This window comes from Chelmon rostratus, chromosome 17 (assembly GCF_017976325.1).
Source record: "Chelmon rostratus isolate fCheRos1 chromosome 17, fCheRos1.pri, whole genome shotgun sequence".
NCBI lineage: Eukaryota > Metazoa > Chordata > Actinopteri > Chaetodontiformes > Chaetodontidae > Chelmon > Chelmon rostratus.
In genome coordinates, this window is record NC_055674.1 from 5,680,632 (window position 1) to 5,741,504 (window position 60,873).

The 60,873-nt window shown below is 43.0% G+C and overlaps 8 protein-coding genes across 11 annotated transcripts; 2 read left to right on the forward strand and 6 right to left on the reverse strand.

Annotated features, from left to right (window-relative positions):
• Positions 1 to 1,409: 1,409 nt before the first annotated feature.
• On the forward strand, positions 1,410 to 6,429 carry fkbp10a (FKBP prolyl isomerase 10a). Its single transcript, XM_041956327.1, has 10 exons — positions 1,410 to 1,671; positions 2,439 to 2,584; positions 2,661 to 2,850; positions 2,931 to 3,076; positions 3,177 to 3,366; positions 3,446 to 3,591; positions 3,694 to 3,883; positions 4,137 to 4,279; positions 4,366 to 4,529; positions 4,665 to 6,429. Exons 1-10 carry the CDS (start codon positions 1,475 to 1,477, stop codon positions 4,851 to 4,853), a joined length of 1,701 nt encoding a protein of 566 aa, XP_041812261.1. The 5' UTR covers positions 1,410 to 1,474; the 3' UTR covers positions 4,854 to 6,429.
• Positions 5,408 to 8,995, reverse strand: LOC121620912 (cytosolic 5'-nucleotidase 3-like). The gene is made up of 9 exons (XM_041957153.1): positions 8,860 to 8,995; positions 8,319 to 8,417; positions 8,156 to 8,225; positions 8,004 to 8,050; positions 7,406 to 7,491; positions 7,233 to 7,322; positions 6,960 to 7,122; positions 6,676 to 6,876; positions 5,408 to 6,491 (listed from the first exon to the last, which is right to left on the reverse strand). Exons 1-9 carry the CDS (start codon positions 8,860 to 8,862, stop codon positions 6,381 to 6,383), a joined length of 870 nt encoding a protein of 289 aa, XP_041813087.1. The 5' UTR covers positions 8,863 to 8,995; the 3' UTR covers positions 5,408 to 6,380.
• A 1,140-nt stretch (positions 8,996 to 10,135) lies between these two features.
• Positions 10,136 to 14,164, reverse strand: LOC121620823 (kelch-like protein 11). 3 transcript variants are annotated; one of them, XM_041957047.1, is made up of 3 exons: positions 14,115 to 14,164; positions 13,241 to 13,717; positions 10,136 to 12,988 (listed from the first exon to the last, which is right to left on the reverse strand). In XM_041957047.1, exons 2-3 carry the CDS (start codon positions 13,702 to 13,704, stop codon positions 11,404 to 11,406), a joined length of 2,049 nt encoding a protein of 682 aa, XP_041812981.1. In that variant the 5' UTR covers positions 13,705 to 13,717; positions 14,115 to 14,164; the 3' UTR covers positions 10,136 to 11,403. The 3 variants fall into 3 exon arrangements, with proteins under 3 accessions (XP_041812981.1, XP_041812980.1, XP_041812979.1); XM_041957046.1 differs by having other exon boundaries at positions 13,241 to 13,750; positions 14,115 to 14,135; XM_041957045.1 differs by lacking the exon at positions 14,115 to 14,164 and having other exon boundaries at positions 13,241 to 13,791.
• A 743-nt stretch (positions 14,165 to 14,907) lies between these two features.
• On the reverse strand, positions 14,908 to 32,811 carry aclya (ATP citrate lyase a). The gene is made up of 28 exons (XM_041956210.1): positions 32,682 to 32,811; positions 30,167 to 30,346; positions 28,796 to 28,918; positions 26,855 to 26,917; positions 26,573 to 26,763; positions 24,519 to 24,598; positions 23,790 to 23,920; positions 22,569 to 22,687; positions 21,869 to 22,005; positions 21,688 to 21,749; positions 21,482 to 21,599; positions 21,180 to 21,334; positions 20,393 to 20,486; positions 19,935 to 20,076; positions 19,627 to 19,795; positions 19,434 to 19,538; positions 19,141 to 19,337; positions 18,986 to 19,067; positions 18,787 to 18,897; positions 18,527 to 18,654; positions 18,351 to 18,444; positions 18,032 to 18,186; positions 17,794 to 17,944; positions 17,553 to 17,696; positions 17,263 to 17,376; positions 17,066 to 17,148; positions 16,617 to 16,693; positions 14,908 to 16,507 (listed from the first exon to the last, which is right to left on the reverse strand). The coding sequence occupies exons 2-28, from the start codon at positions 30,323 to 30,325 to the stop codon at positions 16,413 to 16,415; spliced, it is 3,279 nt and encodes a 1,092-aa protein (XP_041812144.1). The 5' UTR covers positions 30,326 to 30,346; positions 32,682 to 32,811; the 3' UTR covers positions 14,908 to 16,412.
• A 1,129-nt stretch (positions 32,812 to 33,940) lies between these two features.
• On the reverse strand, positions 33,941 to 39,016 carry LOC121620661 (2',3'-cyclic nucleotide 3' phosphodiesterase). The gene is made up of 4 exons (XM_041956814.1): positions 38,908 to 39,016; positions 35,661 to 37,274; positions 35,433 to 35,560; positions 33,941 to 35,342 (listed from the first exon to the last, which is right to left on the reverse strand). The coding sequence occupies exons 2-4, from the start codon at positions 37,234 to 37,236 to the stop codon at positions 34,890 to 34,892; spliced, it is 2,157 nt and encodes a 718-aa protein (XP_041812748.1). The 5' UTR covers positions 37,237 to 37,274; positions 38,908 to 39,016; the 3' UTR covers positions 33,941 to 34,889.
• Positions 39,017 to 40,683: 1,667 nt separating this feature from the next.
• Positions 40,684 to 43,678, reverse strand: odad4 (outer dynein arm docking complex subunit 4). Its single transcript, XM_041957893.1, has 11 exons — positions 43,553 to 43,678; positions 43,273 to 43,404; positions 42,977 to 43,130; positions 42,821 to 42,882; positions 42,483 to 42,633; positions 42,005 to 42,229; positions 41,707 to 41,914; positions 41,530 to 41,616; positions 41,148 to 41,344; positions 40,872 to 40,972; positions 40,684 to 40,777 (listed from the first exon to the last, which is right to left on the reverse strand). Exons 1-11 carry the CDS (start codon positions 43,676 to 43,678, stop codon positions 40,742 to 40,744), a joined length of 1,479 nt encoding a protein of 492 aa, XP_041813827.1. The 3' UTR covers positions 40,684 to 40,741.
• Positions 43,679 to 43,977: 299 nt separating this feature from the next.
• On the reverse strand, positions 43,978 to 51,464 carry dnajc7 (DnaJ (Hsp40) homolog, subfamily C, member 7). The gene is made up of 14 exons (XM_041957191.1): positions 51,368 to 51,464; positions 50,464 to 50,552; positions 50,197 to 50,321; positions 49,454 to 49,567; positions 49,052 to 49,126; positions 48,820 to 48,938; positions 47,522 to 47,675; positions 47,121 to 47,285; positions 46,576 to 46,667; positions 46,337 to 46,410; positions 46,096 to 46,242; positions 45,814 to 45,966; positions 45,615 to 45,677; positions 43,978 to 45,330 (listed from the first exon to the last, which is right to left on the reverse strand). Exons 1-14 carry the CDS (start codon positions 51,439 to 51,441, stop codon positions 45,293 to 45,295), a joined length of 1,482 nt encoding a protein of 493 aa, XP_041813125.1. The 5' UTR covers positions 51,442 to 51,464; the 3' UTR covers positions 43,978 to 45,292.
• Positions 51,465 to 51,481: 17 nt separating this feature from the next.
• Positions 51,482 to 54,583, forward strand: nkiras2 (NFKB inhibitor interacting Ras-like 2). Of its 2 annotated transcripts, none has more exons than XM_041957192.1 (4): positions 51,482 to 51,537; positions 51,998 to 52,115; positions 52,631 to 52,872; positions 53,071 to 54,583. In XM_041957192.1, exons 2-4 carry the CDS (start codon positions 52,022 to 52,024, stop codon positions 53,311 to 53,313), a joined length of 579 nt encoding a protein of 192 aa, XP_041813126.1. In that variant the 5' UTR covers positions 51,482 to 51,537; positions 51,998 to 52,021; the 3' UTR covers positions 53,314 to 54,583. The 2 variants fall into 2 exon arrangements, with proteins under 2 accessions (XP_041813126.1, XP_041813127.1); XM_041957193.1 differs by having other exon boundaries at positions 51,513 to 51,629.
• Positions 54,584 to 60,873: the final 6,290 nt, after the last annotated feature.

The following is a 60,873-nucleotide window of genomic DNA, read 5'->3' on the forward strand; positions in this document are numbered from 1 at the left end:
TAATATCTTTTAGTAATTTGAACAATTTTGCTTCCAGCTCTCAAACTGTAAGTTTAATGCATTCATAAGACATATTGTCTGAATAGTTGTGTGAAGGGCTGTGTGGTTCAGATTTCTATCTACATTCCAATCAAACTGACAAGCTGAGACATGGGTAAGAGAGCTTCATCCACATGTTGCCACATCACAAATCTAACCCCGGAGTCTGCAGCATCCGCAGCCTTCACATCCATAATGTTCTTATACAGATGCATGATGGTTATTAGGACCCAGTGCCTTTTCTTCACGAGGTAGACAGATGTGCTGGAAAGGCAAGTCTGTTTAAAATGTAGACCATGACAAAACACAGGCGCTGTAAACGTGCAACACTTTCCTGTGACACCAGAGAATAACTTTAGATTATGGGGGAGGCACGTTATAATTTTCAGCTCTTCTCATACGTGAGTGAAATCATGGGGCCAGGCCTCTCAGCCAGGCATTACACGTTTGCAGGATTCCATTAAAAAGAGGGTGGGGGCCCTGGGGCCACTCCTCCCGCTGCTCTCTGGAGTATGACCCGAAAGATGCGTCAAGCAAGACGGAGAGAGCCGTAACAAGGCCGGAAGTTCTGCCGAGTTCCCTTTTAGAATAAAAGTACAAAGTAAATGCAGAGTCTTGTTGCTTTAAGAAAAATGTTCTGTTGCGTAAGCACACGTACATGAGCTGATTATTTTTCCTATTATTTTTCAAGCTGCATCTTTGCTTATGCTTTATGACTACAGATAACGCTTCTTTATATGTGAGGTCGTTCATGTATGTAGGCCGGACGCCTGGACATTACCGGTTAACACATTTCTGTTTTCAAAAGCATAGCGGTGCTCGCGAAAATTAAACACCCGTTGGCCTGTGCAATACTCTACCTCAATGTATTTTAACTTTAAGGCCAAACAAAACTGGGTCATTGACTAGAAAAGAGTGATGAATCTTGTTTTAGACCCCTGACATTAAATATTTTATCATATTCGACGGTTTTAACAATCACAGCTGCATCACTTACGCAACTTTACCTACTTAAATCAAGTTTACTTCAAGCAGTTTTTTTTTAAATCAACATATACTGCACTGTCTGACTGTACCATAAATCTTTTGCATCAGCTGGTTCTTTATTGAGGTTACATTATGGTTACACTGAGGGAAAGACACTGACAGACCCACCGATGGGTTGATCTTTCCCTTTATGTATATGTATTGGTTTGTGTATTTATTTAATTGAACGTCTTCATAAACATCGTTTCCTCATATTCCATATTATTTTAGAATACGTTTATTTTTGTAATCATAACCGGAAGTAATCTATCTCATTCCAGCACTCTTGACACAGCTCAATGTTCCAGACTTCGTGTGGCGCTTCGCTCTTCACTTCAGCTGCATCACTCAGCAGATAGACGGGGTCTCTGCCCTGCGAGCCTCCGGAGTTACTGTCACGGCTTCCCCCATGGCTCTGACAATAAGTTCGGCTTTGTTTTGCCTGTGTGTGGTCGCCGTGAACTCCAGCCCCGGGCCGTTAGTGGATGTTGTGGTCGACCGGTACGAGATACCGAGAGTGTGTCCTCGGGAAGTGCAAACAGAAGATTTTATCCGTTATCATTTTAACGGTACTTTCTATGCAGACGGGAAAAAGTTCGACTCCAGGTGAAGTTACATCGACACGCACAGTTTCACGTCAACGAATCTTCACTAGTGTTAAATGTGTGTGTTTTTCTGCGGGTTTTTTTTCAACGTTAATGTTTAAAGTTGATGAGTTTTGATAACAGAAATCCTCACGTGCAAACCGCAACGTTAGCTTGTAGCATTCAACATTAAGCTAGCTGTTAGCGGAATAATGTTTCCAGTGAGGATTAAAGTGGCGCAAAGTGCGGTGAAGCGTCTCTGTGCAGTGACGGTGTTTAATCTGGTGATGAGCAGGGAAAGTAGAGGAACCCTGCAGCCGTTTTCTGGCTCAGGGCCGATTAGCTGCAGACGTGTCAGACTCTTATCTGTTAAACAATGTAATGTCCCAGAGCTGCACACATTAATCAATAAGATGTCAGCTATTGAAGCAGGGGACAGTATTGCACTGATTTGACATTTTTCACCATTTTCTGTAATTTTATAGCCCAAACAACTAATGGAGAAAATAATCAACAATGAAAATAATCATTAGTTGCAGCCCTGCAATTATCTATATCTTGCATGGCATCTACATGGTTAATCACATCAGCAGCATCACCATTGAATGATGCTGCTGATGTGGATGGAGCGTTGGGAAGCTGACGCTATAGTACCGTTAAACTAACACGGCACCATGACAGGAGTGTCTGGAAAACGGTTTAAATCGTGTTTTTGTAACCTTTTATTTTGAAATTTGTTGGATTCCTGTGATTATACGCTCTCACCCACCTCTCCGCTACCGTCTGCAGCCATGACCGAGGCAGAGCCTTCATCAGCCAGGTGGGCCTGGGCAGGCTCATCACGGGGATGGACCGCGGTCTTCAGGGCATGTGTGTGAATGAACGCAGGAGGATCACAATCCCCCCGCACCTGGCCTACGGAAGCATCGGAACAGGTGCGGACAAACAGGACACGCGAAACAACACTTTGTTGGTTTGCTGGTTTATGCCATTTCTCTGTCTGTCTCACAGGTGGCATAATCCCTCCTGACGCCGTGTTGGTGTATGATGTTCTCCTGCTGGACATCTGGAACACAGAGGACAAGGTCCAGACCCGCGCACTCAGCAAACCTGCAGGCTGCAACCGCACCACCGTGGCATCAGATTTCATCCGTTACCACTACAACGGCACCCTGCTGTCGGGTGAGGCCTTCGACTCCAGGTGAGGCTGTGGGGTGAGACCTCAAGTATCTCTTGTCCGTTTCTGTGATTTTCAATACCTTTAAATTGTGCTTCCTGTAGTTACTCAAGGAACACAACCTATGACACCTACCTGGGAAAAGGTCACCTCATCAAGGGCCTGGACGAGGGTCTCGTGGGCTTGTGTGTGGGGGAGAGAAGGATCATCATAGTCCCACCTTTCCTGGCATATGGAGAGAACGGCTCTGGTATGAACTGATGACTGTGGCTTACATCTGATAACTTCACATACCCAAATATAACCCGTCTGTCAAAGACGTAAGAAACACTTATTTTTTTCCCCAACAGGAACTCGGGTGCCCCCTCAGGCTACGCTGGTGTTCGAGGTGCTGCTGGTCGATGTGTTCAACCCCAAGGATGATCTGATTGTGAAGGTGAAGGAGGTGCCCGAAGGCTGCACCCGCAGGACGGCGACCGGAGATTACATCCGCTACCACTACAACGGCACTTTTCAGGATGGCACGGCGTTCGACTCGAGGTAAACCTGAGATTCCTCCGTTCGCAGGAAGCGTTAGGATGTGAGGGGAATTAACCGAGTTTAACGCTTCCTTCGTCAGCTACCAGCGAAACAGCACCTATAACACGTACATCGGCATGGGATATGTGATCCAAGGGATGGACAAAGCCCTGCAGGGCCTGTGCATAGGTGAGAAGAGGAGGATTACCGTCCCTCCTCACATGGCGTATGGCGAAGACGGGGTCGGTGAGTTTCACACGTGCATTTAGGAAGATTTAAAAGATGTTTAGAGTAGATACAAATGTTTATGTTTGCAACACCACCCTTTCTTTTTTTCTCCCGCTGTAGGAGACCTCATTCCTGGCTCTGCTGTGCTGGTCTTTGACATTCACGTCATTGACTTCCACAACCCCAAAGATCCGGTCCAGGTTAAAGTTACCCACAAGCCTCAGGAATGCAGAGGGACCAGTGAAGCTGACGACTTGGTCACTTATCGTTATAATTGCTCCTTGATGGACGGCACCCTGCTGTACTCCTCGTGAGCGCCCTCTGCTGTTCACTCTGCTGCACTGCATCCGCCTCCTCCTGGTTCATGCATGTAATCATTGCTGGCTCCTTGTCTGACAGATTTCAAGTGGGCTTGGAAATGCACACAGAATACATACCATTTACGTATCCATGACAACAGCACGTATGCTCGCATGGCACGAGGTTTTAAAACATTGAGTTTTATTTAGCTTAGTTTTTTTTTTTTTTAAGTTTAAAAGTGGTAACAGGTTGTGTGTTTCCAGGGACCAGCTGGACTCACCGTCCATCACGACTCTGGGAGCGAACGCGGTGATTCCAGGTCTGGAGGAAGGTTTGAGTGGCATGTGTGTGGGCGAGAGGAGGGAGGTGGTCATTCCACCACACTGGGGACATGGTGAAAATGGAGGTCAGTCATTGGAACGGCTTTCTCACTGCGCACACACTTTCCTTCTACCCTGAATCATGTTTTCTGCCCTGTCCCGGTGTCTCCAGCTGGAGGAGTTCCCAAGAGTGCAGTGCTCTTCTTTGAGCTGGAGTTAGTGGATCTGCAGAAGGGTGTGCCTGAAGGCTACATGTTTGTGTGGCTGGGGGACGGTCCTGATCCCCTCTTTCCTGCTATGGACCTCAACGGTGACAAAGAGGTCCCTCTAGAGGAGGTAAGCAGACCAGTCAGGTCCAGCCTGAGTATTGTTCCCTGCTAAATGTTTCTTTTAAAGCAAGACAAACAGCCTGGGTGTAAGCTGGATGGGTGGAAATGCTTCTAACAGTGCAACCTTCTCTCATGCTGTCAGTTTTCAGCCTTCATCATGCTCCAGGTTAAAGAGGACAAAGGTCGTCTTCGGCCGGGGGTGGATGCCGACGGCGTCATTCAGGACATGTTCAATAACCAGGACCGTAATAAAGACGGGAAGATCGTAGAAGATGAACTGAAACTTCAGGTGGATGAGGAGTCTGAACAAGTGAGACGAGACGAGTTGTAAAGGGGACACAGAGTGCTTTAGTAGTGGCAAGAAACAGGCATGCAGTGACTGGGGTTATACTGTCGTCTTAGCAACTGTCGTGCATCTATATTGAAAATGTTTCCGCGATTGAAACATTGCTGAGCCTTTAGGCACGCAGACAGTTTGCTTTGCTAGAATCTGTTAGAATATATCGATGCCATCTCACAGCTGTTGCAGTAGAACCAATCAGTCAAACCATTCTGGACAAGACTGACGGCACAAACAAACATCTGGATGTCGTGCACAGAGAGCACGTGTTTGAAAATGTGAAAGGAAGAAAAATGGCCTGTTGTGAAACTGTTCTGTTGAAGACGGCACACATGACTCAAACATTTACATTGAACGACCTCAGAGAGCATTTGGGCTGGGCCCTTCTTCCACAATATTACATTTTATATAAAGTCAATGCAGTGCCTCATTTAAAGTGATGGAAAACCACTGGTTGTACAGTATGTTAGGGAGTAAAAATCTATCATGGAGAATTATTTTACATTGTTTTATAGAACATAAAAAACTTTTCTGATTAAATGAAGACAGCTCCTTTATTTCATCCACACTTTTCATGTACAGACCTGTACCTGCACATTAGTCAATATGAAACATGGTGATCAGAAACAGACGAAGCCACATTTTATTTCAGACGAGTTGGAACATATGAAGAGGTAATTGTTTGGACAAACAAAGACATGCTTGACTGACCACAAAAATGTAATTTGTGGTTGTGTTAAGCCTCAGTTCTAACGTTTTTGGAAACTTTTGTTTGTTACAGTGCAGAACTTCTCAATTAGTCGAAGCAAATCGTGTAACACAGTCCTGTTTTGGTTTTGTTAGTATTACAGTGACATTTTGAGGCAGCAGTTAGTTCTTGCACATCATTTGACCTCTGCTATACTTGAAAAAGAGCCGTGTATTTTTTATTTTTGTTCACCGAATTATTTAACTTGGTTATCATGGCTCACCACTAAGTAGCACTGTGGTCCATAAGAAAAACAATCGTTTGCTGACAAAATGACCAGAAACTGGGAGACTTCACACTGTAATCATGGCATGTTTAATATGAAGAAAATGTTTAACATCTTTAAAAACTTCAAGTTTCAAGCTAAAATTTGCTGGAATTTAGCGTTATTGTAACAGAGTGGAAATCAGTTTCAAACCAAATGCAGAGTCAAGTGCTGCCATTTATGTTGTGCGTTTTTCTTTCCCTTTATCATTACATCCTGGATGAAGACCAAAACTGTGTGACAATACCAGTCTTCCCCCAAACAAACACTTAACATGCTGCACAGTAGATACAGTGCAAATCTTGCTTCCATCACATACACTATGGTCCAAAAGCAGTGAAACCGTAAACATGGAGGAAGGAGAAAGGCCAATAGACAAAGATATAAAAGGGTGACGTGGAGTGTGGGAGCTGCGGCTGTCAACTGGACTTGTGAATATTTTCATAAAATAAAAAATAATGCACCAGAGTGTCCAATACCAAACAGCCAGTGGTATTCTTACTTCTCACTTATTGCCAGTGAGATAGAGCAGTACAGCATTCGGGACTTCCAAGGTCTCGTCTTTCAGCAACACAATGTCATATGAGTCCAAATAAGACTGCTTCCTCTCCTCCACCTGAGAGAATAAAAACAGATGAAGTGTATTGAAATGTCAGAATATGATTAACGGGAAAATTTGGGAATGTATTATTCTCTTGAAAGGTAGATGAATGTATTTGAGTTCTTGAATTCATCTCAGGACAGCAGGCACTGAGTATTGTTATACAATAATTTTGATGAATGTGAGAGATTTTCTTTACCTTATCATTGAGGAAGCCAATCTTGAGGATGTTTTCCATGTCCTGCACCCCGTCAGCCATGGTCAGATCTCCCAGGGAGTCTCCCAGCAGGAGCACGTTAGGCCGCGTCCGCAGCTCCTGGAAATGGCCGGTGTTGAGCAATGCACCTTCCCTTTTATTGTAGATGTGGATCAGCTCTCCCTTGAAAGCCCTCAGCACTCCCTGTACCAGCAGAGCAAGAGTCAAACACATTATTTCAGTCCCTGGTGGGGGCTCAAATCGTAATTTGTGGTGTGGCTACTCACAGACTCATCAAAGTCCATGTAGTTGGAGAAGACTTTGACGTTGGGGTGGAAGACCCCAGCCTGGCGAATAACCTCTTCTAGGATGTCTCCTATTCCAGCAGAGAAGATGAGCAGAGGGATGCTGTGCTCATGCAGGTGTTTAAAGAAGAGCTGGTAGCCCTCCCTGTGTGTAAATACATCAACTCATTATTAAAGTACACATATTAGCAAACAATTTTAACATTTCAACGATTAAAACATGTTGTGGTCTCAGGAGGAAGCAGGTTTTCTGACCTTAGCATGGCTTCAGACTCCCGAACCGCCACACCCAGCAAGTCTTTCCTAATCTCCTGCTGTACCAGTAGTTCATGGGCTTTCGTCCACCTGTGAGACATAGGTGCAACATGGTTTTTATGAACACAGTAAAATACATAATGCTTTTTAGTGAAGCTGCATTAGATACTCACCACTCCACCATCAGGGGCAGCTTTTCCGCTACTGACCGCGAAGAGTCGATCTCTATTGGGTAGTATGTGTTGAGCAGCTCCTTCAGCTGACAGACGGGACAATACTTAGAAAACTGTCACTGGCTAGTAAACATTAGAAAACTGCTGCATCTTTTTGTCGGATTATATTCTAGGGATTCAGAGGGAAACCATAAGGGTGCATTTTGTCAATAATATGTATTAAAAAATGCTACATTGCACATACAAAAAGAAGATTTAACAAGAGGAAGACTATAACAAGGCTGATCCAAGTTAAGTATCATGCTTCTGTTTGTTTTAATTCTTCCTATTGTCCACTAGAGGGCAGGCAAACAAACGAGTGTCAGACCGATGAATGAAAAAATAGTTCACTAAACGTAAGAAGTTAAATACTGTGTATGTTTTACTGCTTAAGATTAAACATTTCTAAACTGCAGTTCATTTGTAAAAATCTAACATGATGATGAAATGCATCATATTTATGATGTCTCTGCTGTAGCTTACATGTGGGGAAAATTGTATTAATGGCACCAGCCCTGCCAACAGAAAACCCGCTTCTGCACTCAAGCCTCATTCCTACCTTTTCTTTGCAGTCACTGGAGATAAGTTTGCTGTTGTCGAGAATATCTGCAAATAAAGTACACAGACAAAATGACAGCCATGAAGCCTTGAGCCAAAAACCAACCTTTACACGTATGACAACCTCAAAGCGCAGCATGTCAGTGAACTTACTGTGACAGGTGGGGCACCTTTTGCCATTGTGTGCAAATCGTGTTAGGGTCATATCAAAGTCTGAGATCACCTGGATGAAAAATTAGAAAATAATGAGAACACATTTCATAATGTCGCCGCCCGTAGGACAAATACTTTATGCGTAAATGTGAATGTGGTTTACCTGCACGGTGTTGGAGCCAGCCTTCACCATGGACTGCAGGATCTCCTGCACCCGCTGAGGGTCTTTCATACACACTGAAGGGTTGGACAACTCTGGAATCTTAGCGGTGAAAATATGTGCGAGTGTTTGTTAGAGAATATTTTAATGAGAGAGACAGTAATTACATAATACGCCACCTTGGAGTTTTACGAAATGCATCGTCTCTTTAGGTAACAACCAGGATCTGGCTGGATAGGTAACTTAGCTAACCAGTCGGTGCTAGCACCACTTTGAATAACATACTCTTCAGCTTACTTACTCCTCACCTGCACATTTGCCCGAGCGAAAACACTGGCAGTACAGCCAAAGTAATAGTCGGTTTCTTAATTTACTATGAAGTTACAGCTAACAAAGACAAATTAGTGTAACGCTAACGTTAGCTAATGTTAGCCACACAACAGTGGTAAATATACGCTTAGCTAGCTACAATGCAAGTTCGTTGGTGTATGGTGCATTCTTTTTGGTGCTTGGTATTCCCGTCAAAACTTGCTGAAAACATTACCATTTTGCTGAAATCGGTTGCCGATCTGTTGAGTTTATTTTGACAAAAGACGTGTCATCAGTTGTCAGTCTCCGCTGAAGTGTCGCTAACGGTAATGTTGCTGTGCGCGTGACAGAAGCATCTATGTTAGCTTGAGCTGTCCTGCTGCCTTCCGGTGCCGTTCAGAGTGTCGGAATGTTCGTGAGTCGCTCTTCAATGACAAAACAAATTGTAAACAACACGTTTTTAAATCATTTTCTAGTTTCTCGGATATGACGCCCACTTGAAACCATGGGTGTAAACCGCCTGGACAAATAAATCGCCTGGGCAAATTATGATAAAGGCAAATATGCTTATAGATGCTTTCTGGTCTAAAGCGACCAAACATTTATTTTCATTTGAAGTGATCACGGGTGCGAGCCAATGACAACAGCCTGAAGGCAGCACTGCAACCACTTGCATAACTTTAAGTGGGACGCTATGAATTCTTCCCCCAAAGACAAAGGCACCGATAAAAGGTTCCCACACCTTCCCTCTCGCCGGGTTCATCTGCAGGATCCTGGTCTATCTAATAGTGAAGAGGACAACAAAAACTGGGGCAGTTTTTAAAAGTGAATGTTCTGGGCCATGTATTAATTCAAAGTCAGTCAAAGAATAAAAGTTGTATTTTTAAATCATGATAGTCAACACAAGTTATTGGATTATAGAGTGTGGTCCACTATCCGTTGCTACAAGTGACCAATGCAGCATGATAACTTTGTAGCTTCTCAGTTTAAATGCCACAACTGTGGCGCTGAGCAGTTACCTGTAATGTTAGTCTTTTAGTGGATAGATGTTTCATCAATGTTCTGGGTATTAACTCCCTGAACTAGGAAAGACCAGCAAAGCAATAATACACAATGTGTGCAACCATCTGTCTTACAAAACAACTTTAATTGCAAGTGATGACATTAGCATTTCTCACATCCAGAAGAACACAATGTCAGACTATCACATGCAAAGCAAATTACATATCTTATTCCACTTAATATCTGCAGTGCTTTTTATGTTGGTCATAAAGTGGAAATGAATATCATTTCTACGCTCTGTAACCTTTAAGCTGTAACAGGCGCTGCATTGACAGTGGGAATTTCTGATGTCAGTCACATCACATTCTTTTAACAATCCCTTTTGTTTTGCCGATAAGTCTGATTCCTTTTCATCTCAATTTTAAGTCTCCTTGGAGGGTGAAAAGAGACCACAGAACAACATAGCATATCTCTGACACACATCCAGCTGGAAGTGAAGCACAATAACGCAAGGTTTACAAGACATTTAATGTTGGAAACAAATCCACAAATAATGATAACATGTTTTTTTTTCTTTTCAAGGAAGATCAAATCTTAATGAATGGAAACTGGCCAAAACAAAGCATTTCCATAATACAATCACCCTGTCTGATATGAAACAAATGACAGAAGCAAAGTCAAAGTGCAGTGGCAAATTAAATCCTGATGTTTATGTAAGACTTTACAAGTAGATATTAAAAAGTGCAGTTGTAGAGAAGCTCTGCCCTGCAAACACAACTCATCCACACTCCCGCACTCACACATATACAGAACACATTTTCTATGTATTTCTGAATGAATGGGAATCCACTGAGCAACAGGCTGCCAAAGTGCAAAAGAAAGGAATGATTGAGCCACTGCTAATGATTGGTGCTTATTGCAGTGGCTGAACAGAATGCTTTGAACTCCAAAGGAATGATTTCATCACATAAGATCGCATCTTTTTGACACGACAGCTCTCTCTGGATTTCACCACTTCACAAACCTGGACAAAGATCATTCGTTTTCACAAGTTTTCAAGTGTTAAATGAGGCAACAAAGATGACAGAAATATACTGGCTACAACTGTTGAAGGGAAACTGCAATCTAAAAGCAAACTAGTCTACAAGATTTTAAGATTAACAGCCAACAAGGAGAGCCATTCTAATAGAGCAATTATGATATAAGTTCTTCATGAGTGAACTGATGTTATGCTTTCATGAGGAGATTGTCACAGTGTTACAATGGAATGAGACTTCATTAAGCGAGTTGGATTGAATGTAGGAATGCAGTTATTAATAATGTCACATAGTCTTCCCTTTCCGGGCATACATAAAGGAATTTAAATTATCCATATAAATGTTTACATATACAGCTTTATACTATTTATGTACAAACAGATAAACAGCATCTACACCAACATACTTGACATAAGGATATTCAGTTGTTGGCTGCTATATAACACTCTTATTCACATGTTTACATCCGCCATATCCCTCCTCACAGACCACCAGCTCATCAGTACACACCTGCTTACACATTCCATGGCTGTCTACAAATCTGCCATTAATACAACACAGCATGAGAGCCGATGGCACAGGGTTCAGTTCAATGAAATCCAGTATGAGAACAACACAGGACCCGCTGCAGCATGTTATGTATGAGTGGGGGTCGATGACGATGGCTGCAATGGAACAGTGGCTTGCAGTGTATCCTCGCACAGAGCGTGTAGTGTAGTTCTTGGATGGAGCCGACTTGCTCAGCACTCTATCTGCGACTGGAGCTGCCGGCGCAGTGTGAGCGTGCGCCGGTGAAGCTGCTGCATTTGCTGCATGCGATCTCGCTGGCGGGCCAGGTTCTGGGGCATGGGGTAGCGCTGGCAGCCATACAGGAAACGGTAGGGGATGCGGACGTGGCAGGCGGTGGCTCGGCAGCGGGGCTGTGGCATGGGCGGCAGCAGCATCCAGCGCTTCCTTTCAGCGCAGTAGCGGTAGGCCTCCTTACGGTACTGCTTGTCCACATCGTCGCTGTTCTTCCATCCTCCGATGATGAAGACGTCCTCATCGAAGTGGCAGATGGCAGCACCCTCGATGCTGGTAACTTCTGGTGGCAGGCTCTCCAAGATCTCATCAGAGATGCGCACACTGATCTTCTGCTTAGCAACCTCATCCCTCACTGTGTAGCTCTTGGGGCAGCAGGACGCAGTGTGGTAGAAGTTAGTGGAGGCCACAGCCATCTGGAAGATGCAATAGTTGTCAATCAGGGGCAGGGAGTCGACATCTTGCCACTGGCGGCTCTCTGTGTCATAGCGAGTGGTCACCGTCTTCAGTCCATCCTCATTATCTGTATCGACAGGTGTGCGTGCCGTGACGTACACATAGCGGTCCTCCACACTCACTGCCTTCACATCCCGCAGGATTTTGGGCGCTGATTCCAGATTGTGCCACTTGTCCGGCTCGGGCTCGTATACGCTGACATCTTTGAAACCTGGACTGAAGTTTCCATGGCCACCGATGCTGTACAGTATATCCTTAATGCAGGTGAGGCCAAAGGAGTGCTTACGTGTGGTCAGGTTGCTCACCTGCTCCCAGGTGTTGCGGTTGGGATTGTAACGTTCCACCGTCTTAGCGAAGCCTGGTTCCATAGAACCGGCTACGTAGACATGGGACTCTGTGGCAGCGATGGCATGGCCGTCCAGGTGGTTGTGGATATGCGGCAGGTTGACCCAACGGTCCTCGTAAATGAAGTAGCCCACACACTCACTCAGGTAGTCCCCTCCCTCTGACACACCACCTACAACCATAATAACATCCATGTTCTGGCCAAAGCGAGGCTGAAAGGAGGCCATATGTGATGACCAGAACTCCATGTCAGCTGACTTGAGGTTCTCAAAGCGGATAGCGTGGCCCTCTACTGCCTCTGAGACCAGCCGGAGACAGGCCTCATTGGCGGCCACCAGCTGCTCATTTTTCACCACCCTGGTCAGGTAGGTGGGCTTGATCTGGGGCAGCCTCAGGAGACGGAACAGCTCCTCAAAGTAGCGGCTTCGCTCCTCTGAGTTCTTCTGCACCCACTTCACCACAGCCTCAAATAGCACCTCCTCGGAATCCACTGTGATCTCTGCATCCGACAGCCAGTCGCGGACCAGGTGAAAGGGCAGCGTGTAGAACTCGTCATCCTGGATAACCTTGTGAAAGTTGCGGCGGATCATGTCTGCAGCCCGTAGAGCCAGCTGGTCCAAGGTGTACATGTGGGCTAGACTGTGCACCGCCACACAGTTGGTCAGGCTCAGCTTCTTCTTCAGGAACTCACCACAGAAGTCCTTTAGCTGCAGCAGGAGAAACCTAATGTGCAGAAAACACAAAAAGGGCGTCAGAGAGAATGAGCATTTCCTTTTGGGGATGTTCGGTTTCGACTGGTTAGACCAGGCCGGTGGTGCTTTCTGCAAGCAGAGCACATAAGCAGTACTTTTAGGCAACAGAGGAGCCATTGAAGGCCTCATGCTTTGACCATCAAAAACCACAGTTTCTCTCTCTCTCTCTCTCTCTCTCACACACACACACACAAACAGAAATGTGCTTGCAAACAGATCATACCTATCAGCTAGCTCCAGCACTTCATGCACATTGCAGGTGCTAACGCGTATTTCTCCAGTGTACATATACTGGATGACACTCTCCACCGTATCCGGGTCCGGCCCCAGTTCCGAGCTCCATTCCTTCATCTCCACCCGTCCGGACAAGGACTCGGAGAACTGTCCACCCAGCAGGGGGGTGAAATAATCGGTGGCCGCGGCCAGGACGGACCTGTGGGCTGAAAACTCGCAGCTCTGGACGCTTCCGTTAGCCACCCCGCTGCTGAAGGCCAGCGTCACGTCGCAGAACAAGCCCTGCTTCCTCTGCTCGTTCTGCCGCCGAGACAGCTCCGAGCAGTGGGAGGAGGAGGTGAAGTCCTCGGTCTCTTCCGCGTCCCCGTCAGCAGCAAGGGCGCTGGGTGTGCCGGTGCCGCCGCTGCCGCCGCTCCTGGCGGAGTCCTCCGGGTTGGGGGCCGCCGCTGCCATTCTGCTGCCGGCGCTGGAGGTGAGCAGTGGTGGGAAATGAAGTAAACTAGTGGAGGAAAGGAGGCGACATACGCAGCCACTCATACATGGAGTCAAAACAGACAGCCACAGCGAAGCTAGGTTCGTACTCGTAGCTTCATTCCCGCGACTTAAAGGGGAACGCATTTAGCTTAAAAAGTACTCTCAAATTACAAATCTTCTTGTTTTTAATGCAACATGTCAGTAACAGTAATTTGAATTTAAACATAAGGTTTATGATCAGGTCAAACTAGGTTCATAATGCTAATGTCACATATAACAAATTCGTCAGAAAACAGCTACATGTACGTAAAAATAGCGTGATCACCATGCACAATGACAACAGTATTAGTTATTTAACACGGGCCACCATTCACAGAAGAGATACATACCCTGAAGCACCGTTTCTTGTGTCTAACGTCGAATAAGGAACTGACTTCCGTTTGGTAAACACGGCCCCAATTACTGACATGCGCAGTGGGTGAAAGGCGTAACCGCGTCGTTGACGTCGGTGGCTGTCCCCACTGCTGAGCTCTGCACATGGACACAAACTTGCACATGTATGTAATTTCCTCTGCATGCTCAGGGAAGGTCGAGTCACTATAATAACTGCACTGCCTCACACTCTTTTGCATGTAGAGACCATGCATAATGACAGTGGATGTCAAATAGGTCTATAAGACTAAACCACTGCTATATATTTTCATTGTTTTAATGCCTTGTGGCTTGAAATAAAAACCTGTCATTTTACTATTAGACGTTTGACTTGAAATGGCAGGAAAAGCACAGGCGTGATTAATACCAGCAGTGATGTCTTTGTGAGTAGGTGTGCCAGTAAACCAGATAAACAATAACATGATCCTTCCATGGGATGCAAATATTATCATATGATTAGTTACATCTTGTGTTTCACAAGACAAGTAAGAGACATTTACATTTCTGCACAGTTGCAGAGTCTGCAGATTTAACACATTACAAAGTGTGTTAGGGCATGTTTGCTTTCACTTTAAAACAGCTGGAGTGAGCCTAAAGAGATAAAGGATGTGCAGAGAGATGTAAAAAAAATGTCCAAGTCCCAACCCTTACACATGCACTCAGTTAACAATTTCATCTGGCCAGAGGTCAGATATATTATATAATATTTAAAAAGATAACACTGCACATGCACACACTGTATTATTGCATTACATTAATGACATTTTATTTTACTCAATTACAGAGTTGTCAACTTACAACAAATCCACACAGAGGCACGTTCAGTTCACATTGAAACAGCTAAAAACAAACACTGGGACACGACAACACTGGTGAGGCTTCTGGTCGTCCAGACACTTTCTAGTTTTGTCACGTTCACATAAAAAGATGACGCTGATGACGGCTGCACTACATCTTATTTCAGACCCCATAAACTGTGGAGGAAAATGTCTAATTTCCTTTCATTTCAAAGAGAATTGAGTGTTATGATTATGAGATTGACCCCATACAGTTTCTCTTCACTGGAGACAAATGTAGAAACGTGTCATGGTGAGGCTTGTAAGCTGCATGTGTCAGATTAATTGGTTTTGCTCAAATAAACAAAGTCAGTGAGTGATGGATGGAGCGAAATGCTCAGCGTTGGGTATGTAATGACCTTTAAAATCCTCTTACAGAGAAACAAAACGGTAGGATGGAACAACGTCCATTAATTCGAACAATATGAACGCCTAACATACAAGTCATAAAACATATGACATATACTAAAATAGCTGCTGTCTTATAGTGCTGATAATCAGTACATTGTAATGGGATTAGTGTATTTATGCTAATATACCAAGTATACTTTTAAAAAATAGCTAATTTCTCAGATGATGGTAGTATAGCTTCCTGGGGTTTATGGTAAAACGCTCCTGTCCGTTTAAATAACTGGGGAAAGAAAACACATTCAAATTTTATATTTATTTTTTGTTCTTATGACTAACAACACTCCACTTCCATTAAGACAAATTTAGAAAGTACCCACGTTTTCCACCAGCTGAGAAGGAATATTTCTGGGGGGCAACACCTGCCAGGAATGACTCATAAAATGGTCCCGTTTGCCACAGTAAGCGCACGCATGTTTCGTTTTTGCCACTGTGTCAAAAACAATAGAGAAAATCAACACAATAACATTTTGTACCATTGAATTTTCACTATTAATACACCTATACATAAATAAAGCTCTGATCTACAGTACGTCGTCATGTTACAGGTATTATTGCACTACATGTTCACCCCTTGCAGCAAGCTCACAGTTCTCAAAGTGGCACAATGAAGAGAGCTGCACAGAGACACAACAGTCTGTGATACAGACACACATGCTGGGTTATTACAACAGTGATGTAATATTTGGGGGTAAATAACAGCCACCTTTACTCCCTCACCTGTATACATGACTCATCTTGAGCACGCTGACTTTGACTTTGTCTGGAGCTTCACAGTTTAGCTGGTTTTACTAATATTCACAGAGCTGCAGCAGTAACAGGTTGCAAAACTAAAAACGTACTCTATTCTTTTCAAATATTTGCAATTTACAGCTATATTAATCGTAACAACTTCACTATATTATGCCACTGTTTCGGGGTGCCATATCACAGTATGGGCGGGAGACTGACAGCTTGGCGAGGGTTTTTCCGGGGACAGAGGGCTGACACTCTCTGGTTCAGTCCCACAGATTACATGGACATGTGTTCTGGGAGCACATAGGAGATGTCATCCCACGGGTGGCGATAGAGACCCTGCTTCAGCCTCTTCTGGTCCAGGTAGTGTCCTGAGGAAAAAGGACAGATTGATTGTGTTGAAGTGTTTGCCATCTTGCATACGTATACATACTACACTATATACACCACAGCAGTGTTTCTGTACATGAAATGACTCACCAATGAACCCCATGCTGCGTCCCAGGACAAAGATGCCATTCAGAGCGCCAATTTCCACAAACTCATCAGCTTCGTCCCTGTGATTGGTATGATGGACAACAAGGGTAAGAGTGGCTGCACACAATGGAGGCATAATAGTTGTAATTTTTTGTGTTTCTGTACAACAATTCCTTGTAGTCCCAGTATTTCTTCCCACCTATTTATTATATCAACATTTAAATGAGCCTGACACTTGTTTGGCTCTAAGTTAGTCCAAGGCATATGAAGTAGAAGCATGAAAACAAAGGTCTGAGTTGTCAAAGAGCCGTGGATCTACATTCTCCTGCTCCATGGCTTCAACACAGTAATGTAACTCAGATGCTTGTTCTTCTATTTTGTCTAAATAAAGCCAGAGAGGGCCTTTAAGAGGCGTAAAACTGTGTAAATATGTCCTGTATTTTCTGGCTCACCGTGTGAAACCACCACAAGTCCTGAGCAAGTCCACAAAAGCCACACCAATGAAGCCATCCACATTCAGGATCAAGTTGGGTTTCTAATGTAACAAAATCAACACACAAAGGAAAGAGGATGACGTTATTTAAAAACGTTATAAGCGTTATTTATTCAGAAAAGGCTGTGAATGACTGCATGAAGTGCTCAACCTTACCTTGGACGTGGTGATCTTCTCTACATCTAGAGCGTAGTCCAGCAGCTGGGTGGAGGAGAAGTGCTGCTTCACAAAGTCCTTCAAGATCTGGACTCTCATATCTGGATTGTTAATCTGGGGAAGCACAGATAATTGCCTTTCATTCAAAATCTCCCATCTCCACTCAGTCTTGTTTTCCTCCATCTCTAGTGCTTGTCCTCTACATGATATTTCTATCCCCAAAGCAAACATGGCAGCCCTGTTCCCTGTGTTCCTTAAATGATGAAATTCCAGGCCTGCATGGTACTCACCGACTTGACTCTGTGGCCAATGCCCATGATCAGCTTCCCATCCTTCTTCATCTTGTTGACAAACTCCATGGGCAGCATGCCGCTATCAAAGGCCTTGCTGAACTGCTTTGCTGCAGCATCCAGAGCTCCTCCGAAGCGGTCTCCCTGTGAAGTGGCAAACAGGGAAAAAAAGACATGCTCACGGCTGACTTTTGCAGGACGACAAATCGAGTAGACGAATCGCAGGTTTGAAGCGTCTTACGATGGTGAGAAGGCCGGAGGTGAGGCTGGAGATGAGATCTTTGCCAGCTCGAGCACAGACGATGGTGTTGTGGGCACCAGAAACAGCAGGGCCGTGATCAGCAGTCACCATCAGGCACATCTCGATGAACTGGCAGGCGTACCTCGGCAACCTGCACGTCAAGAAGGAAACAACTGTTGTGTGGTTCAAGGATTTCTCAAGAGTTTCTCTATCACAGCTGCTGGGTTAAGAGGCTGACCTCCGCTGGAACCAGAGAAGCCCCAGAGTTCCCCCCAGGCCTATTTCTGACTTGAAGACCTCAGTGATGGGCATGCCGGCGTAGATGAGCTCCTGACCCCTCTCGTCGCAGATGCTGGTCATGAAGGAGGCGGGCTTACGGATCAGACCCAGCTCCTGCAGGGACAAACAGACACAAGAAGAAAAAGGAAAGATTTCACACCATGTACTCGTTGTCATCCTTCTCATTTTAACACAACATGATTTGTTTCAGTTTTGTTTTACCCCGTCTGAGATCTAAACGCTTGATTTACACTGATGTCGTTCACAGGCATACTCACTCGTGCCCAAGAGTAATCCATTGGCACTGTGGGAGGAGGCATCTCTTCGGCTGGCTGGATAACTCCTTTGGCAACAAGGTCATCATAAACAGATCTAAACAGATGAAAAAGACTGTGAGATAAGCTCAGGAATCATAACAGTATACGAACAAACAAAGATGACAATGTGCACTGACCTGATGATCTCTCCCAGCTCATCAAAGCTCTTGGGGACAAAAGCGCCAGCCTCCTTCAGAGCCTTGTTCTTAGCTACTGCTGTCTCAGACGCCTGGTTGGCACAGGCTCCTGCATGACCAAACTGAACCTGAGGAGGGGGAAAAAAGGTTCAACGTGGGTCAGAAATGTCTTTAAAACTGCCATTAATCTCTTGAATATCTCATTATGCAGCAGGCTAACGGTGCCCGAAATGCACCAGCCTCTGCACCTGCACTCTCACCTCCGAGGAGAACATGGTGGCACAGGTGCCGATACACCAGCACACCACCGGCTTTGTGATCCTGCCCTGTTTAATGGCCTCACAGATCTTGTACTCCTCTGTGCCTCCAATCTGCAGAAGGAAGGAAGAGGCACAGGATGTAGCAAATCAATAACTGCTCAAAGCTGCAGGAACCAGCGTGTGTGGATTTCTTCCTCACCTCTCCCAGTACGACGATCATCTTCACTCCGGGAGTGTCTTGGTAGCGCAGCACATGGTCGGTGAACACAGAGCCCGGGTATCTGCAGAACAGTGACAATTACACGCCAGCTCAAACCCACATTCCTGCATACTGCAGATAAGATATCTACATACCTGTCTCCCCCAATGGCCACACCTTCAAAAACACCGTCCGTGGTGCGGGAGATTATGTTGTTGAGTTCATTGGACATGCCGCCTGAGCGGGACACGTAGGCCACGCTGCCTGGACGATAGAGCTTGGAGGCGAGGATGTTATCCAGCATGCCTCCAGTGTTCCCGATCTTGAAGCAGCCTGGCTTGATTCCTCCAACCTGGACAAAAACACACACACAGATTGGCTGGTTTGCTCCGATAAAAGAACAGAGCGGCACTGAGATAAAAATAGTGGGAAGTGAAGCAAGACTGACGGTTGCTGGCCCAATGATTGTAATGCCCTTCTCATCTGCGGTCTTGATGATCTTCCTGGTGTGAGCTTCAGGGATTCCCTCAGCGATGATGGCAATGGTGTGAATCTGAAAGCAATCAGATAGAAAGGCTTGACTTCTTTTTTTCCCAGCTCTTAAGTACCTTGCAGATGGCACAGGATGAGGGGGCATTCACCTGTGGGTACTGCATGGTCTCCATAGTGCTATCAAAGGCCGAACGCAAAGATGCAAAGCTGATGAGCACGTCCACGTCTGGGTGCTTCTTCATGGCGTCACTCATGTTCTTATACACGGGGATGAGGATCTCTTTATGGCCCCAGTAGAACTTCTGTTTGTGGTCTCCACTGAAAGGTGGAGAAGCATTCATCACGCAGTGAAAGGACACCGTTTACTTAAGAGATCTTTATTACGTTAAATCCACAATAAAGATCCATTACACTGGCAGCAGGACAAAGTAAACAGTGAAGGACAGAGCGCACTTACGTGAACGGGTAGACCATGGCTGCGACAGATGGCTCATCTCTGGAGCAGACGTAGTCAAAGTCCAGCATGCCCTGTACTGCCCGAGTCTGCATACCCCACACTATGGACTTGGTGTGTTTGCTAAAGAGGGTAGTTGCCTTGGCTACAGGGACAGGAAAATGTGCAGATAAAGTGATTCAGCTCCATAAAAGCTCTACTGCATGCTGATTTTTTCCATAGTTACAACAACAACAACAACAAAAACAAATAAAAAAATGTTGATCTAGCTCGCTGTTGATCCAATTATGTATCAGTACACTGAACCGAGTCCTCCTGCTCTCCAAAGGGGGAGCTATAATACCTGAATTCAACCATGCGTGATCACAAGGCATCTAACTGTCATGCATGAAAAAGCCTTAGTAGTCACAGTGCAAAGGTGTCCCAGTGCTCTCTGTGTGTGTGTGTGTATCTTTTCTCACCAATTGGAGCTCCAGTTTTGGCTTTTTTGGCTGGTGAGCTTTCCACTCTGGCTCTGTTTTCAGAGAAAGAGGCAGTTCTGCTGGATGCTGGAGTCTGGAAGTAACAAAAAAAAAGACATTTTTTTTATTCTGCTGTGCATATTTGCAAAAGTATACGTGCTAATGAGGATAGCTCTGTTGAGCATTGATCTGCTTTAACCAGCATAACAGTGCTCCTTTATATTTTGAGGCTTGATAAAAGGACAGGGTAGCCTCATTATTATGAAAGACATCACCTGCACACAAGTTACACATGAGTCTTAGTGTTCTTCTCGTGGAACAACTAACAGGATTGTGGTGCTTTAAATCTTTTTAAACTCGTCATATCATTTCATGAAAATGCATGTTTTTTTTGTTTTAGATTTTTATTTTGTAGTGATGTGTAAAAACACGTGCAGGCACACGGGCTCACTTTGCTGAAAGCCCACGCGCTGCCCAGTCTTAATGGACGCCTCGGGGCAGTCGCAGTGCGTTACCGACTGTGGTCTCACAGCTATTTGAGTGAGAGCAGTGCACAATGCCCCATGATGCTCTTATACAAAAGAGCCACTGGCCTTCTGATAATCTGGTTCACCAAAAGGACAAGAGAGTAATAACTGAAACAGAAGCTGTGGCATGCGAGTCTTCTGCTCACTCACTAAACTGTGCCACACGACTGATGGAGCTGATGATGTAAAGTCTCTGCACAGTGAGCCGACACAACATCGTGACGGCCTATTTGTCTCCGTGGGGTCAGTAGGTGTCATACCGATGTGCTGCCGCTAGAGTTGAGGAGGAAGTTGGCAGTGTGGGCGGCAACAGGAGGCTGGTTGGGGATTGGCCGGTGGCCCAGTGCCATGCCAACAATGGCGGTCATGTGGGTTTCTGTGCCAAAGACGTGGATGGGGATCCCAGTGGTCTTGCCTGAGGAGAGCAGGCAGAACCAATTAAGTGTGTTCGAAAGTCAGCAGGTGCTTGCAGATAAATGCACTCAAGACATGCCTTCACACTTACAGAGAAACATAATATATAGAAATATAAACCAGTGCAAAGTAAGAATGTACAACATACCAACTTCTCCCATCACTCTGAGACCTTCCTGGTAGTTGGGGCCTCCACGGCGGACAAAAATGGTGACCTCATGCTCCTTTAGTGGCACCTGATAGTCTTTGATAGCTCTAACAATCCCCTAGCAGAGACAAGAATATGCTCAGTGGATAAACTGATACAGAGTGTGTAATATTAAGGCTCATACATAAAAGCATGTGATACCGTACCTTAAATGTTGCTGCAACATTTGTGAAGTTTGCAATGCTTCCCCCAATGATCAAAACTTTTCCTGGAAAACATGATGATGGAAACATTATTTTAGAAATATAGAAATAAATAAATAAGTAAAAGAGTGCACGCACGCTCTTTGAGTACGCATAAAAAGTTTGGGCGGAGCAGTTTTCCTACCTTCGTGGTGCTTCTCTCTGGTCATCAGAGACAGGATAGTCTTGGCGTAGTCATAGGTCTGCTGTTCGCTCGGAGCTCCTGAATACTCCCCATAATTGGCCAGCTCGTTGACGCCACCCAGGTCACAGATTGTGTCACTGGGAGAGAGTTTTACATTAGTCACCCACACAGAGGAGAAAGCGTGAGCAGCAACAGCTGTGTATCTCCTAGGACAGTCATATCTGGTGGTATACCAGCTTCTCAGCTCCAACAATGAACACAATGTTTAAAAAAATTAGATTATGAAACTAAACTTCAGTATTCTCATGAACACTCAGTGAACTTCTTTCTCTCCGTTCTGAATTAACGCTGTAAACAGACAACTTAACAGTGCACAGGGGGAATAATTAGTCGTGGCTGATGTGTCTGCACGTCATGCTCTACACCCCCGACAGACGGCGGCGTGACGGAGACGCCGCTCATTCCTCCAGACTCTCACTAAAATGGCAACATCAAATTTAGCAGGCAGCTGAACGGGCAGAGTCGGAGCTGCTGCACCATCAGTCTCACTGCTGCATCGCTGGCACACTCTGCTAATGCTAAACCTAATTATGTGCAGTGCAATCAATCAGTGAGGATAAAGTGAAGCAACCAGACATGCGGATACATTCTGCCTTTGTTTTATGTAGTCCAGTCCTGCGCTGGCAGTGTGACTGGGTACCTGTACACCACTGAGGCACCTCCTCCAGCCACCATGGTCCAGATCCTGCCGCGGGGGTTGAGCAGGGTCAGTTTGAGGCTGGCGCCACTCTTGGCATCGAGGTCGGCGATGTAGGCCTCCTGCAGAAGTCGAAGAAAAGGTCAATGAAGAGGTGAGAGACGGGTTTTATGGATGCTACAGATGTAGGGGGAGGGGTGTGTGTGTGTGTGTGATTGCAGCCCTAATCAGAGCAAGGCTGCACAAGCACCTCTCCATATGCCAACAATTCATTACCCGTGCTTGCATAGATTTTAAAGAGCTATTAATTGGAAGAACTGTACAAGTATTAAGAGTGACAGTGGATGTGATGCGCATCAGTGGTTGTTTGTGACAGTTGGGGCCACAGCTGGTGGCTGAGAGCAAAAAAGCCTCCAATCAAAGCCGCCCGCTGTCCCTCTCCTTCACTCCAGACTCACAGCAGCCCAATTAGAGCCCGGCTGGTGCACAGACAGTCTGTCTCAAACGAGTTCCTACATGCATCAGCCAGAGATACAAAAAAAAGTCCACTATATAAACTAATTTCTTTATTGTCACCCACATTAGGTTTATTATTGCACTGTCATGCAGACTTTTCAAAACCCTCCAAATTAAAATACCTCCATAACGCTGGTGATTAATGTTACTAAAAGATTCTAAAAAACAAAGAAAATCTCACATAAAATCAGATCTTTTCTAACACAGCTCTCTGCCCAGATGACCTTTACTTGAGGATGTCTCCATACCTCTCCACAATGAGTCATAAAGGCTGATGAACAGCTGTGTGTTGGTGCCACCCTTACTCATTAATTCAACACGGGGCAGCTGGGAGAGGAGCTGCTACAGAGCAGAAGCGGCGGATAAACCCACTGAGAATTTCTCTTTTTCTTCAGGCTGGCACATAAAATCAAACTATTTACGTCTTATGAAACATGAAATCTACGTCATAGTTTAGCCCATTGATTTAAAACTAAATTGTTGGGCTATAGCACTGACATTTTCTACTCTACATTTTGTGATTATCGAATTTTAAATAAGCAAATGGACCTCAGTTAGCTCTAAGATTTGAAATTTGCTCAATTTACATCTCTCTCAACTCGTCCAGTAAGCTTTTTTTCCTCTTTGAAGAACACCACCTATGTGATGCTGACAGATTGAAATCTGATTCAGTCCTACAGTAGCTCTGTCTCTCCAGGCCTCCCTCACCTCAGGATATGCCTCCCTGCCGAAAGGTGGAGGGAACTCCACATCGCCCCACTTGGCCTTGCAGATGTAGTCAGCTGTAGCATCGATCTTGGCTGCCATGTCCAGCACGTAAACTCCATCTTTTGTGACAACTGAGAGAAGCGCGGGGGGGGGGGGGGGTAAAAAAAACACAAGTGTTAAGATCTATACTCCAACAAGGTTTCCAAACACCCTCCAACTGAGATTCACTCTGTAACGCTTTAAATAGGTCATGATGGGACCATGCTCGGGCACCGGTGACCACAGCCTCCCTGCCGTCCCCGCAGGAGGTGGAAAAGGAGTGTGGATGAGGCGAGGAGACCCTGTGACATCAAAGCAGGGAGAGCCGGTCTCAGCAGCCACGCTGCATCCACAGGAACAGCTGCCAGGGGGCATGTACTGCTGCCCAATTACTCCATTATAAACACACGCTGCCTTCATCAAACAGCGAGTGCATGAATTATTTAATGTTTCCTCCTGCAGTGTTAAAAATGTGGCAGAATCAACTTCTGCCTCTTGGATTCAAGATGATGTTTTTATCATGCATTGATGTTTTCATCCCCAATTTCCTTTTGATGTCTCCTCTCTAATTTCATAATCTGATAACATATTTATGAATCAGTGTTGGACTAAAGTGCACACGCCATCATCGCTGCTCGTTCAGACACAGCACATCAGGGTATTTGAGAAAAACAAAGAAAAGCAGCCCACCCAGGGGATTGATCTCCAGGTATGTGAAGAACAGGTCCTCATACAGGTTGAAGAGGCCGACAATGAAGCTGGCCAGGACCCTGCAGAGAGATGACATGCAACAGATGAAATTCATCTTTGGCTCTGCTGCTGCAGCACCACAATGGACTGTGCACGTCTGCTTAATCGTAGTACAATATAATCAGTTGTAATCATACTACAGCTGAAATTGTATATATTATATAATATTCTGCTTTATATGCTAAATATAAAGCAAAACAATTTTCACCATTTTCTGACATATTGTAGACAAAACAAGTGATTGATGGAGAAAATAATCGTTAGATGAGCTATCAATGAAAAATAGCATTGGTTGCAGCCATAAATGTGAAGGATAACTTTAAGGAGAAAGAAAAATTAAAAAAAAGTGAATACTCAAAATGCTCATTTAATTACCTTCTAACTTGTTTAACACTCACAGCATTGCAATGTGAAACCCTTCACGACTTCACGTTTTTACATCTTTAATAGCACATAAATATACAAACATAGACAGGCTGTTATTTGGGTAGTTTTGCTTATATGTTTTGGACTACTACTGATCTGCAAACCAGATTTCCTTTACAACAACAAAATGAAGTCAGAGGTATTTAATTCTTAATTATTCAATTCTGGGCTACGCAATTGGATTTCCCTGTACAAAAACAAAATATATATTATTGCCATTATAATTTACATGATGACAAACTACAGGCAATATCATTGAAGGATTGTCAAGGTAAACAGGAAACAGTCCACCTGTAAATTAGCTGCAGAGAGCCTTGCTGTAGAGGAGGAAAAATCTAATTTACTTCCTCCTTCACATGTCAAAACAGAGCAGAGAGGAGTGGGGGGTTGCTGTTGGGGAGGAGGAGGTGTAGGGGGCAGTATTTTGCTCTCCTCTCCTGCCTGTCAGTTGTGCAGGCAGCTCGGAGCCTTTGTAACCACGTCAGCCTCTTGTCAGGCCTCCGACTGGCCCGTGGGGGGAAAACTGCGACCGAAACCCCAGATGACTCAGCTTCCCATGTCTGCCTCTGACAGGAGGGCAGGAAAACTGGCCAAGTTTTTAATCCAGAGTGCGAGAGGAGGGTGAGGAGAGGAGTGTATCGGGTGCGGGGGGCCAGCTCGGGTTGGCAGAGTGATTTCTGAGGCAGCTTCTTCAATGTCAGCCAAGACAGTGAGTCCGGCCAGAATGTGCTGTCACATGAACACTAGCAGAGAGATGGATAGGAGGGGCTGGAGGGGCCGAGCCGCTGCGTCGTACCCATCAAAATAAACCGACGTGCTCTGAATGTGGCTGCTGTGTAAAAAAAAAAAAAAGGCTGGGGGCGGGGGCTGATCGAAGAGAGGCGAAGCAGAGGAGGGAGACTGTCATTTGTCTAATGGAAACCCCCACCCTTCTCCTCCTGCTCCCCCCACATTTACTGCCAATACCAAAGTGCTTTCTCTTACTTGATTTGTGATGCTTTTGTTTTCCACTGTTGGTCAGGGGTGTAATTCTGTAATGGAAAATGCTTTCTTTTCGCCTTTTTTGGGGTCTTTTTTTAGCAGCTTAGTGTGTGCTGAACTAGCTCAGCACACCGGTAGTGGTGAAATGGACTATTAATAATAAATGTCACAAATCATGACCATGTTAATTTGCACACTTCCATTGTCTTTTGATCTTTAAAATACCTCCAGCTGTGCTGCGGAGAGGCTGAAGTGGAAATTTAAAGAGTGCTTTCTTATTTCAAGCACACATTGTTTAGCATATATGGAGTATGAAACTAAATATATATGCTGACATGCTGCATGATTTCTTTGTAAGCCAAATATGCACCAGTTGGCCACAATAACAGAAACACTTGTCTAGGCTTATTTGATCTACAAAAAAGCAAATTCTAATAACTAGTAAGCTTACAAACTTACATTAGCACCAACGCTTCAGGATATTGTACTTCTCTCAGATTCAATAGGTATTATATTGTCAATATTGTGTCCACTCCCAGTACAAGTTTTGCACACGCATTAAAAACACACTTCCTCATTTAACTCACGCTTTCTTGTCATTGGGGACGTGGGTGAGCAGCTCTTTCTTCACAGAGTCCTCACTGATCTTTTCATCCACCCCAATTAGCAGCTTCTTCGCCTTGGCGTCCACGTCTCCCACATCCACCCCTCCCTCATGGTGGAACAGCACGTAGTCGCCCTCCCGGGTGGCGTAGATGCACACGTAGAACTCCTCTTCCTGAACAATGGCCCGTTAAAAGGAGAGATGTCAATAAATGTCTCGTTGCCGGACATCTCGGATCATTGCTGCTAAATAAGGAATGCTTTACCTGCTTATGGGGCACAAATGGCTCGATGAGGAAGTTCTTGAGCACGCCCTTGGCTTTTCCCACCTGAGGATCATCAAGAAAGTAATTCTCTTAACGGGATGGAATAATTAGTAAACAACAGCTACAGCTGGAGCAAAACAACATATTAGCATGAACTCCCATGGGTTCAAAATAGACACTACAGCATCTGAACACACAGCCACCACTTAGCCCAAATGTCTCAAAAGAAGAGAGGAGACAGGTTGAGAAGGAGGAAAAAGAAAACGTCATCCTGTATCACTCCAGGCGAAGTCCCGCCAACGCAGCCGCAGCTCATTTGGCGAGGCTGTCATCGCTCCTGTGTTAAAGGCCAACAGGCGCAAAGCAACCAGGCAGAGAGCGACCAGCCGGAGAGAACGCAGCAAAACAATAAAAGGTCGAGAGGGAGTTGCCATTTTTGAAGAGTGCGAACAAAAAGGAGGTTGGTGACAGTTGGAGGGGAAAAAAATCTAATCTGACTGAAAAACCCACAAGGGGCTGAGGCCAATTCAGATAAATGAAGAGACAGCTCCATCACTGCCTCACAGAGGAAACAAAAGAGGAGCCATGAATGATTCAACTTCACCATTTGTGGTAACATGATTCAACAAAATGTGAAATACTCAGTTAATGGAGTGAAGCAGCCTGGAATATCGTGAAGGGATATGTGAAGTGTAAACGTGGTTCTATTAAATAAAGTTATTCAAAGCCACTGGTGTCTAACCTGACTTGTCCCAGTAAACAGTGACTCTGGTGATTTATCAAGATAAGCTAACAGCTAGCAGCCAGACGAGACACAAGCTAGAAATTATACTGATGAAACTTAGCTCTTTCCAGCATAAGTCCAAGCTAATTACACTCAGTTGCACATTTCTTCTACTTAAACCCACCTAACACATTTCTAGGGAACCAGACTAAAAGTATATTCTAGCAGCTCAGCTAAACTCTACCGTAAGCATGCTAGCATGCGCATGATTACAATGCTAACGTCCTGATGTTAAACAGGTGTGCTATGTCACCATCTTAGTTTAGTGTGCTAGCATGCTAATGTTTGCTAATTAGCACTTAAGACAAAGTACAGCCCAAGGTTGGTGGGAATGTCATACAAGTACTGGCATGGCTAAAGCGAAACCTAGCTGTATTTATCATTTTGCTAATTTTTCTGAAATATTATGAAACAAAGATTATTGATTTGTTGTACATCAACGCACCTTAAACAACTGAAGGCACCAGAGTTTGTCCACGATGTAATGGCAGTAATTTATCTCTGAAATTACTTAATTAATTTACTTACTTCTACTGTTAAAGACAGCATACAAGCTGAAACACTGGCCTGAGCACAGCACAGGCTTCATTCATTCTTATTTACCGCCATGTGCAGCTGCGGACAGTTTCATCTCATCTGTGAAGACATATGTCCACGCAGCCTCACTGCTGCAACAGACACAAACACACCATGCACGCACGCACACACACACTCTCTTTAATGACCCATCCCATGCTGGTCTCTCTATAACTTTCTTCTTGGTTTATGAGGCACAGCTAGCATCTCAGTGGTACAGTGATGGATGTTTTACGCTTATGTTGACTGGATGGATGGACTGTTTATTCACCAGCAGCACACGCTTCAGCTGACTGGGCTCATTTAGTACCAAAAGATTGATACTGAACCGCTCAGCAATTTGGGCAGCTGTTTAAGCAAACATACATCAGGAAGAAAAAAAAAACATGCATAAACCTAATGCATCAGTGCTAAAGAGGGAAGGAGGGTGAAGGAAAGGGCAACAGGAGGCGGATCTGACTAAAGCACTGGGATAATATTGATTTAAGGAGTGTTCAGCAAAGTGCACACTGTCAAACACAGGGGTCAGGTGGAGGTAATTGGCTGAGAGACATCAGAGAGGCAGAGGGTGGATGACGTACTGTCGTCTCTCTCATGAGGCGGGACTTCAGCCACTCTCTGACGCCCGTCAGGTCCAGGTTGACGCCGACCAGGCCCAGCTTCCCTCGCCTCTTGATCAGCTGGTCCGGCTTCACCACCAACCTCTGCAGGAGAGAGATAAATATCATCTGTTTCAGCAGAAGTAACAAGTGACTACACTTAGCCTTATCTTATCTTCTTTTTCAACTGATCTTTGGTCAATTGATTAACACAAAATTAATCTGCAACAATTCTGATGATCAATCATTTACAGTAAGTTATTGCATTATTCCTATATATTCTTAAATGTGAATATTTGCTAGTGAGCTATTATAATAAAAAGATCATTAGAAGTTGTCAACTTTGGCTTTAGGAAATTGTACTCGTCATTTTTCATAGTTCTTCTGGACAATTTATAGAACAGCTGATTCAGAGATTAATCAAGAACTGGCAGGTCAAAGGAAAAGGATCGTTAGTTGCATCTGTTCATCTTAATTTCCAACATAAGACAGCAGATATTTAATTATTTAGTGATGTTATCATTCAGAGATATTTGAGTCCATCAGCAAATCCAAAGTTCCCAAATGATATGCATCACCTGAAAGTTGATGTGAGCTTTATTTAATCTCTCATATACGGCAGGCCCTTCTGACGCAAGAGCGAAATTACATCCAACCCCCACCGACGGAGCCTGCCTTCATCTCACTTGCAAGTCAGATAAAGAGAATGACTTATGACAGTGGAGCCATTAGTATCTGGGTGCTCGCCAGGGAGCAAAGGAAGAGAGGGCGGCGGGTGAAAGTTAATGCAATTTCCTAATCAGTCCTACCGCAGCACATATCTCCGTGTATCTGCCCTCCACATCCTCCTCATACCTTCTAGATAAAAACCTTCAGCCGTGAGGGAGACGCACGGGGAGAATGATATTTTGTCCTGCAAGATGAGTCATTCAATTAGCTTCTATTACAGCCCATCGATCGGCGACGGGGAGCAGTGAGGGCTGATCTGAAAGCAGGTGATATGGTAAGACTGCACTGTGTGCACGACAACCTAGTTGAACTCTGACCTCCCGGTTCCCAGTTAAGAATCAAAAAGAGAGCTTCTCTGTTCTGCATTCACACTTCTTTTCCACCAAGAATGTAACAGAGCTGCCGGATCGCTCTGCTGTCTGTGACGTCGGCTAACAAGCACCCAGAGAACACTCTGCTGCCAGCCGAAGTAACTGTCTCCATAAAGAGGAGCTCATTTTCCACAAGCTTAACGGAGACTGTGCTTTAGGCATTTATGGGCTATAAATCTACACTGCAACAACTAACTGTTCACTCAGCTAAAGTAAATCTTACTTTATCGTCCACATACAGTTTTGTGCTCACCTCTGTCAGCAGCCATGGGTGCTCTTGCGCCAGTCGGTCGAAGTCTGTCTCAGCCGTCACGTTGGCATAGCGGAATCTGTTCTGGACGGCTGCCGACGTGCAGATGTACTTGTAGAGGAACTCCTTTCCCGTCTGCTCGGAGATGGCTTTGGCCGACATGACTGCTTAGGCTAGACTGGCCTAACAGACGGGTAGAGAGAGGTGAGCAGTGAGATAGATGAATACAGAGCAGATCTATGCATGGATGAATACAGAAAAGCAGATGGACAGACACAAAGAATGAGCACAGGAGTTTAAAGGGCGTAATTTTCTCCCTTATGAATAAGAAAAACAAAAACACCACGTTTGACGTCCCCTGCTGTCAGAGCAGTCGGGAAATGGTCTGTTAACCAGGTGATTGAAAGGCGGCCTTGAAGTCTGTATTTTCCACGAATGATATCAGAAACACTGTCTGACATGATGCACCTGGACTGCACAAAATGAAGAAACATGCAAGAAAGTTAGATTCTAACTGCAGGTTCAGGTCTTCAGTCTGTTTGCACAGTCAGATCTATTTAGTTTGTCTCATGCTGAACCCAGCAAGACACAGAGAAGCCAGTGAAGCTAAATCTGACACAATCAGCCTCAGTTTGTTTGACCTGCACACTAAATGGGCACTTATTTCCCACTCAAACAATCAGATTCCTACTGGAGCTGCAGCACAGAGTGTGCAGACTAACTGGACTCTCGCTCTCAGCACACCACTGCAGGGAACAATGATCTACACAGGTTACAGGTTTGACCGATTATTAGCAAATCTGGAAAGCAGCACAGACTCATGCAGTGAAAAGAAATAGATTTTTTCTTCCTTTTGGCAGAATGCAATAATCATTTAGTCTATAAAATGTAAAACAAAAGCAGCAAATCCTCACATTTAAGAAGCTGAAACCAGCAAATGTTTGGCACTGTGGCTGGAAAATTTACTGAAATGCTTAATTAATTATCAAACCAGTTGACTATTTATTTTCTTGCAATTGACTAATCAATTAATCGACTCAGCGTTGCAGCTCTAGATGGAAATAAAATAAGCACTGAAATTTAAAAGCAGAGATATTCAATCATTTGTTCCTGCGATGACGCACCAACACTGCTAATATTAGCATCAGACCAAAGTCACGTACAGGCAGATTCCACCAACGGGAACTCTCATATGTATATATTCAGTCATATTTATAAATCAAAATGTGATTAAAAATCTCTAACAGCTATTATTTTTCTCTGTGCTGAAATCTAGCAGCTTGTTGTTGCCTTCTCTGAATATCAAGAATATGCTGTGCATTTTGCAGAAACATGGTTTTTGACCTGCAAGACCATAATAACACATCACCTGCCGCACGTGTTATTGTCTTCAGGTTCATTGACTAAAATGCATAAAAATAATGGGCACAAAGTTTGCTTTAACCTCAGATCAAACAAATATGAGAGCTGAGAAGGAGTCTGTGTTTTTGGGCTAACTGAGTGCAAGTGACACCTGCTGTTACAAACAATGAGCCAACCACAAGTTAGAGTGGCAGGACTGGAGGATGACACTCTCCAACAGATGATTGATCCAGCTGATCCTTCAGATGCAAATGTCATCATTGCAATACACCAGGATTGAGAAAAGTGGAGAAATGTGGCTTATTAAGGCTATAAAATACCAAAGCTCTCACTAATTAGCATCTTTACCACCGTGTATCACCAGGATGGCGTACCTGCTCTATCTGTTCCTTCTACGTGGTTCATTAGGCTGAGAGCCCTGACGTCGGCTCAAACAGGACTCCCCGCTCTCCGCTGCAGCCCTGGCAGCTATTTCTTAAAGGGATTAATGGGACTGTCATGGACCTTTCTCACTATTGATCATGAATGTCCCTGAGTCACCACAGTGCTGCTTCCAGGCCAGGCAAAAACATGGCTCTTCCAAAGCTCGTCCAGGTCCCATTCATCATCCACTTTCTCTGTGCAACTCACCTGCCAGAGGTATTAAATAAATCACTGCTTAACAACTGCAGCAACACTGGTTGAGATGAGGCACCATAACATCTACAAACGGGATGATGGATGGCTGGGGGGGTCTAAATCAGCACACACAAAAAATCTGATTGGGTAAAAAAAAAAAAAAAAAAGGCATGAAAGATGTAAGTTGTAGCTTCATATTCACTTTTAACTTGTGCAACAAAACCTGCTTGGCTTTGCCAAAGTATTGAGTCATACTGTTGATCCCACAAGGAAGAAATCAGACGACCGTTTCATTCATTTACAAACCGGTTGGACAGCATGCCGTTTTCGGTAAATATCCACATCATCACTCAAAGAAAACTTACTCAAACTTCTTAAAAACAATGATGTAGCGAGAGTAGAGGCTTAACGTGGGCTGTGCTGGACTGCAGTTCAACTTGTTTTTTTGTTTTTTTGACTCAGAAAGAGACACAGAGAGAAGGAGATCGAGGAGGAAGTGAAAAAAATAAATGCGTATTTTAAAAAGTAAGTATTTTACCGTCTTTTTGCTGATTTTTTTCTTCCTTTCACGGGTCTGGGTGGATGCTGTGGGTGGATGTGTGATTGTTCTCAGCGGTGCTCCAGCTTCGCCGTCGATGGGAACCAGAGGTGCCGGACAGTGGAGTCTCTTGTGATTTTTGTCTCCATCGCCCATCTGCCGATAGGCTCGGCTGATGCTTCCTCGCTTCTGATTGGTTGCACACCGTGCTGCCTTCACCGACAGTGGGAATTAGTGGGACCACGCGGTGGGACGGACACGAAGTGGGGAAAATAGTTCAAACGGTAAATAAGACAATGGGAAAAATCAGATCAGACTTAAATATATGTGTGCTTATCAACATGTGCGTATCCACTTCCCATTATGTGTTAATTGCATGTCTCATACATATTTTTTCCACTTCATTGTGCCACTGATACAGCAGTGGTATAGGAATGTAACTTAGTGCATTACTTAACTACTGTGCTTTTTAGGTTTTTTCATTGCTTATCTACTCATTTTCAGTTACAAATCACTTTGAGATTTTTTCTAAACAAAACACGAGCTTGTAAGATATAATGCATTGTGATATAATACCAGTATTTAACAGTACACAAAACAGTTAAAATTAACTCAGCCTTGACCAACTACTTCGCTGTTGTTGATTGGTTGTCATTGTTATCTTGACAGCAACCAATGAGGAAATCACATGATGTCACCAATAACCAACACGTCCTGCACTTTGACAATGGTGCGATATGTAGGGATATGTAGGACTAGAGCAAAAGTTCTTTAACCTGTCCTTGACCGAAATCAGCTATTTTTAGTTTAAAGGATGTGGAAGATACTTACCTGTAGCCTGTTTTTATATTATATATTTATTTCTGAGTGAGATATAGACATTCTGCAGTTTTCACAGTTTGGCAGCTATACTGTCCATGACAGTGTAACATTTCTATTGTCAGATTCTTATGCAAGCGCAAACTGAAGCGAGATCAAATGGTGCAATGCAGTCTGTGGTACAATGTTTGAAAATACAGTTTCAGTTATCGCCAATTCTGACATAAGTGGCTAATTTAGGTTAAATGTATAAAACACCTTACCACGTCTTAATCGGTGCTGCACGAGGGATGAGCGCCCTCTGCTGGTTGTTTTACACTTAACTACATGTGCACGCTGTGAGAGAATGACCATGTGCAGATAAACTGTCCCACTTATCAGCCTACATGCAAGTTGCCAAACCGCATTCACAGCACTGAACAGACAGCAAAATGCATTACTGGAGCAAAGCATGTTCTTTTTTATTAAGTGTACAAAACAAGTGCAAAAATAGTGATTCATAAGAGCTACACAAAGTAGGACTTGCCCTTCAAAAAATTACAGTCACAGAGGATACAAATCGAAATGCAATACATGAAGTGCTGTTCAAAGAGGATAAAAGGGATCAATGGTGCAGTCTTGCGCAGTAGAAAAGATTGCAAAACATGGACTTGGATTCACAGCATTTGATAATTACTAAGTGCAAGCTGCTGAAACAAATACCAAATTCCTTCTCCCTTTGAAACTATGCACAGTGCAAAGATTTTACAAGGAAGGACCTCTATAAATGACATTCATTCTAATACACTTAATCAAATAGATAACTTTGGCCCATATGCTATTGTAACAATTACTTCCTAGACTGCGCACACACACACATGCACGGAAATGACAGCTAATCTTTAACTTACAACTAAGACAAAGTAAACACCAGACAAACTCTGTTGAAGCAGCAGAGGTACTTTTAGCAGGTCAGAAAAGTGTTAATGTTCATACCGTTAACCTGGGATGCATGCAATTAAAGTACCTAGCTTTTGTATATTTGAATACTGAGAGACACTGACATGTATGGAAGAGGAAATCTACGTTTTAGATAACTGTGGGACTTTGGGAGGAGGCTATACTACCTTAGTCTAAAACTGCAGCTAATAACACCTCAGCAAATAGCCAGGTACTGCAACTCTGGCACTGATATGTGAAACAAGATACTCAACAACGTTAGCAAGCCTAATTGGATTGAAGGCATCTTGGGTTGTGGTGCAAATCAACAGTAAAAAGGCACACAGCTTGTGGATTTAGGGTGGCTACAACTGAAACCCTAAACACTGCACAAACACACAAACCTTGCACAGAGTAAGCCTAAGTTTTAATTCGCCAGTCATCCCATCCACACATCCCCATGTTTGCCATTTACAGTATGGTGCACTTCTGCTTCTTTTTCTTCTCGGGTTCTTTTTTGGTCGGCTCGAGCTCCTTCTGCCCGTAGAAGCTGGAGAAGCAGGCTGGGGAGCAGATGGGCTCTCTGAGACTGAGCAGCCACCTTCCTTCGCCATAATAGGTCAGCGAGCCGAGCTCCATCTCCTCCACCAGCTCCCCCTGCTGGCCTTCCTGCTGCAGGGCCAGGATATCGAGCAGATCCAGGCCTGTTTGAACTGGCTCAACACCCTCCGCACAGCCTAGAGTAACGTGGGCGCGGCTTCCCAGAGGCAGGGAGGCGGCAGACTCTGCCACCTTCTCTGCATCGGCTGGCCACAGCAAAAGCTGCTCCTCGGTGAGGGACACTTTGGCACCAACAGTGCGGGGAGTGACAAAGAGAGCGGTCAACGACAGCTCGAACACAGATCCATAGAAATCTTTAACAGCCTGAGAGACGAAAAATGAAAACAATGAGGAAATATTGAGATGAACTTTTCAATAGAACATATAAACAGACAAATCAACCTGCTCACTTACTGAATTCTGTGCATACTCTTTGGCCCCCTCTGCTTTTCCATAGTTACAGAATTTTGTAGTGCAATGGAGGGTCCCTTTGGCTTGAAAGTATTGCTCCAAATCCACCTCCTTCTCAGGTTTCCCAGTGACTGCAAATACAAGGAAAGATGAGTGGCATCTGAATCATGATGATTTTTCAATCAATGTGCTTTAAGACTTACAGTATTCATCAACTTCAGATACACTCACAGTCAATCAAGTGTTTCTTGAAGGCCTCCAAGGTGTCCAGCGTTTTCAGGAAGTCCATTGATGTGCACCTGACTTTGTCCTGGACGGAGGAGAGAAGAAACCACCCAAAGTAAAGAGGAAGGGACATTTCCTCCAGTGGACCTCTCATGGCTTCCAGTTGAGTCCCCTCCAGTCCACGCTTAGTCTTCTTGGTCAGCTGTGCCACATCTCTGCTCCATTCAGTACGTGGCTCCATAAAGAGAGCAACAAGGTGGTGTTGCTCGGCAATCTCCCCCAGGCGGGCCAGCCGATCCTGGGTGTGGTTGGTGTCGTCCACCACGATCAGCAGGGAGGACGCCATTCCTGCACTGCAGCAGGCAACCACGGCCTCGTCCAGAGCCTTGTATCCATCCACAGACGCTTCTGGATTCTCTGGCTTTACGCCATGGTCATCGGCACAGATGACGGAGCAGTGCTCTTTGTAGGCGTCGGCTATGGCACGCGCCAAGAAGCTTTTACCGCTTCCTGGAAGGCCCCTGAGGACAAGAAGGGTGCGAGAGGTTCGCAGGGCATCTTTGGTCTGCTCTTGCTCCAGGAATGCAAAGGCCAGGGAGCCAGATGCGGGGGCCGTGTCCTCTTCCTCTGGAAGCTTGGCATCATTGTTCTCAGATTTTACACCTTCACCTTCTGGTGCTGCCTCAGCTCCCTTCGCAGTATCAGGCTCAACTGACTTTTCTGGTTCAACTTCCTTCTTGTCTTCTGCAGGTTTCACATTTTCAGTTTCAGCTGATGCCTCCTCCTTTAATGTAACGGCTTCTGTTGGCTTTTTCTGGGAAACCTCTGACACCAACACAGTTCCTGCCGGTTTTTCTGTGTCTGCTGGTTTTTCGTCTCCCCCCTCTGCTGCAACGTCATTCTCGTTCGCCCCCTCTTTGGGAACTTCTTCAGCCCCAGTATCCATTGTAGCCTGTGGTCCTGTCTCAGTCGCCACTCGCTCTGTCTCTTTCTCGTTCTGGCAGGGTGGTTGTGTATCCACTGGCTGCTGCATCATGGGTTCAGGTAATGTTTGCTCTGGTAATTTAGCTTCTGCAACTGATTCTGCCAATTTCTCTGGCTCTGGTTCAGGGGCGCTCTCTGCCAGAGGTGTTTGCACAGGCAAAGGTTCTGGGTCATTCTCTGGCACAGGCTGTTGTTCAGGCTGGATGTTTTCTGGTACTGTGTCTAAAGCTGCAACTGGGTCAGACATCTTTTCAGATGACTCATCTGGTTCTGGTGGTGACACCACATCAGGCACTGACCCCATTTCAGATTTTTCTGTGGGCAAGCTATCCTCAATCTCCATTTCTGTTTTTTCCTCAGACAGCTTCACCGTTTCCGTCACAATCAACTCTTCTGTTTCTTTCGAGTTTACGGCTTCTGTGTCATGGCCATTCACAGCCATCTGCTCAGTCTCTTCATCAGCAGCTGGTTGCTTCTCAGGCTCTGTGGATTCCTCCGGTGTCTCCAATTTTGACACGACCTCTTTTTCCATTACAGCCTCCTCAGGCTGTGGAGTCTCTGACGCATCTAAAACCTCGCTGCTCTTTTCAGTATCCATGTCTGGCTTAAAGTCTGACTTTACACACCACCGGGTACCTTACACAAACAAAAAGAAAGAGAAATGGTTTATTTAAACTGATGATTGAACTCATAAAACCTCTTAACATGCAAGCTTCAGAAACGTTCGCCCAGCCACTACACCTGAAAGCGAACAGGATCTACTATTCAAAATTAAGTCAGAAAATTTTGGAGATACATACCAAGGCTGGAGAAGGGCATTCTTCATACTCACATATTCATGTACTGTATTTAAGATTCTGTGCCACAACATATTTAGAAATGAAATCTGACTTAAGTGGATTTAGACAGACCTGGCAACATTTTCAGCTTGGCAGAGTGGCCCACAATTTTTTTTTATTACACATGTTCTTTAACATGCATCGTTTAAAATATTCAGTCTAATCTTTTTGCATGACTAAAAGATGTTAATATGCTCTAAAATACTGTCAATCCAGTGAGCATTTCATCAGACCTCATGCCCTTCTAGAGGGCAAATTCAAACAGGTTTATGAGGAGTGTCGCCGTTATGTCTCAAACGGGAAGTTGGTCAATATCCCAGATTGAAGAAAGAGTGGAGGTGTAGGGGTGGATCTTTTTAAATACACTGCACATGATCCTTTTTCAACATGTTTTGGATGTGCGGGAGGTGGAAACAAAAGCATTTGCAACCTCATGCAGTAAAATATAATGGCCCTGCAGCGATGTCCATTTTTGCTCAGTAGGGGTGTTGCATACAGTAGGGGTGGTGGCAAAATTTTGCCAGCACAGTTCGTCCAAATTTTAATTCTGCGTTAAAAACACAAAGACAACAGTCCAGTGGCAGACACACAAGCATGACTGTGAAATAAAACCCTGAGTTGCTAAATCAACTGCGCCGGACCTTGGCAGCAAACACAGACAAAGGGTACTTAAGAAAATGGGGCATCGCGGAAAAGTGTGATGGCCTCACAGCAGAGCAACATCCAGAGTGTGTCAGTGAGGTTTGATACTAAACGCTGCAATTAGCAGATGTGCAAAACCACATCGTGTCATGAGACCGAAGGGGAAGCTCTCACAAGCCAATGTAGCAACAAAGACTAGCTGGCTAATATCAAACTGGCTTACTTCAGGCAGGCATGCACAATAACCGAAAACACACGGACGCAAATTGGCAAATGTGAACACTTCCAGAGGAAGGTACAGTAAGTTAACAGTAAATGGCGCAGTGAGAGATGTCTGAGGATGTTTTTTTGTTGTTGTTGTTTGTTTACGGCAAGTTTGGACTAAATACATTAACGTTACATTCACTTAAAGTGTGAAATTAAAAAAAATAAAAGGTCTAAAGTTGTGTTCAAGTGAGCGTCTGTGTTGTTTTAAACAGAGAAAATCGATGGAGGTTGAGTGCGAGCGTTAAATTTTCGTGAACTGCACGGTGCGGCCAGGCGGGGAGTGGCGTGCGGCCACCGTTAGCACGCCAGACAAAAACAATTTAGCCTGGCAGTCTGTGAATTTGGCTAAAACATCACCAGCTACCGCGCCACGTCTCAACAAGTTTAATGTTTTCACACGTAGACAAGTCACTGCGTGTTACGGGCACAACTGCCTATAGGCTGTTTGTGTTCAAATAAAAATATGGACGAAGTGTAGCACACTGTACGAATGGCTTTTGTTTGCTAAAGCGCCGTCTTACCAGTAAGGCTGCAGCGGAGCTGTCGGTGGTGCCGCTGACCACGCGTTTCCCAGTCGATACAATGACAAGGCAATCCTTGGCACAGACATGCACCCGCTTGAAAAGGAAATTCCCGGGAACGCGCAACTGGGCGTGGCTACGCACACGCCCCTGAAGACCGGAAGGACGCCACCAGACAAGACTAACATTGAAAGGGCTATTTTTTTGTGTTATACCCCTGATCAACTTTTCTTCGTTGTCATATATTTTTATGTAAAATTTCAACTTTACTTATACTGATTTCTTTTTATAAAAGAACACGAATAGAACGTAAAACTAGGCTACAAAAAACAACAGAATAAAACAAAAGACTGCGGGGGTAATTTCATTTCATACATAATAAAGGTGGATTAATTGTAGTTGAAATGTTCCCTAAACTATGTCTGAATAAATTAAATTATTAAACTCCTGATTGGTTCTACATTTTAATTTATCTTTAAAAAAACACTGTATTGTTGTGTTTTATATCACTTGTTTGTATGTTTATATATGATGGTGTACATCTGTGCTGAATGCCAACAGATATTTAAAAACTACATTTTTGCATTATTTGCCATTTTTCAGTTCATACTGCATGTCTATTTAAAATGTGAGAAGAAAATTCAGAGTGTCAAGACACACACCTTGGGTTTGTTAGAAGTGATTCAAACTCCTATCCCAAACAGTAGGCCAGACAGGCAGAAAGCAGCAAGACCACATTTGCATATACAATAGGAAATGTGTCAGTATGTATCAGGGGCGTTTCCTTAAGATTTATGAAAACGACGACGATAAATTGTAATTCCACTGTTTGAAATCTATACATATACTGTGCAAAGAGAAAGAAGCGTAAACCCTAAAGGAAGCAGTCATTCGTGTTGAAATCACACCATATGAACACAGTAACAGATTAAACAAAGGTGCGACAAAAGGAAACTCCCTGCAGCAAGTAGAATAAGGTTTGAGGAACTATCAAGTTATCAAAAGGCAAAAAGACTTCATGGTTGGCAGGTTTCAGAATGATTATTTAAATATGTGACAACATTTTTCTGCATGTTTCTATATTAATTGAGACATTTTCTTGATAATGGATGTTTCAGTTTTTCATAGAATGCAGCCTCACAAATGCTATACTGCAAATATTAGCAATGCTGAAACAGCATTTGTTCTTCAGAGGTATTTTTGTACAGGACGTAGGCTTTATACAGTTAAAGCTGGCTTCAATTACTTCCCCATATACTTACTTTCACTCGTAAGGGGACAGCACACCTGTTTGCACAATTGACTGAAGTCTATGACACTGTCAGACCGATGCTTCAAATATGACCTTTAGAGTCTGATCGTATAAAGAACCAGTCTGAGATGCAGTGCCTGGCTTATACTTGTGTTTCATTCAGGACTCTTTCTTTAACATTTGAGAAGTTACGACTCAAAATATGCCTTTGTGCACCAAGACACATGAGCAGATACTGGGTCTTCTTTATCAGTTGGTGTCATAATAAATGTATATAGGAAAAAAACAATGCACATAAGTAATTTAACATAAACTCAGACATCCAAAATGTATACACAATATGTCGGAACACTGAAACTCTATATCAGACTATAACAGGGTGGGTTTTTTTATCATAAATTCTGAGCACAACTGGTTCTTAGGCTCTTATCAAAACACATTAATGCATTTTTTCATTCATAAAAACTCAAATAACTCAGCTGCCCATTTGAGGGAGATTACTTTTATTGGTCTCTTTAGTTCAATCAACGTTTTTGCTCAATTAGCCCTCTGAAGTACCACAAATCTTCACTGGGGACATCCTCACTGTGGCAGCTGTTGCTTTGCTTCATCAAGAGCCTAAAAGCAAAATGATGAATGTCAGCGATCAAATGGGTCTTTAAATACAACTACAAATAAGGTGAAAGGAAGCATATGACAACAGAGAGGGAACCTTCTGAATGGCATTAACAGCAGCGTCGTCTTCTTGCAGTCTGGCATGGGTCAAGGCTCTCTCAAAGTGGGAGACACAAGATTCAAACTTTCCAAGTTTCACTGAAACGAAAAAGAAGGGAACTGACTGTCAGAGATCAAGTCTGTAGTTTTTGGACAACAACAACTGCACTGCAACACTGAATAGTTTAAAAAGTTAATATCAAGCAATAAGTTGACATGTCAATTGATAAAGCAAATATTAGGAAAAACAACAAACCAAATAACAGATAATTACATTCTGACTGTGCCACCAAAACACTGGCATTAATCTGCCATTTCTCATCAGTAATTTCATCAGCCGCAGCAAGTGAACGGACGCCATAGTATCGGGCTTCCTCGTGGCGACTAAGTTCCAGGTAACACCAACCAATCTCATGAAACAACCAGGTCTTCTCCAGCCCACCACGGACCAAGGGTATCTTCTTCTCCCAGCTGGTTTGACAACATACAGAGAAAAGAAAATGAAATAACTAATCACCAATGAACTTTCTATGTAAATTTTCATTAGTCACACCGCAATGTACAACAATGCTCGTTAAGAGAGGTGTGTTTTTTTTTTTTGCAAATGACAATAATATCATATATTACACACAGCTGTTATTTCATTATTTACTTACAACTCAATGGCCTGTGAGAACTGTCCAGTTTGGGCATAAACCCGCCCAATGTTGTCCAGAGCCCTGGACATTGCATCTGGGAGTTTGCTGTTGATAAGAAAGATTACTAAACATTTGATCTGTCTCTGTAAAATAGATTTACTGATATTGTGCTTTTTTTTTTTTTTTAATTCCCACCACTGTTTAGCCAACTCCAAGTCTTTTTGATGATGGCCTAATGCTTTGTCCATGTCTCCAAGGTCAATCAAGGCATTCCCAATACAACTGTGCAGGCTGCCCAAAACCTCTTTCTTATCAGGAACCTCTTTCTCTGACCACCGCTGCACTATCTTCATGACTTCTTCCGCCTTCTTGAGACTATCCTCTGCATTTCCAGATGTCAACTCTAAAATGATAAAAAAAAAGGAATATTAGGCATTTTTCAGGCTAAAAAGAAAAGTACCAAGCTCCAGGTTAAGCCAGACGCCTGCCTTACCTGCATCAATGTCCTCCAGGCTCTTCAGCAGAAAATGAGCAGGCTCAGAGGGTGCGCTATGATGAGGCTTGCTACATTTTTGCTGCATGAGCTTATGCTCCCTTTCCCGTTCACAGATGGGTTTCTCCTGGTTCCAGAACTCGGTGCAAGTGTCAAGGTATGTGAGGCATCCCTGAATGACGTCCTGCAGTCGCTCCCCATATTTCGTCTTCCCTTTTACCAAGTCTGCAGATCATTGCGTGACATTTACAAAAGCTAGTCTATTAAAAGTGAAAAACATCATTGTGGGGCGGTTTAAATGAACAGATACAACATTAAGGACGGCAGGAGGAACTAACAGTAACATATGAAGCTAGACGGTACTAAATCTGCCAGTGAATGAAAGATGCAGAGAAACAAGAACATAGTGAGGTGTTGACACAAACAGTAAGCAAAATTAAAATATACACTGTACATCTTAAGTGAAATAACACCGTACCTTCATCTTTAAGCAGGTTTTCTAGATATTTCTTGTCACTGTAAAACTCTCCCAGCAGTTTTTTGGTTATCTTCTCATTTTTAGGGGTCTTCTGGGCCTGTTGTTTTTTCTCTGCCTTCAGATGCTGGATAGCAGTAATTGGCTGTGCCCTCTTTTAACAGTCAGTTATCCAGAAACATAATATTGTGTATCAGAAGGGAGGCCAGGGTTGAATTTTACATAAAACTGTGTGTGTGTCTATGGTTAGTCACCAGGTAGGAAAGTGAAGAATTATTCTTACAACAACAGTCTTCCAATTAAATGCTGGTTTGTTAAAAGGGAGCACGTCAAAGACTCACCTCCTCCTCTTTTTGGAGAAATGATAGGTCTCCTTTAATCTTCAGTTTTACAGAGGAAGGGTCTAGAAGATGCCAGAGGGGAACAAATGGTTTAGATTAAAGGTGTGTGGAGGCTTTTCATGTGCTGTGTCTACAAAATGGTGTGGAATTACTTACTGCCAACAGAGTTTTCTATGGCCTCCTGCGCTTTCTGGATGCCGAGTCGAAACTCCTGTATTTGTGGACGTAGTTTCTGTCCTCTGTGATAAAACACCAGCGCAAATTCAAATTCTCCCATGTAGTACAATGCCTCTGCCTTCTGGTACAATCCCTGAAAAATCATGGTTATAAGCTTCACATTTCACCAATTCTCTTGATGGCTGTCATTTGGTAAATAGAAAATAACAATTAATCTATTTTCCGTCTCGACAGTGAAAGGCAGCAACATTTCTGTCACCTGTTGTCCAAACTACCTCGAAAAATGTCCTGTCTTCCTTCAGTGAAGACTCTGCATCTTTTAAAGCCTTTTCACATTGCCCCATCTTCAGGTAGCACTTGGATCGGCCAACAAAGCAGGTCTTATCATCACGCCTTAAAGTCAGTGCCTAAGCAAAGACCCAAAGCAGGTCATTCCAGCATGCCTTTAAAAGTCGCATTGACAACTTTGGATTAAGTATTGCGATTCCAAAATATTCTGCTGTTATTACAGGAAGACGTGCCATGCCTAGCTAAGTTAGCTAACTAACTACTTACCGTTGTGTAGCTCTCTATCGCCTTTTTATACTCCCCTTTGAGGTACAGCCAGTCTCCTTTGGCCGTTAAAGTGGAGAATACACCCTTTGACTTTTGACCTTCCTTATCGTTGTCTGTGTCTGACATTTTTAAGCAAACCTTTTCGTCATAACACCTACAATTTAATTCAGCAGTGTCTCTCAACACTCTATCACCCTCGGTCAACTGGTATCCTAGCAACCACACTAACAAACCGGAAGCGGGAAGCAGCGCCATCTTCTGCTCACCCCGCTTACTACAACTCTGCCTCTATCTCTGCACGAAAGTTTTCATTTTGACCATATATCTTGTTCATAAAAAACGTATTGTTGAATATTATTAATATATAATATTTATTAATATTACTACTATGCTACTAAAAAAAAGAGAAAACAAACAATCAAGGGGAAACCCAGAGGAGGCCAACTTTATTGACATGGCTGGAACTTTTCAAGGGTAAAGAGAGGATGGGTTCACCATATGGGTGAAAACAATGAAAGCAAAGATGAGGACGCTTTTCTTTTCTTCATGAAGTGCACCAAGAGAACAACACACTCTTTAGGAAGTAAATAAACGTTACCTGGTTTCCACAGACAAACAGTTCCTAGCAAACACATATCACATGTCATATTTGTTAATGCTTATCTGTTGCACTGGGTAAAATCAGACAGCTTGCATCACAGTCAAAGAACACAGAGAACATAATGTATTTCTGCGCAATGTTTCATGCAGGCCGAGCAAAACAATTACCTTCCTGAATTTGTGTTGAGGGGATGCTCGTAATCTCTGCCTCTTTTTAAGCTTTTACGTAACGGAAAAGTGTCCTCATCTTACACTGATGGTTCTAACAGACAGCAAATTTACAATAAATATACATATCAAAATAAAAAAAATGGAAAAAATTATCAACTATCATCACAAATCAACACTTTACATTCCAGTAAAATGTACAATGCAGCAATCTGTGAATGGCAACATCAAACATAAAACTTGTGACAACAAGAGGGAGGGGGACTTTGCTGGCCACAAAGCTAGCACAGCCGTCTCCACTGCCATCTTTCTAGTGTGCTTCAGCTGTACTGTATGTGTAAGTCTAGGCTCCAGCTGCTGTGAATTTAAAAAATGCTTCTATTGGCTTATGACAAGGAGGCAGTTTTCAGTGCGAATTTGTAGCAGCCAACTGTCTGTCTGACTGACAGATTCTGCAAAACCGGGAGGTGGCGCTTGCTCAGTGATTTTCTAAAGAAATCATAAGCAAGTTACTAACTTTCATGCAGAGAACACCACTTCAGCAGTAAGCTGAGAGGAGCCGGATAACTGCTTTCTCGATGCTCAGTTGCATCTCAAGAGTTTCCCCAGGATGTCACTTCCTAAAAGCTCGGATACAATAGCTGCACAATCTCTCCTATCTCAAAAATCGAGAGGAAATTTGGACCGGGGTTGCTAGCCACTACTGACTTTAAAGTTTGCTTCATTCTGGAAGGAAGAAAACCAAACCCAGTAACACTATCAACTCAGTCTGAGCTGTCTTGGTGCCCTTGCTAGAGGTCTTTAAATCATTTGTCGCATGTGGTCATTGGGTTGCATTCATTCAGTCAATGGCATAGACAAGAATCTGACTTGCAATCAGTCAGTCATTAAATATGGAGGTTGGTGGGTCGGGGGGTTGACGTTGTTGAAAAGTCCTGATGTTGTAACTGTTTAGGTAGAAGAATCTTCCAACTAACCAAACTGGAAGAAGAAATTTCCTGGTCCAGACGCTGAAACAAACAACAGACAAGTCAAGTCATTAATGAAGTATCAGTGAAAGTGGGCAATATCCAATATTTCCTGTGTGTGTAATGTGAATTCAACCACTTCCTCCTTTACTTATTATGCTGTTTACTTATTTATCATATTGTGTTCTCCTCTTACGATTACACTATCCCCTTTTGCTGCTGTACCACTGCAAATTTCCTCACTGTGGAATTAATAAAGGATTATCTTTCCTTATCTTCTCAAAATGTGAATGTGTTTTTTTCCATACATGCAGTGCATAAATTACCTTCAAAACTAAAACCCCCTGGACCTCCAAAGAACGCCTTGAAAATGTTGTTGGCATCAAAATCTGGTGGAGACAAAAAGAGTCAACATCAGCCAGGATCTCAACATAATAACTACAGCTGTTTCGTAATAAAAAGCTAGCTCATCAGCTCTGTTCACCCTTGGGACCTCCCAACCCGGAGGCTTGCGCCGGTACTGACCTCCCATGTTCATGCCGTCATCCTCCAGATCCTGACCACTGTCGTAGCGAGACTTCTTCTTTGCATCTGACAGCACGCTGAAAGCCTCGCCCACCTCCTTGAACTTCTTCTCCTCTTCCTTCTGCACCTCGGGACTAGCTCCGCTGTGACGGTCTGAAGAGAAGGATATTAAACTGACAAAAGTCATTTGGGGCGAGGGACACCTGCATCCCAAGATGTGTTATAAAGAACTGCACAACGATTATTTTACTGTTATAGGACATTTTCTGTTCAGATAAGCACCTGGGTGATGTAAAAGCGCCCGTTTGCGGTAAGCTTTCTTGATCTCATCTTCCGTGGCGTTCTTATCCACCCCAAGCACTTTGTAGTAATCTTTCCGCTTGCTTTTTTTCAACTCCAGCTGGGCATTTTTCAGGAGGTGCTTGTGTTCTAGAGAATCACAAAGAGAGAGCAGGTTAAAAACCAATTAAGCAGAATAATGAGGCGGTATCTGTGCTGAAAGCTACATCAGTCGGATTCTCACCTTTTGTCTTCTCTGTCTGGTAAACCTTCTCATAGTCTCGCACTGCCTCTTCATACTGCTCTGTGTCCATGTAGCTGCAGCAGAGTATGCACAAGTCTGTTACTGTTTCTTCACCCAGTTTGAGGAATAAAGTTCAGAGAATGATAACGACACTGTCTTCTGTTTGTCCACCTCTGAAAGCCAAATACAACAAAACGTACTGCCTCTATTAACCGCCAAGTTAGAAAACCTGGACGTACCACTGTGCTCTCCGTAAATATGCCTTGATGTAGGTCTCATCCAGTTTAATGGCCTTTGTGCAGTCTTCAATGGCCTGTTCTAGTTTCTTCAGCTTTCAAAGAAAAAGAAAAACACGTGACCGTGCGAGACGGAGATGGAGAGAGAAAAGTAGTGGCCTAGTTCTTTTGACATGCAGAAAGTACAATTTGGCAAAGACACCAACATATTTCATAATATACTGTCAGAGGGAAAGAATGAGAACTTTTGCTAAGTGGCTGCACTAACCTCTGAATAACTAAATGAGTGTGTCTGTAATGCATGAGTGATGAATTGTCTGATTATGTCAAGTATACATATGACGCTGAAATCGATGCCAGCTTTTAGGACACAGGCAAAAATATTTCTATTTTGTCTTGAACCTTATGGTTACATTCTGTTTGCTGTACATATCTACATATTCTAGGTTTTTGTTTTGTTTTCCTTTAATATTGTTCACAGATGCTCATGTTGTTTGTTGTCAGGTGTTAGTGTGACCACTGGTATCTCTCCTGTACGTGTTCCTCACCTTAGATCCAACAGTGGCCCTATTACAGTACAGCTTGGCATTAGTCTTGATGTTGTTGGGGTCTATTGTTAGTGCCTCAGAGTACAGCTCATAGGCTGCATCAAAGCTTCCCTCCTTGAACGCCTTGTTGCCCTCCTCCTTCTTGGCCTTTAGTGCTTTGGCATTCTGGGAAGACAATACAGAGGATAAGCTTAATGCTACTCTGATCTACCTTAACAACAATGTCAATCAGATTCTTAATTTTCCTACATTACTTACATTACATTATTACATCACACATTACATTACTACTCAAGGAAAACGCTCCCAGTAAGACATAAATGTACTTGTTGTGTGCATGGAAATTCATAAAAACTGTTTATTTGATTAATAAATCTCTTTTTTTTAAGTGAATGACTCACTCTGCAAGCCAGCCGAGCCTTGTCATGGTCAGGAGCCATACGCAGCGCCTGGACAAAGAACTGGACAGCCTTGTCAATGCAGTCCTCATAATACAGACAAAGACCACGCACGTACAGCGCATCCGCATTAGTGGAGTCCATTCGTAGAATATCACTAAATGGGAACAATAAATTAATATTAATGCTAAAAGAAAACATGCACATAAAATAGAAACAGAAGAGAAGTCACATCAAAAATCACCTTTAAAGGCTTAGTTACATCTGAAAACTGTGAAATTGATGCTTCCCTGCAGTGATCAGACAGTGTACAGAGACGCAGCGGGGTAGCAACTGAATGTAAATGTGGGAACAGTCATATCCATAATGGAAGGAGAGCACCAGCCAAAGTTATTAATTTACAGCTTTAAATTGTGAGAATGATTTTCCCCACCTCTCTGAAAACAGAGAAAGCTCCACATAGTTGGGATGGGCCATTTTTACAGCGCTGTAATTGAAAATTTGATTGAACTTACACTTCTAACACCCACGTGCCAAACCTATAACTCTTTAGAAACACGAAAACGCAAAGTTCTTCAGATTCACTTACTCGCTGGCAGACGATTTGGTGTCAAAGAGAAAAGCAAAACTGCCTATTTGGCAATATTTCGGATTTAACCACAACACAAAAGGTACCAGGATAACGCTAATGAGGCAATCTGTAAACGTTGTCTGATGAAGGTGGCAGCATCTGGAGCCAAAACCACTCATCTAAACACACCTTTTAAAGCACACCACAAGGGTGACGCTGCCAAAACGAGCCGCCGCAGTAAAGTTCAACAGGAGATCAACGTAAACGCTTTACAGATGTTGAGCGTCATTGACGAATATCTTCTCTTATAAAATGTCCAGTGTAATCGGCAACAGCGTGAAACTTTCCTCACAGTGGAAACCACCCCTAATGTGAAGGCCCATGGATTTCATTAATCTGTCATACTTGTATTCACCAAAGGTGAAACAGCTTAAGAATTCATAGTAAACCTGGTGCAGTCAGGCTAACATTTAATAAATTATTCTGGCTCTATTAATGTGTCTGGCTTATTTATTATTACTACTTTCAAGTCCTATATGATAAGTTCCCCTTTTCCACAGAGCTCTGGGATACAGGAATACTCATTTGTTGTGTCTGACTGATAAGTATTTTACTATGTCACCATAAGAGGTGTATGGAATTGGTATGGCACATGCACCCATTGTGACAAATTCCAATATTGCCAAAAAATTAAGTGAAGCAAAGCATTTTTAAAAATTTGCTGTCTTACCTGGCAACAGACTGAGCCTCAGGGTAGCGTCCCAGCAGGGCTAAGCACTCTGCCTTTAGTATCTTGAATCTGTGACAGGCTGAGGCAGGCTCCAAGGCACGGTCCATGCAAAAAACCACCTAGAGCCAACCACAGCAGACTTGTAGTCTGTGTTGCTTGACATATCTGTAACCGTTGCCATACCGCAAAACTGATAAAAATTAAGGAAGATTGCAAGCACTGTGTAGCTTACCATCCTGAAGTCTCTCTTCTCAAATCCAATCTCTGCCATTCGCTCATATTCAAGGATGGATTCTGCATTCTTCAGCTGACAAAGGAATTTGCGGTATTCAGTGACAATTTGAAAAACCTGAAGCAATCAATGAATTGCTTCACAGCTATCACTGGCCTCTCTTCTGTGCCATGTGTAGTGCTTTAAAACCAGGTCAGTGCAGGCAGCAGTGCTTGTGTGAATAAAACTTGCCTCTTGGCTTTCTCATTGAGAATTAACAGCAACTCTTGTTGATCTCCTCTTAAACCGCTCAGAATCAGGCTTTTTCACTGTATTTGCACTGGCTCTGCCAAAGCTTATCTAATAGTGGATAATCATGTCCAAGTTGTCAGATCATGCTCTGTCAAACTGAGGCCAACTCACCTCCTGCTGGGCCTGGCTGTTGTCAGGCTCGAGCTCCAGAACCCTCTGGAAACAGCGGCTGGCAGCCATAGCATTGCCAAGGGACAGGTGGCACTTGCCCTCTCGCAGATGGCCCTGCAGGTAAAAGACTTTGAGTTCACAAACTGAAGTGACGACGTACCTCGATTCCCTCTCTTCCTGAAATCAACTTTGCACTGTGTGCTGAAAACTAAACCACGACAAGCTCTAATTTACTTCTCTGTTATGAGACTCCTCTTTATCTCTTCTGTAAAATCATTATGCTAGTAATGCAGCAAAGGCTGATTATACATACTATAGAGATGTAATATATCGTATGTATTGAGGACACACATACCACCATAAACAAATATGGATACATGCATGAACTGGTCATTCCTTTTGAACAGGTACATAGCTCTGCCATGTAGTAAACTTCTACAGTCAAAGGTCAGGATCCCAAGTAGACACTGTGGTAAAGCCTTCTCCTAAATGAAGTCAATGAATAGTCCATAGTGTATTGTCCATTATACTCCTGTTTACACACAATACTGCTAAATTGAACACATTCGCGCCTCTTCTCACTGTTCATGCCAATATGATTCAGTACAGCATTAGTGGAGGAGGTAGGCAGGCAGAAAATGTATGCAGCAAAACAAAACAACACTAAGAACAGAAAATACTTAACGATGTAAAGGAGAGGAGATTTTCCCTTTTAAAGTAACAGTTTGTTTCCCATAACCTGCCTTCATGAAGGAGTTATCTAGTCGTACTGCTTGCTGGGAATCCTCTAAAGCCTCTCTGTACCGGCACAACATCATTAGCGTGGCTGCCCGGTTTCCATAGTAACTTGCATTCTTCGGACACATGTCTGTATAACAAAAATAAATAAATTGATACCCTACCATGCACAGACAAAATTCACAAAACTTTCATTTCTTATCCAAACAAGAAATCAACATCATCCCATAGTCTAACAAGAAGACTGAGCCAAATGATTTAGGGATAGTTACCTATGGCCTTGGTGTAATAATTGAACGCTTCTGCGTAATCCTTCTTGATATAAAAGGCATTGCCTTGCTCTTTGAAGCCCTCTGCTTCCCTGTGTAACAGTGGGCAGTAAGACATAAAAAGGTTAAAGACAAATATTCAGATCAGTGTAGTTATAGACAGAGAACGACTATACAGGTATGTGGTGGTCAGCTGGCTGGGTTTGTTTGACAGATTACTGAACTGGTAGGTGCTAAACTTCTAGTCTGCAAACATTATTATTTAAAAGACAGTTAAGTCTGAGCATCACAGTCATAATCATATGTAAAGAGAGCATGTCCAGCATTGTGCATGACAGTGTGCATCCGAGAGCTCACTGGCCTGAGTTAGCTAAACATAGAAAGAGCCATACCAGCAGGGCAGAAGTGTCTACTCCAATCAAACACGTAGCTATTTTGTGAAGCAGACAGGGAGCAGAGCCAGGAACATATGACACCACGCTGTGGGCCACAGCCATTACTTTTTTTGGAAACCTTTCATGTGTTACTCACGACCACACAGTGAGTGAATGGTGTCATAAACTAGTTTGCCAGCTAGGATCATACTTGGAATATCGCAATAATGTGAAAGCAGTACTCTCGGCCCGATCAACTTTTACACTCAACAGGCAACTGGAGATTTATAAACAGTGCAGTGTGCCTGACTGCAATCCAAAAATCCAGCACATGAGCTAGCTAGGTGGAAGACAACCAAGCTAAACGCGATCCGGGGCAGAATGTAGCTAACAGTTAGCGGTAGCGCGCTGCTTAGCTGTCAAAGTGCAACGACAAAATTGACATGGCAATGAGTTCTGAGTACACATGTCAGTATGAGACTTCGTTATAGATGTATTTCAGCCGCTGACAATAAAGCATTGATTTGTATTACCTTTCTAATTCTTCGTCACTGAGCAGTTCGATGTCAGGGTCCATATTCACAGCATCACAGCTCTCCGTCGCCATTTTGCCGTCAATGAGGAGGGGCGGGGCCACATACTGCAGTAGTTACGTACACTGTAAACAGGAAGTAGTCTGACGGGTCAGAAAAACGGTTTGCTTGTAAGTAAAAATTGTTCTCATAGCTAATACATATCCACCTGCAGGTAGCAGATATAAGCGTATATATGTTTGGAGACACAATTTTCACTATTGTAAGTCAGTTTCACATTATTTTATCTACTTTATATGTGATGTATTGGCTCTGTATCTTTCCGTAAGATAATGCTAAGCTATTTCTTAAATTTCATAGACTGTCGAAACGTTAGCATACTGAGCTAGCTAACCTTACTGTAAAATATTAGCATGAAAGACGTACGTTTTTTATGTTTGATATCTTGCTATATATTTGTTCTAATCTAGTAACGGTTTAGGACGGAGTACAGTTTTAACAGCGTTGCTGCCCAAAGCGCAGATGAAATTTAGTAACTTCTAATGCTACGCTAAGCAATGACATTGTAACGTTAAATTAACGTTATTTGATTCAGCAGTTTTCCTTCTGTGCATCTTCTCCGAAAAACAGATTTTTCTGACCTGAGAGTGAGTCATGGGCAAAAGCTGCAAGGTGGTTGTGTGTGGACAGGGTGCAGTTGGTAAAACGGCTGTTTTGGAGCAACTTCTGTATGCCAATCATGTTGCAGGTATACTTTTTACTGCTGTAATTACTGTTATCCATGTTTTTAGTTAATGAGCTCCATGAGTTAATAACACTACTACCTGTCTTGGATGTTGATTAATGTGTAATTACTGCCATTACATATATTTATAATGTTTACTTTGGTAGCCATCGATTCTTCCTGATTGACTGGTGCGTTTAAGGTTATCTAGTAACACATGCATTAATACTCAGTAATTATTTGGGAATGGCAGGTGAACAAGCAAAATATGTTTTTTTTTATTACAGTATAGGTAAATTACAATACATAGTAAATGTGCTTGTGAAGGCAAAAACCAGAGTGTTAATCAGCAGCATTGCACATGAACTTTCTTTTCATTCAGCTTGTTTTTTGCTGCTGAATATTATCAGCACCAGCCCTGAAACGTAATGTAGTGATATTTATTTCAAGTAAGAAAATGAAAAAGTGCTCAGTTACAATGTATTAATTAATAAGCAATCACACTGCATGTGCGCCTGTCTTTGTTTATCCACTGTTAGGTTCAGAGCCCATGGAGACCCTGGAGGATATCTACATTGGCTCCATAGAAACTGACCGCGGCACACGGGAGCAGGTGCGCTTCTATGACACCCGTGGACTCCGGGATGGGATGGAGTTTCCTCGACATTACTACACTTTTGCTGATGGCTTCGTACTTGTCTACAGCATTGACAGTAAAGAGTCCTTTAAGCGGATGGAGGCCCTCAAGAAGGACATTGACCGTCACAGAGACAAGAAAGAGGTGACGACTGAACCCATTTATATGTTTGAGAAGGTTAATTTCGCGCTAGTTCACTAAAGCTGGGTTAATTTATTGGCGACTGAAAACATTTTCTCCAATTCCAATATCCTATGTATTGGAATGAGATCTATAAATGAATAATTTGAATGTTGCTTCCTTATTCCAATGTGAGGCTAACCTAATGATCCTGGTCCACAGGTGACCATTGTCGTGCTTGGTAACAAGCTGGACAAGCAGGATGAGAGGAGAGTTGACTCTAACATGGCCCAGAATTGGGCGAAGAATGAGAAGGTGCGTCTGTGGGAGGTGTCGGTGGTGGACCGGCGCACACTGATTGAACCCTTTGTCTACCTGGCCAGCAAAATGACCCAGCCACAGAGCAAGTCCACTTTCCCTCTCAGTCGCAATAAGAATAAGGGCAGTGGGTCCACAGACAGCTGAATGACCAGACAGTGATATCATGTTTAAGAGGGAGGAAAAAGGGAGAAGAGTTGTGCTAAAGGGAACAATTTTAGTGTTACGAAGGATGTAGTAAGACTTGTTTTGAAGAATGTGGAGAAGCAATGATGAGAGAAAAGGCAGGATGATTGTATGGATATTTATATACAGTGAGTGCTGTTGGTATTGATATAGCATCTGATGCTTTGGTGAAATACATTGTACTTTTATTATAACTTAGTGAAAGTGCTGATGAGTCTGAGGTGTTTAAGTTTGTCATTTCCATTTTAGTAAGTTGGATTATGGTCAAAGTATTTACCAATGTTCTTCACAATTTCCACTGTTGACATCTGCAGTCATATTTGGACCCACATAATGTCGTTCTTGAACTACTGATAATTAACATTTTGATCACAGTTTGTACCCGGACATAGTTTTAAGGCATCAGCCTTGTGGTGCTCATTGTATAGATAAATTAGAACCTAGCACACATGTACACTGGCCACTATTTTATTTACATGTACACTACATGTATACACAGACTGAATCAGGAATGGTAGCAGTCATTAATGTTACCGAATTACTGCATCACATAAATGCTGAATTTCACATGTTGGAAAATATATGATTGGTGAAGGGATTTTATTGATAAATTGTTGATGATATACAGTTACTGTGCTGTTAGTTGATCTGGAGATTTGTTACACTATATATGTTCTTTGCTGGGATTCACTGTTGGATGTTGTAGAGTGAATGATTGACATTCCTTACCACAAACTGCCTTCTGTACAGGCTTTACAATTGAAGTATGAGATGAAGATGTTCAGGTGAAAGGCAGTTTCTGCAGGCTCAGGTGCTACTTTTTCCCGGTTGTGACATGTGAAAGACATAGAGCGCTCTATAAAATGCTGTAGCAAAACGACAATAGCTCATCATATAATCAGTTACTGCTGAAGTTGAAGCTGGTAAATCTTTTACTAAGCTGTAAAATAAAATCCTGAAGTACTCATTAGTCTACCATTAAACTGTTTATTCAGGGTGCAAAATGCATCAAAATGAGCAGCTTTTAATGTTGAATTGAAAGGGGGAAATGTCTTGATATTGTCTTGAATATTCATGTTTGTTCCAGAGTCTATCAACACTATATATCATACATGCAACTTTTTTTTTTGAATCTCAAGCTCTCATGTATTATTAGCCATAAAATGTGTTCACTTTATATTTGTTTGCAGGTTTTGTAAACAAATAAAAAAAAATTCGGTGCCTAACCAGATTTTTTGGTTGTACTGAAATCAATGAAGTAATTAAACACAGCACATATCCAGTTCACAAAGTTAAAATAAGCCCAACCCCAGACACTGACTTTCAGTTTACATTGTAGTATGTTTCATGGCCAGTAGATGTCTCTGATCGTCCAGTAAAACAAGGTAAGTGTTCTTAATGCATGCGTGCATTTAAAGGAAACATCCTTGTGTATACAATTCAGTAACCTTGGGATCTCTGTACTTGACTGTAACTAATGTAGTGTTACAACAGTTCCTAAAAACTGCAGTGATTTGACAAATTGAACTGTTTTTTTAGCCTGGCTGTGTATGAGGGCCCATAAGAGACATGGACAATTGAAATAAATACTTTAATGTGTACAATACATAAAAATGATTTACTTAAGAACGGTCCAACACACAATTATTTACATATTAGATTAGATTTATTTTGACAGCATTTACCAGAAGTGTTAAGTTTTCTATGTCTGAACATTTGAGGCAGAGCACACTGAGATCTACACCAGAAAACTGCTGCTAAAACAACTCTTTATTAATGCAAATATTACAAATACCAATGTCACCGATGTTATTTGTAATAATCACCCTAATATTGAGCTGTAAGATATCAGTGATGATTTATTGACATTAATGCTGATACTAGTCAAGTTAGACACATAGAGTACTTCTGGTAAAACCCCTTCAAAATAAAACAATTAAAAGAGGCAGCAGTGTTTCAATATTCTCTCCACTACCAAGTAGAAAGTGTGCAAATAATGTGGATGAAGCACTCACAAAGGTAGTCCTTATGACATAGCTGTGTATTGTAATGCATTTCATGATGCAGGCATAAATTTTTTCTGATAAAAGTACATTAATCTACTCTTTGATGCATGTAAGGAATAATAATAATCACTCTAAATATCTGTAGTATTGCTACAATGTGGTGACACACATTGACACCCCATGATACCGCTCACTGAAAAAAAAAACATGCATTTGTGCTGTACACTGAACACACTGTTTCTCTGAAAGGGAGAACGTGTTTGATGACATGAAGTTAAATGCACTTGAAAATTTCTCAGGACAAAAGCTTTGTGGTGTGTTTGCATGCTTGTGTTAAAAGCAAAAGCAAGTGTTTGCATGTCTTTTATCTCCCTTGAAAGAAAAACACAGAGTAATTTATTCACACAAGATTGAAATTGAAGTGGAATTAAAACAGATCAGGCAGCTGTCGTGTGATAAACTGCCTTCAGTGTGTGCGATGACAAAAGTTACATGCGGAACAAGCAAGAGTGATTATTCCTCCTGACAAACACAGTCAGGAGGAATAATCCAACATTCTGCCAATGATTTTTGGAGAAAGGATGAGGGATTTTTACCCCTAAACTGACGGCAAAAACATCTGTAAAACTGAACCAGTTTTGTGCCGAGGGATCCTGAAAGCTGTTCTAAAGAATTAGTGGAACATTCATTAGTCAGGCATTCTGTATCTGTCGAACAAGTCAGATTTCTTATTTGTTGCAATAGCTTCCTTTTAAGCAATTTGGTAGTGAAAACAATGCCAGAGAGACAAGGTCAGAGATGTTTCAGCAGAGGAAATGATCCACTAGTTCTACACGGGCATGTCGACTGGAGAGGTTAATGCAAGATAATGAGAAAACCTCAAGTGGAACATTTATGAAATGATATTACACTCACCTTAGTTTCCCCAGAGGGTGCTATCATGTACCATCTCATTTCAATCATGTTCTTTTTAATGACTCGAATTGAGCCACTGCGCTGATGTTACTACACTCAGAACGGTTCAGTTATTGTATCACACATTTGGACTTTGACAGTACACAGCGGTGTTAATTTCATGTCCCCAAGTACCAACAGCGAGGAAGAGACTTCTGTGAGTTGTCAATAGGTTCTGCTGTCATGCTCTTTCTGTGTAATGACTCTGTGTCTGCACTGACCCGCAGGAAAAAAAAAAAAAAAAAAAACAGAAGGCAAAATGTGAAATACACATTGTGAGCGTGCCAGAGCGGGGGATCGATTTGTCACTTGCCTCTGTGATTTATGAACCTTCTCCTGCCTTCAGACTACACTGGCCACAAAAGAGAAATTCACACTTGCTAGTCACAGTCACAGAGCAACAAGGCGATGCCCTTGTGTTGCCACCAGTAATACTCTTTTACTGTTGCATGACAGTGTGCCTCATGACTGCAGCCGAGCATCCAGCTCTCCCAGGGGACCCATGAAATAGATAATGTTTAATCCCCCTTGTTTTTTTGTTTGTTTGTATGGTGGGTTTTTTTTTTCTTTTGTGAAGAGAAAATAGACTTCAACCCTGGAAGCTACTGCATTGACCCTCTTTTCATGGTCCCCATCATGAAGCGTCAGATTAACAAAACAATTCCACACAGGAGTGAACGCATGCAGTGTAAATGGCAGTGCCACCTTTATTCTCTGTGCTATCAGGCTTTGTTTCCCGTGTGCTGGAAATACCAGCTGCTCCTAACACCGCCGGTAATGTTAAATGTTAGTTGTCATGCCGGCTTCCCACGAGCCTCTGAGACAGATCATTTGTCCTGAGAGCACAGGGTGATTAGATCTGGGTTAAATCAAGCCGAAGGCATTCTGAACCGTGCAAAAATCGGATCTTGGTTAATGCTCATATAGTTTGTGCATTCAGTGAGTGTTGAAAGAGTTTGACACCTTTGACATTATCCAGCGGGACATGTTGACACGTTGTCTCCCACCAGTCAATAAAAAGACAATTTAAGCTCGATGAAGGACTAAATAAAGACACCGTGGAAGGTGACAAACAAATTGATTTATTCCACTGCTCAACTCAACCCTCTGTCTCCTTCTCTGATCTTTCTTTGAATTTTTTACCCTCAAGTGCAAATTTGCTGTAATATTGATTGCTGTATGTTAGAGTGCAGTAATTGCCCGGTGTTTTGTAAAGGCCTCTGCAATAATATTAATAATACTTCTCTTCATAATTCTGCTGTAATGTTATGGAAAATGCTTGTTATCGGTGGTGAGAAATAATGAGAAGTAGGTATAAAATGTTAGAATCTATATATTTAGTAATTACACTCCTCACTTGCAATACAAAATGCATTTATGCAATAAGTTAACCTAAAAAACAAGCAGACCTTTAGTGACCGCAGTGGAATAATGTAATAGATTTGATAATTGCCTTGTATTTATGACATAATTGCACTGTGGGTTTATGAAATACATCATTAATGTTCTGTAATATCAGCAATAATCATACATAGACACCGTGCAGTGCATTGTGCATTAGGCATTATATGTTCAAACACCCTAATTAAAACCATTAAACCCTAATTAGAACCATGTATCCAATAAGTGAAGTAAGCAGGAAAATGAAACTAAAATCAACAGGAGATTTTAATTAAACACTTAAAAAAGTCTATATTGTTTCAGTGGACACACCAGACTCCAAATTCTGTCTCTTTTTTTATTTTCATTGAACTAACTGTACATGATTGTAACTATACATTTTTGTACCAGCAAGTATTAAATACATGGTTACTAAAGTTAGGACACACAGGACAATTACTTTGATGTTTCTGTGAATTACTCCAGATTTTAAATATTAAGTAACTGTAATGTAAAATTAAGTGCCACTGCTATATTTCATGCGTATATTCCTCTTGCCATGATGTCACGTTGTTAGTCATCAAGCTAAATGTGGCACCACACAAACTGGTCTCTAAGGTGTATTTTCTTCTCCATCTTATAAATGTTTTATAACCACCCATTTACCACCCATTTGCAGAAGGCTACACACACACACACACACACACTGTGTTTTTTTTTTTATAGGGGGTGACTCTCGAGCTGAGGAGCGGTGGCCACAACAGGAGATAAGGGTGTCACTCCCTCCATGGAGAGCAGTCAGATAAGATACTGGATCAATACAGCGGATGCACCAGTGTCACAGCTTAGCAAGGTCATCATGTCCTTCTTCCGTATCACCACTGGATCCAATGGCTTTCCTTTGATTGGCAGCACATGAGGTGCTGGACTTGATGTTTGTGCTTATCTTCTGTTTCCACAAAGGACGGGCGGGCGTGATGGCCTGCGGCGTAGAGGACAACGCCGGTGATCAATCCAGGGGCTCTCCTTCAAATACACAAGAAAGCTGGACGAGCTAACTGGTTTAAATAAATGATTATCCGGTGAGATTGATAAAAGCACAGTTTATCACGTGAGGGCGCTCCTCTCGCTCGACTTTTAGGGCTTTAGGGTGCTCGGCACAGCGGAGATGGGCAACACCTCGACATGTTGGCAAACCCACAGTAGATGTTGAGTGCAGCACTGAGCTGCTGTTCCACGGGTCTGGAGGATTCATTGTTCAGTACCAAATATTTCTGCTGCAGCGAGAGCCAATGCAGTGACCATCTGTGGGGGACCATCTGTAGGTAAAGGAGATTAGCCTGTCTCTAAACTGCAGCCACTCAGGTATATTATTCCACCACTCCTCTGTGTGCCACAGACGCAACACAGCGCGGGCATGCCGACTTGTTTCCATTTGCTCTCACCATTGTATGTTGGCTAAACACCAGTCCTGCTGTCACAAGTTGTTTCCTGAAATGGCTGGAAAATGAGTAGCTGTGGGTTGCCACGTGAACAGATGCTGTGAGGATGTCGCACGCTTTCAGAGAATCTGCACCTGCACACCCAGCATCACAAATAAATGTTGTCCCCCCCCCCACCATCTGACTATTTCCCACCTCAGAGCTGCATATGCACATTTTTGACTTTTTAATGAATAAGTAGCGTTTTGAAACGGCGGCGTTTTCTTTTTCCTCCTGATTCAACCGTACTGAGCGTGATTCAATCAAAGGCGGAGTGCAAGTGCAACATGAAGCATCTTTGTAAATCTGAGCATTCATGTTGTCACTGTTTATTCATTAGCAATCATCTGCCTGAGTCTTTTTGTCACACGCCCACACACATATTATTGCTCAGATATCAATCTGAATCAAAAGCACAACCTTCTGGGATGTTGCTGGTTTTTTTTTTTTGTTTGTTTTTTTTTTTAACCGTGATGCAGGAAAGCACACAAACACACACTCACATAATCATTAAGACCATTTTTTTTACAAGTTCTAAAAGCTTTATTTTCCAAAATCCATCACTTGTCCTCCCTATGATACAGCACTGTGTTTTTTTGTTTTTTTGTTTTTTGCCAATCCATCCATGCGTACAGTGTTTCCTGCTCTCTAGAGCTATGGAGGGATACCCTGAATGGATAGTCATGTTAGCATTTGCTCAACCTGTCACCCCTGAGAAGGCCTGTCTAATGTGACTTTAGGATATTGTCTAAAAAGGCCTTGAATTACATTATTAATTCAGTCACTGTCAACAAGGAGAGAAAAAAAAAAACTCACTCAAAAAAAAGTTTGTTTTAAATATTTTCTTTTGTACTTTAAAAAAACATGTTGGTAAAACCACAAAAATAAACAAAGAAAAAAAAAGAGAGAAAGCAAAGCATTTTTCCTGCCCCTGTGTGCTGCACAGAGCCTACAATAACATAACCTACTCTCTTCTATGATAGCAGTTCGTTATGATACAGATAACAATAGCAACTCTGATAAAATCTCTATAGTTACTCTATGATTTCTACATATAATTTGCCTTCTCTAGATACTTTACTTTAAGAAAGTTTCAGTTCTTTAGGTCAGAGTTCCCACTGAGCGATAGAAACAAACAAACAGTGAAGATTAAAGGCTGGCTGGTTCACTGAGTAGTGCGACTGGGGAGGATCACATCGGTATGGCGGGGAAACCTGGTGGCTTCGCTTACCCAGAAAGGATTGGGGGGGTGGGGGGGTCCTTAAACAGAAATGTACGTAAGATCAAAGGTTTTTTTTTGTAGAAGCACTAGTACTGGATGGCAATTACAGGGTTTTCACGACAGATGGCACTGCTGCATCACAGACAACTATACATATTGCACAATGAGAAATGCATAGGATTTGCTCCATTACCGTAATTTAACAGAACATGATTTGGTGTTGTAGGAAGGGTGATGTGTAGGCTCCAAGTCCCTATGAGACCTTGCCAGCAGTCCATTTTGGCAGAGGGAGAATTGAGTGTCAGTTGATAGCCTGGGTGGAAGGGAGGGAGGGAGGGAGGAGGGGGCAGCACACGGGCATGAACAGCAATATGGCAGTTGATGTTGCACTTGTGACACTTATCCCAAACACTTGTCTCTGACGTAACATTGTTTTGCTCAGTGGAAGTCATAGAAAAGTTCTCCCGCTCCGCTAAAA

Bases quoted from the DNA above. Each gene is read 5' to 3' on its own strand.
- fkbp10a (XM_041956327.1), top strand. From the start codon at position 1,475: ATGGCTCTGACAATAAGTTCGGCTTTGTTTTGCCTGTGTGTGGTCGCC. The intron at 2,585-2,660 runs GTGCGGACAAAC...TCTGTCTCACAG, and splicing joins CTACGGAAGCATCGGAACAG to GTGGCATAATCCCTCCTGAC. The intron at 4,530-4,664 runs GTAAGCAGACCA...TCATGCTGTCAG, and splicing joins AAGAGGTCCCTCTAGAGGAG to TTTTCAGCCTTCATCATGCT.
- nkiras2 (XM_041957192.1), top strand. From the start codon at position 52,022: ATGGGCAAAAGCTGCAAGGTGGTTGTGTGTGGACAGGGTGCAGTTGGT. The intron at 52,116-52,630 runs GTATACTTTTTA...ATCCACTGTTAG, and splicing joins GTATGCCAATCATGTTGCAG to GTTCAGAGCCCATGGAGACC. The intron at 52,873-53,070 runs GTGACGACTGAA...CCTGGTCCACAG, and splicing joins GTCACAGAGACAAGAAAGAG to GTGACCATTGTCGTGCTTGG.
- dnajc7 (XM_041957191.1), bottom strand. From the start codon at position 51,441: ATGGCGACGGAGAGCTGTGATGCTGTGAATATGGACCCTGACATCGAA. The intron at 50,553-51,367 runs GTAATACAAATC...ACTGTTACACAG, and splicing joins AGTGACGAAGAATTAGAAAG to GGAAGCAGAGGGCTTCAAAG. The intron at 50,322-50,463 runs GTAACTATCCCT...TTTGTTATACAG, and splicing joins TTATTACACCAAGGCCATAG to ACATGTGTCCGAAGAATGCA.
- aclya (XM_041956210.1), bottom strand. From the start codon at position 30,325: ATGTCGGCCAAAGCCATCTCCGAGCAGACGGGAAAGGAGTTCCTCTAC. The intron at 28,919-30,166 runs GTGAGCACAAAA...TCTCTCCTGCAG, and splicing joins ACCCATGGCTGCTGACAGAG to AGGTTGGTGGTGAAGCCGGA. The intron at 19,796-19,934 runs GTAAGTGCGCTC...TCCACCTTTCAG, and splicing joins GCCATGGTCTACCCGTTCAC to TGGAGACCACAAACAGAAGT.
- LOC121620823 (XM_041957045.1), bottom strand. From the start codon at position 13,788: ATGAGTGGCTGCGTATGTCGCCTCCTTTCCTCCACTAGTTTACTTCAT. The intron at 12,989-13,240 runs GTATGATCTGTT...TCTGCACATTAG, and splicing joins GTGCTGGAGCTAGCTGATAG to GTTTCTCCTGCTGCAGCTAA.
- LOC121620912 (XM_041957153.1), bottom strand. The intron at 8,051-8,155 runs GTAAGTTCACTG...CTTTATTTGCAG, and splicing joins AAGGTGCCCCACCTGTCACA to ATATTCTCGACAACAGCAAA. The intron at 6,492-6,675 runs GTAAAGAAAATC...TTATTCTCTCAG, and splicing joins TTGGCTTCCTCAATGATAAG to GTGGAGGAGAGGAAGCAGTC.
- odad4 (XM_041957893.1), bottom strand. From the start codon at position 43,678: ATGTCAGACACAGACAACGATAAGGAAGGTCAAAAGTCAAAGGGTGTA. The intron at 43,131-43,272 runs GTAGTTTGGACA...ATGATTTTTCAG, and splicing joins AAGACAGGACATTTTTCGAG to GGATTGTACCAGAAGGCAGA. The intron at 41,617-41,706 runs GTGGGAATTAAA...TCTTATCAACAG, and splicing joins TTGGAGTTGGCTAAACAGTG to CAAACTCCCAGATGCAATGT.
- LOC121620661 (XM_041956814.1), bottom strand. From the start codon at position 37,236: ATGGATACTGAAAAGAGCAGCGAGGTTTTAGATGCGTCAGAGACTCCA. The intron at 35,561-35,660 runs GTGAGTGTATCT...TTGTATTTGCAG, and splicing joins CAAGAAACACTTGATTGACT to TCACTGGGAAACCTGAGAAG. The intron at 35,343-35,432 runs GTAAGTGAGCAG...TTCGTCTCTCAG, and splicing joins AAGAGTATGCACAGAATTCA to GCTGTTAAAGATTTCTATGG.